This window comes from Ipomoea triloba, chromosome 13, assembly GCF_003576645.1.
Source record: "Ipomoea triloba cultivar NCNSP0323 chromosome 13, ASM357664v1".
Taxonomy (NCBI): Eukaryota; Viridiplantae; Streptophyta; class Magnoliopsida; order Solanales; family Convolvulaceae; genus Ipomoea; species Ipomoea triloba.
In genome coordinates this window covers 13,683,363-13,750,820 of record NC_044928.1, presented here as the reverse complement: position 1 = coordinate 13,750,820, position 67,458 = coordinate 13,683,363, and the positions used below count along the sequence as shown (strand labels likewise).

At 40.2% G+C, this 67,458-nt stretch overlaps 2 protein-coding genes and 1 pseudogene across 2 annotated transcripts; 2 read left to right on the top strand and 1 right to left on the bottom strand.

Annotated features, from left to right (window-relative positions):
• The first annotated feature begins 17,233 nt into the window (after window positions 1–17,233).
• LOC116001228 lies at window positions 17,234–17,911 on the top strand. The gene has a single exon (XM_031241117.1). The coding sequence runs from the start codon at window positions 17,234–17,236 to the stop codon at window positions 17,909–17,911; it is 678 nt and encodes a 225-aa protein (XP_031096977.1).
• A 3,164-nt stretch (window positions 17,912–21,075) lies between these two features.
• Window positions 21,076–22,339, bottom strand: LOC116001227. The gene is made up of 2 exons (XM_031241115.1): window positions 21,675–22,339; window positions 21,076–21,223 (listed from the first exon to the last, which is right to left on the bottom strand). The coding sequence occupies exons 1-2, from the start codon at window positions 22,337–22,339 to the stop codon at window positions 21,076–21,078; spliced, it is 813 nt and encodes a 270-aa protein (XP_031096975.1).
• A 9,299-nt stretch (window positions 22,340–31,638) lies between these two features.
• LOC116003197 lies at window positions 31,639–33,709 on the top strand (annotated as a pseudogene).
• The last annotated feature ends 33,749 nt before the right edge of the window (window positions 33,710–67,458 follow it).

Genomic DNA, 67,458 nt, shown 5'->3' with positions numbered 1-67,458 from the left:
TATATATATATATATATATATATATATATATATATATATATATATATATATTTTACCATTGGAGAAGATAAAAAAAGCAAATGGTGGATGCATGTGCATATGAACAATAGTTAGAAAAGATAACAATAGGGGTATTTTATAATATAATGTATAAACAAGTAAGAGGAAAAAATGGATATAAATGAAGGGTATAACTTTCATTCACACTTATTAGTTTTTAGATTATTCTAATATATAATGTCAACATATATTATTACTATTGAAAAATATAAGAAAATATATGATGGATGAATGTATATGGTAATAATAATAAGAACAGATAACAGAAGTTATAACGGTAAGGGTATTTTTGTTCAAAAATTTTTATAGAGTAACACTTTTTATAGCATAATCTATGAAAAATAGTAATAGAAAAATGAACATAAATATAAGGGTACCAACCTTACATGCTTTGAGGTAAAAAGTGATGATTACTTTCATTCATCTATTTGAATAGACCAATATTTGAGTGCTTTTGAAATAAGTGTAAAAGATCTATGGTCAATTTTATAAATACTACTCCATATGTATGGTTAATTTTATAAATATTAATCCATCCATCCATTTTACGTATTTGGTTTTATTAACGAGACTTAACTAAAATTATTTATAATTCAAATTTTCATAATATTAAGTTTGATATTAGTACATAAAATTTATATATTTAGAAATTACATTAAAACATTAAATGTACTTGATGTGGTTATTAGAGTTGGGCTTAATTTTATTTTTTAGTTGGGGCTAAGCCCAAGGAATGAAGACTACAAGACAAGAATAAGGTAGTACAAGACATACCTAGTGGAGGAGGGGTGTATGTCAAGAGGCAGAATGGCGCAAAGGAGGTCCGGAGGAAGAAGCGGGGCGCCAGCCGCTGTTGTTGCCCTGCGAGGGGCGTTGGCGAGCGCAATCGCCACCCGTGGCCAAGGCACCCTATGCCTCACGATGCCCCAGGCATTGGCTAGTCGCCTTGGGTCCACCCGAGGCGTTCACCGCTTGGGGTCGAGCCCCCCCATTGTGCCCCTTGGCGCCTCGGCGGCGTGGCCGGTCTCCTTGGGTGGCGGCTTGTTGCGCTGCCACTCGGGGCGACCAAGTGTATGGTCGGCATGGCGCGGGTCTGTGTCTGCTTCGTCGTGTACTTTGGGGAGTTGCCAAAGGGTCTTGGGTACGTGGTGGTTAGTGGGTGGATAGACGGTTAGGGCATTTGCACGACAAGATGACGTGGGACGCGTGTTTGGTGGGAGTTAACACCATCCTAATGCCGTACAAGTGGAGGATGCAGGGATATCCGCAGTAGTATAAAAGGAGGGGGTCTGGTCCATGTAAGGCATCCCTCAAGACACGATCTGCCGCCTAATAGCTCAGTGGTCTAGGTTTTCACTTCCATGCTGGTGTTTTTGGGTTCAAATCTTTGTTGTAACTTAGTTAAGCTGTTCTATTCCATTTGCTTACTAGTCCCTCAACTCTTTATTTATTTATTTATTTGTTGGTTATTCGTCTTGGGCCTTGTACGTATTTCTACTGTGCCTCACGCCCCAATAATAAAAGCATTACTTTCCTATTCCATTTTATATTGTTATACCCAGTTTATGGTGGATTCGGTTCTGATAAAACTATCATTGGTGCTATCTGTGGGGAACGCTGCAAAAAGCATATGTTCATAGTCTCTATCCATTCTCGTACAAGCTTGAGTACACCAAAATGGTCGAGTCGCAAAGCGTGAATTCACCCCGCAGGGTCAATGAGGATATACGAAATGCAGCTAGGCAAGCCCCGCTGCCCTTTAGATGTGGAGGTGTGATGTCTTTGATGCTGAACTATTATTCACTCCCTATTTTAGCTGTTTTCTATATTAACTGCCTAATTTTTAATAGGAAATTGATACTCTTTTATATATTTGGTGTCCACAGGTGCAACTACCTCAAATGAGCAGCAAAGGAAGAATTTTGAAATGTTTTGGATCAATTTTGGAAGCAAAGAAAATTACGTAAGGAAGAAAGGAAACAAGAATCAAAATTGGAAGCTGCCTCATGGCCGTGGCAATTTATATCGTGGACCAGGGTGCACAATGCATTGTGCACCCCGTACCAAAATGTTAAGAGATGAGTTCTGTGTATTCTAGGAAATCATTCTGTGTATTCTAGGCAACCGTTCTGTGTATTCATGTTAGTAACACAGGTTGTGATGTGTTTGTGTATTCGAATGTTTAGGATGATGAGTTTTGTGTATTTTGTGTCAATATTTTGTGTATTCTAGGCAACCGTTCTGTGCATTCATGTTATTAACACAAGTTGTGATGTGTTTGTGCATTCGAATGTTAGGAGGATGAGTTCTGTGTATTTTGTGTCAAATATTCTGTGTATTCTAGGCAAACGTTCTGTGTATTCATATTAGTAACATTCGAATGTTAGGAAGATGAGTTCTGTGTATTTTGTGTCAATATTCTGTGTATTCTAAGCAAACATTATGTGTATTCTAGTTAACCATTCTGTGTATTCATGTTAGTAACATTCGAATGTTAGGAGGATGAGTTCTGTGTATTTTGTGTCAATATTCTGTGTATTCTACGCAACCATTCTGTGTATTCATGTTAGTAACACAGGTTGTGATGTGATTGTGCATTCGAATGTTATGATACATAGAATATAAGCGCAAACATATCTCTTATGTTCCATATTTTTCAAATTTTACAATGTTGTGTAAATATTCACCTTTTGTCGTGTGTGTTTTTGTGATCTGATGAACTTGTGTGTGTTTTTTGTTCTTGCTTCTTCGTCACTGTTTTTGTTGTTCAAATTACAACTATATTTTAATTTTAAAAAAACTTGTAAAATCTGTAATGATACGCGTGACTCATTTAAGACCAGGGTCCACAATGCATTGTGGACCCTAGTCCACGGTATAACCTGAGGTGGGTTGTGAGGCACATCTGTCTCATATTTATGCTGCGGTTTTCTGCTATTTTACAGGGTTCCCAACCCTAGTTAGTTTTAGTCTATTTTTCCTTTTCTCTTTAGATTTCCCTAGCATAGTTTAGATTAGTTTTACATTAGATTATTTAATTTCAAGTTTGGAATCTTGGATTGGAGTTGGATTTGTTCTTCATTATTAGTAAAGTTCTCTTTTTTCCTTTAATTACTTTCTTTTCAAATTTCTTGCAATGTTTATGGTTATTTATTATTGCTTTGCATTGTTTACTTTTATGATGCATGGGTAGTTAGCTTTTGGGTTTGCATTAGGGTTCTATTGTTATTCTTGATGCTAGGTTTATAATTATTGCATAAAGGGGATAATTTATTAACCTAGGGTTTTTATGTTTGAATTGGATTATAAATTCTTCTTATTGATAATTGATGCGCAGCTTTTATTGATTTGCTTTGGAGAGGATTTCATCACAACGAAAGTTGGGTGAAAGACTCAAGCCTATCAAAACCAATTTTCCTACTATGAGAATATGGGTAATTTGGGGGCTTATAATGCTTTTGTGTTTTAAGGTTAGGATTGATGCATCACGAAAGTGGGGCAATCTTAGCCTAATTCTTGTTTATTGATTACGAGAGTAGGTGACAAGATAATTGGGCATCAGCACTGACCTGAAGGCAACAAACGGTCACCTGTTACACAAAGACGACACATTGATGGGATGATAATTACCAGCACTCAATGCAGCTCACCATTACTAGCACTCAATGCAGCTTACCATTACTAGCACTCTGTTACACTCACTAGAGGAAGAGCCGTTGCAGCCATAGTATAAGTCGCAGACTTGTGGTAGAGAATAGGGGACACTTTTGTTTATAATACGCAACATTTACTAGATTGAACTCACTATTGTACTACTACTCAATTGATAAAATTAATAATACAAAATATACCGGTAACATTCTTACCGTCATTGGTGCTTTCATTGAGAACTGAGTCCAAAATCTCATGCGAAGCTCTACACATAACAACAATTTCAGTTTGTCAGTGGAGATGGCTGAATCGAGATCTAGCGATTCCCACAATTCTCATCACGAGAATCGTGGTAACACCGGTGGTGGTCACAATGATGGTCATCACCAGCAATGCAACAACAATCACAGTGGAGGACAGCAAGTGCCCAAAGCACGAGAACCACCTATAAACCCCCAGGCGGCGGCCCATATCATTCAACAGGCAGCGACAGCCCTAGCCAGTTGGGGCAGATATTCAAGCTCAACTGCCCTAGGCATCCACGCAGAAAGAGGGAATAGAGGAACAAAGAACCCAGTGTCTGTGTCGTGGTGCAACTCGTCGGCCAGCCGTTTCTATGCCCGCCATGGGACGGTGGGGGTAAAAGGGCTGCTATCCAGCTAAGGTTGTTGGCACAACCGAAGACCAAAAGGACCAAGAGTCCACACTAAGGTGAGCAGTCGCACCGGATTGAAGGGATGGGTGAGTCTTGGGGGCCAACTCCGTGTCAGTCCATGGCGCTCAAGCAAACCCCACACATGCAGAAGGAAGTGGTGAAAAAACTTCAAAAACAAATAGAAGAGCTAGAGAAAAGGTGATAAACGCCAAAAGTACCTAATTATCTAGAATTAATTAAGTAGATTTCTTGCCAAAACAAAGTTTTGAAGGGTGCAGCTATGTATTTTCATGCTATTTTGCTAACAAATTGCAAAAGAACTTTGTGTGGTATGTTTTGAAAGATTTCCACAGGATCAAAGACTGAAATCAACCAAGGAAAGCGTGAACGATGTAGAGAAGAACCAATCCACACAAGGACACGCAAAGACCAAGCCAAAAACAACAAAGGAAACGAAAACGGAGAAATTCTCGTCCACAAGCCTCACCACGCGTGTGAGCGTGCGTGGAATTATTCCAGTAAGCATCCACGCCTGCCCACACGCGTGTGGACCAGCGTGGACGGGCACCAGAACCCTGCGCGATATTTTAGTATTTAAGGGACATTTCAGCTAGGAGGGGGAGTCTTTTGTCAATTTTCACTTCTCATTTTTAGATTAGGGTTAGATAGGATTAGTGAGAGGAGGAAGAACTCCTGGGAGAAGAGAAACTTGGATCTCAATAGCTTTGGAATCCTCTTGGGTAAACTCTTTCTTTGTCATTTGATTTTTCTTTGGAATTCTCTCTTGCACTTTCATTTTTCCTAAAGATATTTGCTTTTTACTTTGATCTTGTAAATATGCTTTGCTATTTGAATGAGATGAGGTTATTGAAGCCTATGAAGGGCTAGTCCCTATGATAGAGGGGTAGGAAGGATGGAGATTTTGTGTTCATGATCTAAAATTGTTGAATGAGTTTGATTTCTTTGGGATTGTTGAAATTATGAGTATGTTTCGGATGAACTTGTTGGATCGAGGGCCCCGATCTCTTCAAGAGTATAGGATCATCCCTTTGGCGAGATATCGCAAGGGGATGGAGCCCACTACCCACATCTCCCGCTCTCAATCTGAGAAGATGAGATCCAGAGGGAACTTGTAGACAAAGTGTTTGACAAAATTCCCCAACCGACTGAGGATTGGGAGCTTGAGTGTGACGTCACTCAGGACAGTGTTCCAAGTTCCTTCAATCATATGTCAAAGGAAATCAAATCTCTCTCGTATGCTTTTAACCAATCTCCACGACATTCTAGCCCCATCTGCCTTGAATTCACATTTACTTTTAACTCTATCGAACCCTTTGCACCCTCACTACCTTACTTTATCAATCTCTATATTTTCGTCTTTAGTGTTATCTAAACCATAAAAGATAGGAAACCTACATTCTCCAATTTGCCATCTACGTGAGACACGACACTCGGGGAGTTCAAGACTCTTCGTTTTAACATCTCCCTTCATTTCATATCTCTCATCACACCTCACCACATATAAATGCTTCTTCAAAATGGCGCCGTTGCCGGGGATGGTAAACGGTGAAATTTAAAGTTTTACTATCTTGAATCGTTTAGATAACATGTTTAATTCATTCTCTTTTGTTTTTTTCTATTGCTCTCTACACTTTCACACCCAATCGCGCACTGTTTGAGCTAATTTGTGAAAGGAGCTACCTCTTGTGCTCCGATTCTTTGTCTGAAAACTTGATTATCGGTCCTCTGCGACGTAAACATGGATCCACCTCCACCTGATGATCAAGCTTACCATAGTTATTCACCTTACGGAAGGAATCCCTATTATCCCTCACCACCACATCAATCATACCTAACCCCACATTATTATCACCAATATCCTTTTCCATACACACCACCTGTCCAATATGCTACACATCCACCGTGGCCTATTATCATGAACAAGCTTATGCAACCCGACATTATCACCCATTCCGATATTCTACCTATGAGATGCCTCCATATTACCCTCCAATGCACCCTGACGAGCCAAAAAATCCAAATTCTGAAGATTTCGTGAACAGTGGCCAATCTACGCGAGCAACATGCGTGTGGGAAACGTGGAATGATTCCAGTAGCCATCCACGCCCATCCACATGCGTGTGGGCAGAGCAAAAAATTATACCTACTCTTCTACTTCTCCAGATCAGCCTCTTTCACCTAAAGAACCCCAAATCACCCTTGAACAACGCCTAAATGATTTTATACGTGAGACGAGGGAGGAGAATGCTAAACTTAAAGAGACTATCACCAAGGAGATGTTGGGATAAATTCAAGAGCTTCGCCACGAAACACTCTCACCGCTCCAGACTGTTGAGAGTACACTAGCAAAGATCATGGAAATGATCCAAGTTCAAGGAGAGACGGATGTGAATGCCGTAACACTTAGGAGAGGGAGAGCACTTCCAGAGGTTGTTCCACCACCACCGCAACCTGTCCAAGTGGAAGAACCAAGGATGGACGATAATGAGACTTTCAACACAAGGCAAGTTGAACAAGCAATTGAAAAAGAAATCAGAAGGGAAGAAACGCAACCGCAACTTTCTCGAAAAGGGAAAGAAATCATGCATGAGCCACCACCCTTGCCGAAAGCAAAGCTGCCATTTCCTCAAAGATTTCGCACTGACATCGACAACGCCAAGTATGATAAGTTCTTACAGATGCTACGCCAACTGCACATCGACATGCCATTTATTGATGCATTGCGTGAAATGCCGAGGTATGCCAAATTTCTTAAGGACCTTTTATCTAATAAGAGAAAACTAGCCGAATCAGCCACTGTAGTGCTAGGAGAAGAGTGCTCGGCTATATTACACAAAAGTGTACCCCGGAAGTTAAAAGATCCGGGAAGTTTCACTATCCCGTGTAATATAGGGGGGACAACCTTCAATAGAGCCTTGGCAGATCTAGGTGCTAGCATTAATCTGATGCCTTTTGTGTTGTATTGAAAATTGAATTTAGGAACTCTTAAGCCTACCTGCATGTGTATTCAATTAGCAGACCGATCAACCAAATACCCCAGAGGTATCGTGGAAGAAGTGTTGGTCCGAGTTGATAAATTCATTTTTCCAGTAGATTTTGTGATCTTAGATATGGTCCCGGATGTGGAGATCTCTCTCATCTTGGGTAGACCCTTTTTAGCAACCGCTAAGCTTTGATAGATGTAGGAGAAGGAAACTTGTTATCCGAGTGGGTGACGAGTCTGCCAGCTTTGACGTAACCAAAATCATGAAATATCCTCTAGACGGGGACGAATGCTTTTTTGTCGACTATGTGCATGACGAAATTGATTATCTATGTGAGTTGCCCCAAGCCAAACGACACGATTTTAATTGGGAATGTCTCACAGGGGCAAGAGTTTGTAATAAGAACACTTTTGAGCATGAGCTGAACACTTTACATATTGCTTTACACCGAGAGGTTGATCGTTTTAACTTGATTGATAATGCTTGTGACTCTAAATTCATTGAAAATATGAATTGTATTGGTGAAGTTTCGGAGGATATGGGTGGAGAATATGGGGATGAATTTGATGAATTTGAGGAGGAAGTAGATGATGGAAGTGAGAAAAGAAATGAGGAGGACGAGATAATACAGGAAGGTGAATTGAAACAATTACCTACACACCTTGAGTATGCTTACCTAGGATCAGGAAAAGAATTGCCAGTTGTTATTGCAACAGATCTTTCGGATAAACAAAAGGAACAACTGATGGTAATGTTAAAGAAAAACAAGGAAGCAATTGGATGGAGGATGATTGATTTGAAGGGAATTAACCCGGCCATTTGCAAGCATAAAATTCTGTTGGAAGAAGGATCGAAACCTATAGCACAACCGCAGAGACGACTTAATTCGAACACATTTGAAGTTGTGAAGAATGAGGTGATCAAACTTATGGACGTCGTGATGATTTACCCTATCTCGGACAGCACTTGGGTTAGTCCAACTCATGTAGTGCCCAAAAAAGGAGGAATCACGGTCACTGAAAACGACAACAAGGAATTGATCCCTACTAGAAAAATAACTGGATGGAGAGTCTGCATTGATTACCGGAAGCACAACGAAGCCACTTGTAAAGACCATTTCCCTCTACTCTTTATAGATCAGATGATTGAGAAAGTGAGTGGATTTGGCTACTATTGTTTCTCTGACTGAATAAGCGGATATTTTCAAATTCCGGTAGCGCTGGAGGATCAAGAGAAAACAACATTCACTTGTCCATTTGGTACGTTCGCCTATAGGAGGATGCCGTTTGGTCTCTATAACACCCCTGCTACCTTCATGCGCTGCATGTTGGCTATTTTTGAAGATTTCATCGGCGATTTTATGGAGGTATTCATGGATGACTTCACAGTTTTTGGAGAAACTTTCGAAGAATGACTCAGAAATCTAGAAAAAGTGTTGGAACGATGTCAACAGATGAACTTAGCACTATCTTGGGAGAAATGCTATTATATGGTTAAGGAAGGGATTGTGCTAGGACATAAAGTTTCAAAAAAGGGAATTGAGGTTGACAGAGCTAAAACAGCGATCATCGAAACCCTGCCACCACCACACAAGGTGACATCCTTGAGGAGTTTCTTAGGACATGTTGGATTCTATAGACGGTTTATAAAGGACTTCTCAAAAATTGCAAGACCGTTAACCACGCTATTAGAAAAGGATGTTGTATTCGAGTTGAATGAGGAAGCTATGAAAGGATTCCAAGAGCTTAAAAATGCTATGGTACATACTCCGATCCTCGTAGGACCAAAATGGGATCAACCTTTTGAACTAATGTGTGACGCAAGCAATTTTGCAGTTGGAGTAGTGCTAGGACAAAAGAATGACAAGAAATTTCAACCTATTGCCTACGCTAGTCGAATGCTGACAAAGCCACAACAAGCCTACACCACAACCGAAAAGGAATTGTTTGCAATAGTGTTTGCATTGGATAAATTCATATCGTATCTCTTAATGTCAAAGGTCATAATTCATACTGATCATGCGGCTATCAGATTTCTTATGTCTAAACCCGAGGCAAAGCCAAGACTGATTAGATGGATTTTGTTGTTACAAGAATTCGACGTGACTATTGTGGACCGAAAAGGAGCTGAAAATAGTGCAACCGATCATTTGTCCAGATTAGAAAATGAAGAGGGGCAAGATACGACTGGAGATGTAAACGAATATTTTCCTGAAGAGAAATTGATGGGCCTCTATCTTACGCCTTAGTATGCCGATCTAGTTAAGTACCTCGTAGGGGGTGAATTACCAGAATTTTTGGATACACACGCCAGGAGGAAATTAAAAGCAGAATCTCGATTTTATTTCTGGGACGAGCCATACCTCTTTAAAGTGTGCGCTGACCAAATAATCCGACGCTGTGTAACAGAGGCTGAGGGACATGAGATCCTAGAAGAATGCCACCGAATGGGCCATCACTCAGCAAATAGAACTGCTAGAAGAGTTCTAGAAGCAGGATTCTATTGGCCTTCAATATTTCGGGATGCTCAGATCTGCGTAAGGAATTGTGACAGATGTCAACGGACTGGGAACATTATTAGGCGCGATGAGATGCCACAAAATTACATATTGGCATGTGAGATTTTTGATATATGGGGATTAGATTTTGCAGGACCTTTCCCGGACTCTAAAGGTTTCAAATACATCCTAGTCGCAATTGATTATGTATCAAAGTGGGTTGCAGCGGAAGCACTTCGAAACAATGATGCCAGGAGCGTGACGAGATTTCTAAAGAAGTTATTCACCAGGTTCGGGGTCCCACGGATTGTCATTAGTGATAGAGGAACACACTTCCAAAATGTGCCAATGCGAAGACTACTTCAAAAGTAAGGCATACAACATCGGGGTGGAGTTCCACATCACACTCAAACTACCGGGCAAGTCGAGAATGCAAATAGGGACATCAAGGCTATATTGGAAAAGACAGTAGCTCGACATAGAAGGGATTGGGCTGACAAGCTTAACGACGCTTTATGGGCTTTTCAAACTGCTTACAAGACACCGATAGGAACCACCCCATACAGACTTGTGTATGGAAAAGCGTGCCACCTTCAGGTAGAAATTGAACATAGAGCGTACTGGGCCATCAAAAAGCTCAATGAAGATCTAACTATGGCTGGACATGAGAGGATGTTTCAACTAAATGAGTTGGAAGAATGGCGCTTGCTTGCTTATGAGATGTCCAGATCTTACAAAGAACGATCGAAGTTTTATCATGACATACACATCAAGAAGAACAAAGAATTCGCCGAAGGAGACAGAGTGCTACTATTTAATTCCAGACTGAGATTATTTCTTGGCAAACTTAAATCGAGATGGACTGGGCCATATGTTGTTACAAAAGTTTTTCCCTATGGTAACTTGGAGATTATGCACCCCGAGAAAGGAAGTTTCAAAGTAAATGGCCATCAAGTGAAGAAGTACTATGGAATGGAAAATGTGCAAGGAGTGGTCCAATGTTGCAAGCTGGAACCTTGGGATGCTGAGTAACAAGATCATCAAATCATCCTCGTCGGGCTAAAGACGTTAAACATAGCGCTGATCGGGAGGCAACCCGATATTTACCTTGCTTTACTCTTATCTTTACTTTATTTTATCAAATAACCCTCCAAGTTGTGATTCCCCATTTCGTAGGTTCTATATTTACATGCAGAACTTGTTGCGAGAACAAAGAGGAACTTGTTGCGAGAACTTGAGAGCTACATGGAAGTGGGATGCTTACTAGGTTTTCTACCTCTTATCCCTCATCTATTGATAACCTGAACCTCATACTCTCATTTTAAAGTGTGGAAATATACCTGTGTCATTTGCGTCCTTGTTTCATTATGTTCTAAGTCAACATCGAGGACGACGTTTTGTCTAAAGTGTGGAAAGAAGCACGCTGTGCTTAAAATGAAAATTTTCTTAACAAGGTTCTATCTCATTTGTTTGAAAGATAATCAAGCCACAGGCATGTGTTGTTATTCATTCTATCTTTGGAAAATGCTAAATCTGTGCCAAAAAGTTTTTCTCTTTGAATAACCTTGAAAGTACCCCTACTTTGACCTTTAAAAATTGAAAATTTGTGTGCTTGCTTGGTATTCACCTCTTATTTTGTAAAGACCTTAGTTAAGGATCTCTCGAAGTGGGAGTGTGCATCCCCTAATTTTAGAAAGATAAGTTAAGCGAAGCCCGGAATTGAATAATCACAGATAGAACATGGGGCAAAAGGAGAGCTTACTAGTGAGCATTGAGTGAAATATCCCTTATCCCGAAGTAAAATGTATGAGGGGTTGTTTGAAGAAAGAGTAGAAAAGGCAAAAAGGCCAATCCCTGAGATAAGAAACGAGGAAAGCCATCTCGCTAGGTAGCGAGCAACCCTAGTCTTCAAAATGCATAAATGCTCTATCTGGAGTCGGTTGCTCACATAAAACGGTCCTAGGAGATGAGAAAATTGAGATGAGGTAAACCGCTTCGCTAGGGTTTAAGCACCCATTGCACTGTCTTCGAAAAAGCATGGTGCTCCATGTGAAGTCGGGTCGCTTGATGATGTTACCCTAGGAAGTGAGAAGAATGAGTGACCGCCCAAGCCACTGGCGGAGAGCGGCCCATGTATCTATCCACATTTACTTTTACGTTGGGCTTTGGCGATAAGGGAGGCCGATTGATTAGGTTTTGTACATCGTTCCCACTAGGGGGCTCAGCTTCAGGCCTTCGCACAATAAGATGTGAATAAAATTTTGGATTGCATGCTTGATATTGTGAGAATTGCTTATTTATCCAAACCGTGACCAACAGGGGTTTTGCTTTGTTTGAATATTCATAACAGTGTATAGCACATTTTTATCATTCCTTGAAGATATTGTGAAGGATTTCACATCTCCTGGTAGATTACGTTTTGAACAAATCTCAATCGTCAGGATGAGCACATCTATAGTTTAGATACTTTTGGCATCTAGATGAGAAGGCTTTGAGCGTATAATTTGCTCGTGGGCGAGCAATCTAAAGTGTGGAAACTTTGATAGACGCCAAAAGTACCTAATTATCTAGAATTAATTAAGTTGATTTCTTGCCAAAACAATGTTTTGAAGGGTGCAGCTATGTATTTTCATGCTATTTTGCTAACAAATTGCAAAACAACTTTGTGTGGTATGTTTTGAAAGATTTCCACAGGATCAAAGAGTGAAATCAACCAAGGAAAGCGTGAACGATGTAGAGAAGAACCAATCCACACAAGGACACGCAAAGACCAAGCCAAAAACAACAAAGGAAACAAAAATGGAGAAATTCTCGTCCACAAGCCTCACCACGCGTGTGAGTGTGAGTGGAATTATTCCAGTAAGCATCCACGTCTGTCCACACGCGTGTGGACTGGCATGGACGGGCACCAGAACCCTACGCGATATTTTAGTATTTAAGGGACATTTCAGCTAGGAGGGGGAGTCTTTTGTCAATTTTTCACTTCTCATTTTTAGATTAGGGTTAGATAGGATTAGTGAGAGGAGGAAGAACTCCTGGGAGAAGAGAAACTTGGATCTCCATAGCTTTGGAATCCTCTTGGGTAAACTCTTTCTTTGTCATTTGATTTCTCTTTGGAATTCTCTCTTGCACTTTCATTTTTCCTAAAGATATTTGCTTTTTACTTTGAACTTTTAAATATGCTTTGCTATTTGAATGAGATGAGGTTATTGAAGCCTATGAAGGGCTAGTCCTTAGGATAGGGGCTAGGAAGGATGGAGATTTTGTGTTCATGATCTAAAATTGTTGAATGAGTTTGATTTCTTTGGGATTGTTGAAATTGTGAGTATGTTTCGGATGAACTTGTTGGATCGAGGGCCCCGATCTCTTCAAGAGTATAGGATCATCCCTTTGGCGAGATATCGCAAGGGGATGGAGCCCACTACCCACATCTCCCGCTCTCAATCTGAGAAGATGAGATCCGGAGGGAACTTGTAGACAAAGTGTTTGACAAAATTCCCCAATCAACTGAGGATTGGGAGCTGGAGTGTGACGTCTGTAACCCTCCCCACTCATTCCAGTGAGCCCAGATTTTGGTGGTTAATGACGGGATTATTTTTAGAATAATTTTGGTATTAAAATCTTCCCAAATTAAATTATATTCCACCGAACTTTTATCTGATTTAATCCTTAACTGGCAAGGCAAGGCCATCCTTCAAGATTTACCATGGAAATTGTGACAAGTGTCACATTTATTTACCATATGGTAATAATAAATTAATTAATTAGGATGGATTATGGAATAAGTCTTGCAGGAAGATTATAGGATAAGTCTTGATAGAAACTTACTCTCCAAGCTTCTTCATCCTAATCTTATAAGGGAAATATATAAGCTTGAAATTAATTTATTTTCCCCCATTATGGCCGAAATATTGGAGAGGAAAAAGGGAGAAAATTTTCATCTCCACTCTTGTGTTCAAGGACTCCATAGCCAACTCCTTCATAAGTGTTTCCATACTAGGTAAAACTTTGATTTTATTCGGTTAAAGGACTAGAATTCTTTCCTAGAACTTAATTGTAAGTTAAGAATTCTTGAAAATATTGTTATTATGGTGGAAATTACTTAGGATCTTCGGTGGAAATTTGGAGGAAAGGATCACATCAATTTCTACGGTTTTAAAAGCTACTTGAAAGGTAAGAAATCCCTTAAGTTGGTTTTGTCACTTAAGATTTGATGATTGATAGTTGAGATAGGGATTTATGAGCTGTGTTGAAAAATATGGATATACATACATATGTGTACTTATAATAATTATGGAGATGATAGTAGAGGTGTTCGCCACTGCGTTGTTCACACTGTCCAGGACTGGCCGTGTGTGCGGACGCAGGGCCAGACGCGTGTCCACCGTGCGTCCGGGCTGGGCGAAGAGTGAGCCCAACGTGCGGATGCGGCACCGGACGCGCGTCCACTGCGCGTCCGGTGATGCGGACGAGGGAACTGGACGAGCGTCCACCATGCGTCCAGTGGCGCGAGAATGAGAGATTAATTGTGTAAGCTTTGATTATTGTTATTGATGTTTAGATGATGGGGTTGTAATGAACGTAAGAGGTTATTATGAGAATGATGATGATGATGTTATAGCATGTTGATACATGGGTTATGAAATGGTGATAAAGTTAGGATGGTTATTACTGATGATTGTAATGATTATAGATAGTAATTAGAGATTAATTAAGGATTACTTGATGATGATGTAAATATTTGTTAGCGATGAACCAAGTATTGGTTACGATGTGGTTAATAATGGGATTAGATTGACACTAATGATGGATTAACAGTGGAGTTCAGGAGGTAATTAAGCTCTAATTATAGTGGTTAAGGACTGATGATAGTTATTAAGGTTTAATGACTGGATGAAAGATTGAATGGTAATTAGTATACTATCAAAGTGTGACTAATTATTTGAAGAATTATCTCTGGTGATTATTGTGAGAGTTTGGATGCTCTCTATTTGGTGGTTATTTTGAGAGATTAAAATCATCTCCTTGGTAATTATTATGAGATATTGGAATTATTCCTTTGGAATTTATTGTGAGAGATGGAAATCTCTCTATTGGTGAATAAGTTATGATTTAAAGGAATTTTGAGTAGTGATGATATTATGATATATATTAAGGAAATTGTTATATGGAAATATTGAGATAAAGGTTGTACATGGTGAATCTTGAGGAAATAGTTGTTAAACGATTTTGGATCATGGTTAAGCAATGACTTTACCTCTTAGAAATTGATACATACTTGGGTGTGCGATTTCCTCAAGTTATATTTCTAATGGTGTTGATGATGGTGGAAGTTGTTGATGACGAGAATAACTATCTATTATGAGTTAATGGTGGAACCATGATTATGGATTACCGATGAGGATTGGATTGTAAGATGGACTGAAATTCATGATAAGGAACAAGGTTAAGGATGTTAATATTAATGGTGCTATGAATCGATTGATTCATAAATGGTTGACTATGGGTTCATACTATTATAATAATAGTATTGAGAATGGATATATGTAAGTGTTAGTGGAATATATAAGTGTATAACTAGGTGGATGGATTTCAAGTATGAGACTTGAATATGAAGTATATCCAAAAATGTTTATAAAAACTTACGTTGAAGAACGTATGCTATTTTGATACACAGGTTGTCAAAACCTTATTTTTGAAGGAAAATACCACTTTTAATGAGTGTGTACCTTACGTGAGAAAGATGAGAAAATGATGTTTGAAAAGCCTGCGGGTACTGAAAGTATTTTGAAAATCCTTCAGGGGCTAATGAGGTAGCCAATTTCAAGTATTGGACTCAAGTGTGAAATATGCCCAAAATGAATGATTTAAGCAAAAAAAACTGAAGGAAGGATAATGTTTTCAAAACCTTAGTTTCTAAAGTAAGTTGTGGAGGACTCGATTAACCCACGGGAGGGCTTAATTGCCATAGCCCAGCGGTTGTTTACATGATTGACCTACGGGAGGGCTTAATTGCCATGGCCTGGGGTTGTTAATATGATGGACCTACGGGAGGGCTTAATTGCCATGGCCCGGGGTTGTTGATATGATGGACCTACGGGAGGGCTTAATTACCATGGCCTGGGGTTGTTGATATGATGGACCTACGGGGGCTTAATTGCCATGGCCCGAGGTTGTTGAGATGATTGACCTACGGGAGGGCTTAATTGCCATGGCCCGGGGTTATTGATATGATGGACCTACGGGAGGGCTTAAGTGCCATGGCCCGAGGTTGTTGACATGATTGACCTACGGGAGGGCTTAATTGCCATGGCCCGAGGTTGATACTCCAAAAGGCCTCACACTTACTACTATGAAACTAAGGAAGTTTTAAAGATGAGAAGAAAGTTACTCTGTAACGACCTTGAGAAAGAAATGATTTTGTCTTAAGAGACAGGTTGATGTTGATTCACTAATCATTTTTTGTGCAAGTCTTCATTGTTAACTTGTTTTCAGGTGAAATCTCATCAAATGGGGAAAATTACCAAAACTCTTTTACGTGTTTTGCAAACCTTTGTTGAATCTTGGGTGACCATGGATTTTCTTACTTAGCCGTCGTGCTAACTACACTTCGATGTGTTTACAGATGCTGTCTAGTGTGGGCTCCTGTAGCCGATGAGCTCTGAATAGGATGGAAGTCGAGGTTGAGGACTACTCTATCCTAGAATGGACACCCTGGAAGAATTATTTCCATATGTGTTAAGTTGGATGTTGTTTGATGTTGTAAGTTTAGCCTGTGCACTTAGAGTGGAGTTTGTCAAAGAGGTGATAAAATTCACTCTAAGTGTGGCGGTAACACCCAGTTTTCTGCCGGTAGATGTACAAGCTTCCGCAATGTATTATTAGTGATTTTGTAATAAATCCAAGATGTGAAAATTGGGGTGTTACAACGTCACTCAGGACAGTGTTCTAAGCTCCTTCAATCATATCTCAAGGGAAATCAAATCTCTCCTGTATGCTTTGAACCAATCTCCACGACATTCTAGCCCCCATCCGCCTTGAATTCACATTTACTTTTAAACTCTATCCAACCCTTTGCACTCTCACTACCTTACTTCATCAATCTCTATATTTTCGTCTTTAGTGTTATCTAAACCGTAAAAGATAGGAAACCTACATTCTCCAATTTGCCATCTACATTCCTATATTATATATATATATATATATATATATATATATATATATATTTATTTATTTATTTATTTTTTAATTAACGACTACTTAACCCGCGGGCAAATCTAGGGCCCGCGTAGGCTAACCCGCGCGGGTTGTGGGTCAATTTTGGCCTGCCCCGTTAGGCCCGCATTTTCGAGGACCTAATTTTTCATGACCCTAACTTGCCCCACCGTGGGGAGGGTGCTGGCTGGTCTGTGGGCTTCGGCCCATTTTGACAGTACTACCTACACTGGGACTTTTGACTCGCGTGTCCACATGACAAGGTACAAGGCAGCCATGGTAATGACCGGGGCAGGCGATGCCATAGTGTGCAGAGTGTTTTTGTCCACTTTGGATGGAATCGCCCAAGATTGGTTCAACACGATTCCGGATGGTTCGATCCAGAACTTTATGGAGTTATCCAAACATTTCTTGACTTATTTCTCCAGGCATATACAATACAAGAAACCATTTTCACATCTGTATGGAGTAAAGCATGACAATGGTGAAAGCTTAAGAAATTTCTTAAGCAAATGGAAGAGGAAAGTCAACAATGTGTGCGACTTTGATTCTAAGGCGGAAATCCTCATGTTCATCCAGGCATTGAGGTTAGGAAATTTTCATAGACAGCTGAACACTCACCATCCACGCTCCTATGAGGAGTTAATGAGGATATCAAACCGCTATGCCGAGGCCAAGGAGGCTGATAGAAAGAAGAAAGACGAGGAAGAGAGCAGGAGGAGTGGGCGACCTGACAAAGTTGGTCCGACCAACCACGTACCATGCCCAAACCAGTTATCCGCAACGAAGGGAAAAGTTCAAGAAAGGCCTCGTCTCGCCCCACCGTGACACTTAACACCGCTTACTCGCCCGGTTTGCGTGATTCTAAGTCACGCTGAGGAAATGGGAATTGTGCATTTTCCCTCAGAGCGTATGGCAGTTTCTACGTGCGATGACCAAACCAAGTATTGTCAGTTCCACCGACAGGTTGGATATGATACTGACGAGTGTCATACTTTAAAAGGACAAGTAGAGGAACTGGTGCAGAGCGGATACTTTACTCAATTCATTAAGTATCCGGGATAGTACCAGCATCAACAAGGCCTACCCGACAATCTGTAGCGAAAGGAAGAAGATACTAAGCCTTCAACCTCCAATACCAAGAAGAGAAGGTGCGACCAGGGAGAGGAAGGAAGAGACAGTGAGCTAGAGGAGAAGCCCGCGCAACGCAAAAAACATGTCATTTGCTGATGGTCCGTCTTGATTATATTTATAAAAAAAAACTCTATTCCCTTAGGGCCGGCACGAGATCCGATCTCGCTAGCTACCTGACAGGAGAGCTGACCTTTGACTGAGCCTATGGCTGGTCGAAGTGAGCTCGTGCACAGAGCGCCCAAAAAAAAACAAAAGCAACAAAAAACAAAAAAAAATTAAATTAAAATTTAGCCAAGGCAGCCTCGGCCATAGCCGAGGCCTTGCCTTGGTAATAATCAGCCGAGGCACGGGGTCGGCCTTGGCCACAATTCTCTTACCGTTAAAAAAAACAATTTTTACACACGTCATTACTCCCAAACCACCTCAACCACTCTCGTTGGCTAGGGAGTGAGGGGGACTGGTGACAGGATAATTGGGCATCAGCACTGACCCGAAGGTAACAAACAGTCACCCGTTACACAAAGACGACACATTGATGGGATGATAATTACCAGCACTCAATGCAGCTCACCATTACTAGCACTCCGTTACACTCACTAGAGGAAGAACCGTTGCAGCCATAGTATAAGTAGCAGATTTGTGGTAGAGGATATGGGACACTTTTGTTTATGATACGCAACATTTACTAGACTGAACTCACTATTGTACTACTACTTAGTTGATAGAATTAATAATACAAAATATACCAGTAACATTCTTACCGTCAGCTTGAACTTGAATTTTTGAGTGCATTGCCAATAATCCCTTGGTTAATTTTTTTTTCTCCTAGTTTTGAGATTGTTAGAGCATCAAGATTGTAATGTCCATCATCTGAACCATTCTTTTATAATATAGTTTATTCCTAATTTAATTTGCATCTTTTTTTTAAAATTCCTAAATCATAATTTATTTGGATTCTAGTGAATTCCAATACTTCAGTGCCTAGAATTTTACAATTGATACAAGTACGTGCCATAGTCCCAATCTTCAGCGGAACGACATTTACACCCTCATTTTTACTATCACCATTTTACTCATCAAGGTGCTCCCGTTAGGATGGCAGGAACCGATAGGCGAACCAAGAGAGCTTACGGTACCCCACCAGAGGTAGAGGCCGCCCCCGTGTATCACAGAGTCGCCAACACTTGGTGGGTTGTTACTCACAGCTATTGGCATATATGCAAATGATTGTATCTTCCCACTAACTTATGCAATTGTTGAATGAGAGAAAAAAGAGTTGTGGTGTTGGTTCATAAAATTATTGAAATCAGATTTGGGGGATTATTGAAGATTTAGAGCATGAAATTCCTTAGTTATAATAAAAAGGGATTAATCCTAACTTTTGAGATTGTTATGCCTAATATACAATGCCAAGCTAGTGAGAACTTGTAAATTGAGGAAAAGATCAGTGGATGAAATGAAAAAGGTAACAGATGAATTAAGTAATGATGAAGTGTCAATAACAAGGAATCATATCAAAACCTACTGAAGTAAATGTAAACAATTTGGATATAACTCAAGAAGGTGTCCATCTAATACTAACAACAGTAAACATGTACTTTTTAACTTGTTATGTATATACTGGTTATAGAAAATATGGTCAATTAACTTATTATGTACATATTGTTTTGGTAGATGAAGCCAAGAAAAAATGTGGTAGATTCTGCTAGCCAATTGCAGAGGGAAAATATTGTTTAACTTCCCACAAAAGACCTAATTCCAATGGTTGCTCAACTTCATGAAAAGGACTGCACTCCATTGGTTGTGAATGACAAAACAATAGAATCAGAGATATGCACTCAAGAACAATTAGATGAATTGTTTGATTTAAGCTCTTATGATTTGAAAACACCATTTGAAGAGTTACCAAGAGTGTCACCAAGTCTTCACCAAACAATCTATGGAGTAACCTCAACTGGAAGCAGTAGTCAACCTATATCTACAACATTTCCCAAGAAGAAGAAGTAACTTCAAGTGACAAAGAAATATAACACCCGACCCAATTGATATTGATTGATATATGACTATGTTTACTTTTGTTAGTATTGGTTGGAAGGACCACTAGATTGTGATTGTTGTTTTTGCAAAACTTTGATGGTTGTGATTGTGAATGTTACATTGCTAATGTGAACAACTATTTTTGGAACACAACTTTTTGTTTTTATTAGTGGCCTTTATTCTTAATAGCAGTTTGCTTGGTTCTTATAGCAATGTGCTTGTGCTTGATTCTTAACATCCAATTTAATAGGTTAACACATGATTTCAACATAGCAGTTTCATACAATAGTCTACTGCGATTTGTACTAAAAAAAGGTTCCATTGTTGACCAACCTACCATTTCATAAATAATTGTTCAGAACAAAGGTTACGATATTTGAACTAAAAACTTATAAGAATTGTTTACCAACTTACTATTTCATAATATGAACTAAAAACTTACAATATTTGATCAATAGCCAAATTGCTAGTCTTTGTTGATCTCAAAATCCCACAATAGATAGCTATAGCTAAAATTATGAACACTACAACTATGATAGCAATACACTTGATCAGTAACTTAACTTCTTTTCCCACACCATTTCAACAAGATCTTAATTTCACTTGCAACTTCATTTTTTCTTCATCTTATCACTTTATTCTCTTTGATCGATTACACATAAGAGGATCATACCAACTCATAAATCCACATCCCACACTCTTCTGCATGAAGTGTGAAGAAGAAGGCCAAATAAGCAAAAAAATTTAAATAAATTTCAAACTAATTTTTTTTGAACAATTGGGAAAACACTTACAGTACTGTCAAGGCAATGCCAAAACCATCAACTTGGATTTTCATTTGTCCATGAAGTGAGAAGCTTCAATTGTCTTCCACAATGACAATGTTCCATTGTAAGTTTTTCACTAAATACGAAGTTCTCGCAGCGTGAATTAGAGGAAGAAGATGAGTTCTCCATAGCTTGTACACACCTACAACCACAAACACAATTTATAGAGAGGAATAAGATGAGTTCTCTATAGCTTGTACGCACCCACAACCACAAATGTGATTTACAAGCTGCAATTAATTTGTCAAAGTTTATAATTTGTCTAGACGCAACATAATACTCATCATGGATAACTTAATCAGATTCACTAGATGAAGAATAAGATGCAATCATCACCAAATAGCATATGTAAAGCGTTAGATGCTCCTTCCGAAATAGCAATGCCATGGATGTTCCCTCTTATTTCATGGGCTTTAATCATTGCACTTAAGCTTTCGACCACCAGGATAAATAAGTTTGGAGACAATGGATTCCCCTTTTTGAGACCTCTTTGAGGTAACACATGACCTAATTCCTCCCCTTCATTTAGTATTTTTTTTTGAAAAAAAAAAAGCAATTAATCATATATTCAATATCAACCAATCCAGAAATACACTAGGGCGGGAAAACAATCCCAGACCCCAAGGATAGAAGGAGAACCAGTCACCCGTGCAAGCACATGAGTTACATGATTCGCTGATTGCTTGACATGGCGAACAACAATGTTCCTAATGTCACTAGCAATAAATCGACATTGCTTAATAAGAAGACCCACATATGAAAAGTCTTGACTGTTAGAATTAAAACTATTGCAAAAATTTAGATAGGGATCCTTAAGCCCCATGGACTCAACGATGACATTACTATTACTTCGATTCTTAAGCCAAGTAAGCGCCTCCTTTACCACCATCGTCTCAGCTAAATAGGGATCCCGAAAATAGTGTAAATGACCACTGTAGGCTGCTACGAACTTTCCTGCATGATCTCTGGCCACAACCCCAAAACCCAAATTATCATCGAGCAAAGCAGCATCTACATTACATTTCAACATACCTTCCGGAGGTGGGCACCAAACATTAGATGAATCAGTGTGCAAAGCAGGTTGCGTATTATGGAACAATGAAACTGTAGGGGAGTATGTATGTTGCCATGCAGACACCAATGACTGAGCATAACATTTGACTTCATCAATATGCCACGTTTTTGCGTTCCAAAAAGTGTCATTGCGAACTAGCCAAATAGTCCATAACTTCGCAACCATATCTACTGCTTGCCCCATATTAGGATTACAAAGGAAAAACTGAACCAAGTGCGACAGTGATCCTCCATGATCTATAGATGCATTACCCCACAGCTAGGACAATACTGGACACTCGTAGAATATATGGATCAACGTCTCCAAAGCCGTAGAACATAGGCAGCAACCCCCACCAGCTTGAATACCTCTAGCACATAAAATAGCACGCACAGGGAAAATATTGCGAACACATCTCTAGACAAAGTTTCGCACTTTTGGGGGAACCTTAAGTTGCTAGAGTTTATTCCATTCAGTGAATACAATTCCAGGTTCCTGAACCATATACTGCTGAAAAATAAGTTGATAACCATGCTTAACAATATATTGTCCCTTCAAATCACCCTTCTAGTACCAAACATCAGAAAAGTCAGGTGACGTAGGGGTATTGAGAATCCTACACACATCATGCGAATAAAAAATGTCATGGAGTAATTCAGAATCCTAGTTTTCAGTATGATCCAGGAAATTACTCACATGTGCATCAGCAAGTTCAGCCCTACATTAAGTACGAATGTAAGGATCTTCAAAATCTGCTAACCACGGGCAGCCCCAAACATTTGTATCCTTCCTATCACCCACTTTATGGGCCACCCCTAAATGGAGTACTTTTTGGCTTGCAAGGATGCTTCGCCAAATATAACTAGGATTGTTGCCAAGAACAACATCAAAGAAAACCCTGCGTAGGAAAATATCTAGCCTTTAGGGCTCTACAGACTAGAGACTGTAGGTTTACAAGTAACCTCCAACCTTGTTTGGCTAGGAGAGCGATGTTAATTTCCCGTAGCCGTTTAAAACCTAGCCTACCGCACCTCTTTGGGATCGTCATATGGGACCAATTAAGCCAATGAATGCCTATTTCTCCCCCCTATACCCTTATTCCACCAAAACCTATTGAGGGCCTTCTCAATGGAATCACAAATGTTGGCAGGTAACAAGAAAACTGACATTGTAAAACTATACATCGCCTGGCCTACACTTTTTATGAGCACCTCTTTCCCTGCTCATGACATAAAATTCTTTTGCCATCCATTAATACGGTCCCTTAATTTCTACTCAAAATAACGGAACACATATGACTTGTCTCGGCCAATGAAAGAAGGGAGACTTAGGTACCGACCAAAGTCATTAGTCTGCTTGACCCCAAAAACTCATGCCACATGATCACGCAACCCCTGCATAGTGTTGGCACTAAACATAATATTAGACATATCATAGTTTACCAACTGACTGGATGTATTACAATAAATCGATAAGCAATTTTTGACCTCTTGAGCCTCCTTATCAGTAGCCTTAAAGAAGAGAAGGATATCATCGACAAAAAAGAGATGTGACACCGATGGAGCCCCCCTAGCCACTCTTATTCCATGAAAATTTCCACGACCATATGCTTGTTGCAACAATAAGGACAGACCTTTGGCACACACGATAAATAAGTAAGGAGAGAGAGGATCTCCTTGTCTAATTCCTCGGGTAGGAGTGACCGAACCTGTAGATTCCCCATTCACCAAAATGTTATATTTTACTGTGGTCAAACAAACATGCATAAGATCAATCCATTCACGGGCAAAACCTAGAGCTTGTAACATACCCTCCAAAAAACTCCAGTCCGTTCGGTCATATGCCTTGGCCATATCAAGTTTCAGTGCCGCCCAACCATCCAAGCCTACATGTTTTCTCCTTAGAAAATGACCCCACCTCCCCTGCAACAATGATGTTATATGTGATCAACCGGTTAGGCACAAAAGCACTCTGTGATGGGGAAATAATAATATCCAATGCCTCCTTCAGATGATTTGAGATAACCTTTGCCAGAACTTTGTAAACTACATTACAAAGTGCAATAGGTCTTAGGTCAGATACTTGTTCCAGGACTTTTTTTCTTGGGTATAAGCACAACATTGGTGTCATTTAAGACAAAAGGTAAATAGCGGGTGATAAAGCACTTCATAACAAAATTAGTAAGATCATTTCCAACAACCGGCCCAAAAGACTGATAGAAGGAAGGGGACATACCACAGGACCAGGCGCTTTATCCGGGGCCATTGAGAACATAGCACACTTGATGTTGTGGTATATGGTGAGGTGAATGAAGGTGGTAAAATGAGGAAAACTCCCCGAGTGTCGTGTCTCTCAAGGATGACAAATTGGAGCGAATTAGTGTTGGTATTTAGGAGGTTGAAGGGTAAGAGTTGCAAGAACTAACTAGACTCAAAAGCATTTGTACAAGAGTTTCAAAGTGTAAAATGGTTGTGTTCAAGGAAAAGGAAAGGTGGAGATTGGGGCTCGTGACTAGCCTATGTGGTCTACTAACTAATGGGGTTGCAAGCAATCGATTTGGATTCAACTAGGGAGCTTATGACACTTCACCAAGTGGCGTCACACTTGGACTCCCACATCCTCATTCGGTTGGGGCATTTTGTCAAACACCTTGTCTACCACTCCTCTCGGACCTCTTCCTTTCGGACTAAGGGCGGAGATGTGGGTGAGTTGGACTCGTGAGTGGCCGCTATTGCGCACACACTCACTTTCGTTGGGTTTGCTACCTAGTGTGGCCACACATAGGCACAAAGCATATCAAACATCAACCACACAAGTATTCACATCCAAGAATCATAAAGCTCGCATTTTTAAAGAAATGTCTAATCAAATCAACCACATAGTTAGTTTTGGGGCTACCAATCCCCTTTCTAATCTAAGCTAACATTAAAGTAAAGCAACAAGACGAAGAAAATCAAAGCTTCAAAGGAAACAAATATTGAAATATTAAGAGTATTAAAAGGTTACCATCTAAGAAGAATAGAGCCTTTACATCCTTGAAACTTCAATCCCTCTCTTTGATCTAAATCTAATCTAATAGAAAGAGAGGTTTTCCCCAAGAGGGGAAAAACCTAAAAGAAAATCAGTTCTAAGGCTATGCTAGGGTTTCTTTTCTTCCTCTCCCTCGATCTTATCGAAAGAGGGGTTTAAATAGGCAACTTAAAGCCTAAAATCACGAAAAGGTCCCTGGGCCCGACCACGTCGCCCACCACGCGTGGTGGAGGGCGTGGACGGTTACTGGAATTTGTCCACGGCCGTCCACACACGTGTTGGTGGGCGTGGGAGGCTCCTGCTTCGTGGCTTCTTTGCTTTGTGCTCTGTTTTGGCCTTGAGTTCCTTTTCGGTCTGTGAAAACACTTCAAAACTTTTCTAAAATTTGTGTTAGAAGATTTTTGATCACATTCGAGTCTTAATGCATAAAATCCTTATGAATGGTTAGCAAACTATGCAATTTTAGCCCGTCAATGACCCTTAAATCGGACTATTCTTGGTGCTTATCAACACTTAACCTCATTTGGTTCGACTGGCCTAAGTAATCGAATATTAATGTTAGAAGTGATTCGAGCTGGAAACCTACGTAAGACATCCAAATTACCCACGATGGATTTAAAAATAGTGGAGTAGTAGTCCATAATCGTCTGTTGCATGGCTTCCCCTTCAACATAATTTCCAGCATGATCCTTTAAACGAAGGAGTTGATTGGTTCTCTTGCGATTGGTAGCAAACTTGTGGAAATATCTTGTGTTAAGATCCCCTTCTTTAAGCCACAATTGCTTAGAACGTTGCCTCTAGTACGTTTCCTCCTGAGCAAGCAGTAGTGACAACTCAAAGTTAAGAGCGTGATATATTCGAACATCTTCCGAAACCCTACTACTGCGGATAACATCCATGCGATCTCTTAGCTGTTGGATTTTACGACCAAATTTTTGAAAATAATCGCGACCCCAATGCTATAAATCATTGCCACATGCAATAATACGATCATGGAAATCCAAACCAACACTCTGACGCCATGAGGACTCAACCACATCTTTACATTTCACATCCAGCAACCATGCAGACTCAAATTTAAACTTCCTTCCAACTCTACGAATCGGTATACCTTTAAGGTCCAAAAACAAGGCGCTATGATCAGATGTGGTAGCAAGTAGATTAACCACGGTTTCCCCATCATAAATATCACGCTACTCAGCTGACACAACTACACGATCTAGTCTCTCTTCCACCCAAAGATGAGTACCACGACCCCTTTCCCAAGTAAACTTGTGCCCTTACATTCCCAAATCAAAGAGTTCACAGTCTTGCAAAGCATCAGTGAAACCTATTATAAGACTATTAGGGTGGGGAACAGCTCCCCGTTTCTCTTGGTGACTAGTGGTGTCGTTAAAGTCCCTGATCACAACCCAAGGAAGATTAGACTTATCCTTAAGTTGACAGAGTAATGCCCAAGACTGTTGACGACGCGAACGATCCGGGAACCCATAGAAACAAGTAAGCCTCTAGGGTGGTTCACCAGCCAGAGAGACCGATACATCAATATGATTATTTGAGAAACCAATTAAGGAGGCCATATTTGAATTGAATGAGCATTCGTTTCCATTAGAAAAACGACCATCAAAATTATGGAAGCCAAACCACCACTAATACCGACTCTGTCCACGCTAAAAAGACTATCAAAACCCAAACGAATTCTTAACCTCTCTAACTGAATCGAACGAGCCTTCATTTCCATTAGAAAAACGATGTTGGGTCGCTTCATGGACACAATGCCCAATAATTCACGAACTATCCGAGGGCCACCCAATCCCTAGCAGTTCCAGCTCAAAGTGCTCATTTGGATAGGCGGGTCAGGACAACCGGACCCGCCGAACACAAGTTTTTTGAAACCTGTACCATATTAACATCACCACTCCCATCCATATGCTCATGATGCTCATCCTCTCTTCGTCTTTTGAGATCTGCATGGACGACCACATTTTCTTCTAGCTGCATAACAGAAGAAGTAGGTTTTGTTGGGGTCGATGGAACACACACTAGTGTAGTAGGGAGGTCTGCCAGTAGCCACTTTGCTCCGATAAGTTTCACTGATCATTTAACCACAACCCTAAGCCAAGCTCCGTACATATAATCTTTTGCTTCAAATGTTCTCTTCAAACGCCTTTCTACAAAAGCGATCGGAATGGCCTAAAAGCCCACACCAGAAACAGAAGGTGCTTAAACGTTCATACTTGAACGTGATCCATTGGAATGCAACATCTCTCAAGCGAAGCTTCATTCTCCTTTTAAGAGGTTCAACAATGCGCATCATAACCCTTATATGGAAAAAGCTATTCCACATACCACCAAAATTATTAGAGTCTACTGCCTTGAATGTTTCTATATAGTTGCCAATTGTTTTTTCCACAAACTCAATGTTAGCAAACACTTCGGGAAAGTTAAAAAATCTGAACCTAGAAGTAAAGAGAATCCAATGCCACATCTTCTGGATGCACGCCTAGAGGCACTTGACTGCAGACCAATGTATTGTTTTCGAATGACCATGGACCATCATCAATCACCCTTCGAAGATCTCTGGAATGAGGAAACTAGAACGCAAATAGGTTTTCAGACAAAGGCACTATTCGAACTACCATCACTAGATGCCAAACTAATGCCATAACCTACTGCATATAGCCAATCTTTATAAGTCGTTCGGTGAGGAATTTTCCAACCAACTCATAATAAGTAACACTCCCACTAGCCTGATCCTGAATAGGAGCATCCAAACCCCCTAACTCTTCCTCTTCGATGGTTAGAACAACACAACTATTTTTTAGTTCGGAGAGATCCATGATTTCGACACCAAACAAACAACAAAACGAGAAAACCGAAACAAAGACAAAACCCTAGAATAGCATAGGGAGAAAACTATCTAAGGGAACCCTAGAGAGAGAGCCGCATAAACCCCCTTCATTTAGTATATTATACTCAACAATAGAAACACAAGTTAACATAAAGCTCACCTATCTGTCATAGAAACCCATTTTCAACATAATAGCCCAAAACAAGGTCCACTCCACACTATCATATACCTTGCTCATGTCCAACATCAAGGCAATAAAACCATCATTCCCCGGTGATTTCGTCTTGAGAAATTGTTGGAGTTCGAAGGCAATAATTACACTGTCAGTAATTAATCTCCTAGGGATAAAAAAGACTTTGGTTTTCAGAGATAATCCCATCAAGCAAAGATTTTTAGTGATTCGCCTACACTTAGCCACAATTTTATAGGCTACATTGCATAAGGCAATGAGCTTGAGATCACCCATAACCACCGGTTTAGTTTTCTTCAAAACTAGAACAACCTATATATGATTTAACTCCCTTGGAAGTTGTCCATTTTTGATAAAGTTGTCGCAAAGCCTCACCAAATCATCTCTCAAGATGTTTGAAAAACATTGATAAAACCATGGATTCACACTATCTGGTCCAAGAGACTTTTCAGGGTACATACTAAAGATAGCATTCCTAACTTCCTAATGACAAACTCTATGAACTAGGATAAATTTTCTAATCCACACACTCAAGTATATGATTGAGATTCCTTGGGCAAGACTAAAAAAAAAAAAACTCATCTTTATTCTTTTGCAAATCCTGAACCCTATTTATCCACACACCACTACGGTTCTTTAACCTGAGAATCAAATTATTTCATCTTCTGCATTTCAAAATATTGTGAGAAAATTGAGAATTAGAATCTCCTTCCTTTAACCAGAAGACTTTCACGCGCTTTTTTCAATACTCGTCCTGCTGGTTCAACAAATTAAGATAATGTCTCTAGGCCTTCGAGAATGAGAGTAGTCCTTGGTGGTCTATTATGAATTTTAACTACTCTGTGTTTACAAAACTCAATTATCGACTAGAAGTTCTTAAGAAAGTCTCCCCATTTTTCCAAACCTCTCTACCACAAATATCTATTCAGGTCATTGAGCTCAAACTTTGGAGTTTTCCCAGTAGCTTTCCACAATCTTCTTACAATCACTCTCTTTTAACCATAGGTTCTCGAATTTAAATCTCTTGCAGACCTAGGCTTGAACCGAAGGAGTTGGCCATAACATCAAGGGAAAATTAACACTCAACGAAGCTTCAAAAGAGCCAGCTTTTTAGCCTTCCCAAACGCATAATAAAGAATCAGAAACCAGAATCATGTCTAATTTTCCTCCATCCAAACCATTATACCTTTATATTTCTCCCAAGTAAAGATTAGAAAAAAAATAAACAAATTTTGTTATGTTAAAATTACCCGCATATTTTCACAATTACTCACTAGGGAGGGGAGGGGAGTTTCATACATCCATTTCCTATTTAAACATTGTAAATTCATTCACTAAACAATAATATTTTGTCACATCATTTTTTTTCTAATTTTTAAATTTGAAAAAATTCTTAACTTTTGTGTTTATTTATTTATTTATTTTATTTATAGAATTATCTCCCAATGAATCTTATTTTATGACTGTATGTTGCTACAAAGCACTTCCCAACTAGCTTCAATCCACAACTCTTCCCAAACAATTTTGCATAACACTTCTCAACATTTTAGAAAACAAATGAGAAAATTCTTAACTTTTGTGTTTATTTATTTATTTATTTTATTTATACAATTATCTCCCGATGAATCCTATTTTATGACTGTATGTTGCTACAAAGCACTTCCCAACTAGCTTCAATCCACAACTCTTCTCAAACAATTTTGCATAACACTTCTCAACATTTTACGCTGGACGGATTTTTTCTAGCCCTAATGTGGTCTCCGAGTTATTGTCATGTTTTTGGTTCAAGACAATGTAACCATCATGTTGTACAAAAGCATTTCACAATTAAGGGATTATTGCCTTTCAAGAGAGTGTAACCATCATGTTGTACAAAAATATTGAGTGCCACTTGGAGGTTTTGGGCTTATCTTGCCAAACACACATCACATACAACAAAGTCTAGATTTGGAAATAAAAATGAAAAGAAGAAAAAAGAATATAACTACATACTTGGACTTGGTTAATTAACTCAGGTGAAAAGTGAGGGATGCAATTGAGAAGAGTCCAAGAGAGCTGAGTGTCAAAGAGGGAGAGGGAGTGCGCACCAAGAGAGTGTGTATCAAGAGGAGATTTGGAAAATATTTTTTGAGTAAAAACTTAAGAAGATATTTTCTTTCAAAATCAACATTTTAGTGAAATTTTTTTGACGTGACTCCGCAGATTAGGAGGTGTTCTCTAGTTGCGATATCAATATATGATATTTTTATTATTATAATTTTCTTGGTTTAATTTGAAGTAGTACATGGAATAACTTTTCGAGTTGACACTTCGAAAAGTTTTATCTCGTTACCTTGCATTATAAACTAACAATTATGAGTAAATTACCAAAATGGTCCCTCGACTATGTTGATTTTACCTTTTTAGTCATAGTCCTTTTGACTTGGCTAATTACATTCTTCGACTATCAATTTTTTTTAACCATTTTGGTCCTCCAGTGACTTAGACGGTAATTTTTTACGGATATTATTAGAAGTTCACTAGAGAGCAAGAGGAGAGCGCACTAGAGAACTCAAAAGAAAATGGCGAATTCACATTGAACTTCCAATAATTTCCCTAAAAAATTACCGTCTAAGTCACCGGAAGACCAAAATGGTTTAAAAATTGATAGTCGAAGGATGTAATTAGCCAAGTCAAAATAACTAGGACCAAAAAGGTGAAATCAACATAGTCGAGGGACCATTTTGATAATTTACTCCATAATTATTATTATTGTTGTTGTTGTTGTAATTTTTATTATTGTTATTGTTATACAAATGTGTCTTTTTACATTTTAATCTTCAATTGTAAACAATTAATTTATAAAACATTTCTTTACAAATTGCTGGTCAAAACTAATGACATAATCTGCTATACTCTAAACACTAATCACTAATCGTTAAATGCCAAATAAGTCCTTTAATATGATTTTTAGTTGGGTAGATGCCAAATCTCTATTTTGCATATGAAATACAAAAACTGATAATGTTATAAAAATAAAGATAATAAAATTTTAAATATACTAAGTAAAATTTTAATAGAGTTTAATAGTTTTGTTACTCTAGGGATTAATTTTTTTTTTTTTTTTTAAAGAATTTGGGGTATATATTACCATGGTAAAATGTTCGGGACTAAAATCACTAGTAATGAACGATTGATGGACTAAAATTGCATTTTTCCATGTTTTAATACTGTTCAATTTTCAATATCTATCATATATATATATATATATATATATATATACAAACTAAAATGTGTGAAACTTAGATTTTTGGGACCGTAAATATTTGAGAAAGTATAAAACACTATCTATTAAAAAAAAAAAAAAAAACTAAAATGAGTAATTTACACGTTAATACTCTAAAGAAGTGCTTCTTAGCAGAAACCGTCCAAGAGCATGAAAGTTCACCAAAAATGGACATTGATTTGCAATCTTGTGCTCGTTCAGTCAAAAGCATCAACACTCCCAACTCCCTTTTACATGGAAAGATGTCCACCTTCTTTTCCTAAAAAGGGGCGTTCTAAATTCTGCTCTCACCATAGCTAACCGCTTAATCCAGATGTATGCAAGGTGCGGGCAAATGTCTGATGCCCGGAAGATGTTCGATGAAATGCCCGAGAGAAACTACTTCACTTGGAACACCCTACTTGAAGGGTACATGAAATGCGGGATGATAAGTGACTCGCTGCGGTTGTTTTCTAGTATGCCCCAAAAGAATGATTTTTCTTGGAATGTGGCCATCTTGGGGCTCGTAAATGCTGGGGAGTTAGACACTGCTCGGCGCCTTTTATATGAGATGCCGAGGAAGAATGCTATCGCTTGGAATGCTTTGATCGATGGGTTTGCACGGACTGGATTTCTTGGTGTTGCTTTGCGGTTGTTTAGGGAGTTTTCTTGTTTCGGTGAGAAGTCATTCATTGATCCCTTTGTTTTGACTACGGTTGTTAAGGCTTGTACGAATTTAGGAAGTCTCCGTTTGGGGAAGCAGATTCATGCTCACATTATAGTTGATCAAGTGGAAATTGATTCTACATTGGCTAGTTCACTGGTTAACATGTATGGGAAAGGTGGCGATCTGGATAGTGCTCACCATATTCTGAGTAGAATGCTGATTCCTGATGATTTTTCCTTGTCATCTATGACCTTAGCATATGCAAATTGTGGTAGAATGAAGGATGCGAGACAAATTTTTGATGTTAAAACTGATCCTTGTGTTGTATTGTGGAATTCAATGATAACAGGATATGTGTCAAATGGTGATACTTCAGAGGCATTTTTTTATGTTTGATGAGATGCACAAGGCAGGAATTACAGGGGACTCCTCAACTTTGGTTAGTGTTTTAAGTGCCTGCAGCAGTGCACACATTGTTGAGAATTGTCAGCTAGTACATGCGTTTGCTTGCAAGCTCGGATTAGTAGATGATCTCATAGTTGCTAGTGCTTTAATTGACACATATGCGAAGTGTGGATATTTATGCGATGCTTGCAAAATTTTCGGTGAGCTTAAAATGCATGATACTATTTTATTGAATTCTATGATTACCATTTATTGCAGCTGTGGCAGAGTAGAAGATGCCAAGTGGATTTTTGAGTCCATGCCACATAAAAGCTTGATATCTTGGAATGCAATAATTGCTGGTTTGTGTCAAAATGGCTTACCAATAGAAGTCATGGATATTTTCTGCAGAATGAATAAGATGGATACAAGGATGGATAGATTTAGTTGTGCAAGCATGATTAGTGCATGTGCCAGCATCTCCTCACTCGATCTTGGTGAACAGGTTTTTGCGAGAGCTATCATCATAGGGATTGATTTTGATCAAATTGTTTCTACCTCCATACTTGATCTTTATGGCAAGAGTGGCTTAGTAAAACAAGCTAGGAAGATATTTGACCAAATAGTTGAACCTGATGAGGCTTCATGGAATTCTATGTTGATGGGTTATGCTACAAATGGCTATGGAACAGAAGCGTTGAACTTATTCTGTGAAATGAGATGTGCTGGTGTGCTGCCCACAAATATCACATTCACCGGAGTCTTGTCCGCTTGTAATCACTGCGGACTACTAGAAGAAGGAAAAAAGTGGTTTAATGCAATGATACATGACTATCATACTGATCCAGGCATTGAACACTACTCATGCATGGTAGATCTTTATGTACGAGCAGGGTGCCTCGAGGTGGCGATGAATATCACTCTGACAATGCCTTTTGAAGCAGATGCAAGCATATGGTCATCAATTTTGAGAGGATGTGTAGCTCAGGGTAATGAAATCCTAGGAAAGCAAGTGGCTAAGAGAATTACAGAGCTTGATCCTGAGAATTCGAGTGCTTTTGCACAATTGTCAAGTATATATGCAACTTCTGGGAAATGGGAAAGATCAGCATTGGTTTGGAATTTGATGAAAGAAAAGGGAGTTCATAAAATTCCTGGACAAAGCCGGAGAGATACTTGGATTTGACTTTGCCCCAACATCCAACTGTTTTATGAATAATCCTTTGAGACATATATGAAGCTTGTTGGGCAAAATTGGGTGTTATGGGATTATTATGACAACAGGATTTCTATACATATTACTCATTACTACAAATATGGACAATCTAATCATGAGACTATATGGAGTTGTCGGTCTTATTGGGATTGGACTCGAACCTGAAACCTTCCTTATGAAAAGCAATACGATGCCATTGAATCACAAGGTACTTGACAAGGGAATTCATTTTATTAAATAAATTGATATATGATTTGATGCCGGAATATTACAGTAGTGATGCTGAATGTGTATATATATGTATGCATATATATATTGATGTATATTGATTTACGGTACTTAATTAGTCATTATTCATTAAGTCCATGTTAGTTCATTTTAGACCCACATACTTGGACAGTTTTCCATCTAATCAGATTACTCCAATGAGGCTTAGTTAAGGCTTAAGGATAAGTTTGATCCTGTGTATTTAATTGCTAAATTTTGAACTTCTTATCCACAGAAACTCTATGGTTTAGAAAATCACTAAACCCATCAAGCTAAGCATCTTCTAAATCTTCATCATGAATCTAGGTACACTTCTGCACTCTAATTTGTTACTCAATTGCTAAATCGTTCTCAGATGTAATCAGGTGTTGACAGAGGTTGGGAATTCCCCATCCAGGCCTGAACTTTGTGTATATTTTTGACTGTTTGCAAATGCCATACTATAAAGAATTTTAAACAAATAAATTTAAAATATAAAAATAAATAAATAAGTTTGTTATTAAAAGTAAACAAATCTTTGAAATTTTAGGAAGAGGGCTTTCAGATGTAGAGTTAAGCACAACCCTGATAATAATAAACAGATGTTCCAAAATAATTTCTTTTGAGAATCACTTTATTCTGAATTTTCAAATTTTTATACAAAAATAACTATGACTATCTATTATACATGCATCTGTATATGCATTTTCTGTACATACGTTCCATCCTATTAAAAACGAAGACAATTTAAATACAAAATATTTATCAATAATCTTTTTTAAGTAATATGTTTAGTAACACTATAATTCTTGATTTTATATGTTTATAAGTTAAAACTATTCATACATTTATACTATCTAATTAAAATGCAGCTTTGATAAATTTTTTTAAAGAGCAAATCACAAATGATAAGTAAAAGAACACCTATATCAGATAATATAGGAACAATAGGTCAAAAGTTTCTACCTTGTGATTAGATTAGACTAAAATGTCATAAATATCTAATCTTAGCTATTATTTTAAATGAATTAATCATAAAGACCTACAAAAATGAATTAATCATAAAGACCTACAAAGTTATGGAAACAATGAAATACCGACCACATATTCTGTCACTTTTGAAGTGGATTGAGAGAAAATTATATCAATTCAACTATTGACCATTGCTGCAGTATTCCTAAATTTTAAAAATTTTAAAGTGGAATAGATTTTTTTTTTCAATGGTTGATTGGGTCAGAACTTTAAATAAAATATTGAAAAAAGTCTATCGGGCAACAAAATTTTAATGTTACTATCCGCTTGAAACTAGGGGTGTAAATGAGCCGAGCGGCTCGCGAGCTGCTCACGAGCCGCTCGGTCAAAGCTCGGTTCGAGCTCGGTCAAATTCTAGTTCGAGCCGAACTCGAGCGGCTCGTTTAATAATCGAACCGAGCTCGAGCTCTAATGTCTTAGGTTCGTGGCTCGACGAGCCGCTCGCGAGCGATATATACATATATATATATATATATGTATATATATGTATACATATAATATTATAGTTTATTTTTAATTGAAACATGAATTTAAAATCAAACAGGTTAAGCTTGAATTCAAAATCGGACTCGAACTTGAGTTTGAGCATGAATTCGAGCTCAAATTCAAGCTCGAACTCGAGCTCAAGATCGGGCTCGAGCTCAAGCTCGAACAATCAAGCTGCTCGAGCCGAACTCGAGCAACTCAAAAATTGCCGAGCTCGAGCTCGAGCATCAATTTTCAAGTTCGATCGAGCTCGAGCTCGAACTCGAGCCGAGTCTTCCTTAACGAGCTCGAGCTCAAGCCACCCTAGGTTCGAGCTCGGCTCGACTCGTTTACACCCCTACTTGAAACTGATGTGTGCAAATTTTTGTAGAGAAAATGTTGAAATTCTTTCTACTTCTTGTTGTGAGCATAAATATAATATGTCTAGTCCAACTATCAGTTTAGGCTTTTAGTTGATATGGAGCACATACTTTAATTTGGTATCAGAGCCATGCAAAAAGGTCATGGGTAGGATTAGGGGTGTAAACAAATCAAATAATTTTGATTCGATTCGTGATTCGAATTCGAATAGTTATATTCGAATTCGAATATTTCGAATACGAATCCGAATTCGAATACACATTTTGATTCAAATGTTATTCAAATCCAAATATAAATCAGGATAAATTTGATTCAAATAGTATTCGAATATTCGAATATATATATATATATATATATATATATATATATATATATATATATAAAGAAACTAAATTAGTAAAGGCATAAACCCTAAGTTAAAATAAAAGTGAGAGCAGCCGCTTCAGTGCTTCACCCTTTAGTTTTCCCAGTTCGGCAGCCGCAGTTCCCAACTTCGCCTCTTCCACCAATTGCTTCGCCCTCTTCTTGTCCTCCTGATAGACGCCAAAAGTACCTAATTATCTAGAACTAATTAAGTTGATTTCTTACCAAAACAAAGTTTTGAAGAGTGCAACTATGTGTTTTCGTGGTATTTTGCTAACAAATTGCAAAAAAACTTTGTGTGTTATGTTTTGAAATATTTCCACAGGATCAGAGGCTGAAATCAACCGAGGAAAATGTAAACAATGAAGAGAAGAACCAATCCATACAGGGACATGCAAAGACCAAGCCGGAAACAACAAATGAGACTAAAACGGAGAAATTCGCGTCCACAAGCATCACCACGCGTGTGAGCTGGCGTGGAATTATTCCAGTGAGCTTCCACGCCTGCCCACACGCGTGTGGACTGACGTGGACGGGCACCAGAACCCTGCGCGATATTTTAGTATTTAAGGGACATTTCAGCTAGGAGAGGGAATCTTTTGTCAATTTTTCACCTCTCACTTTAGAATAGGGTTAGATAGGATTAGGATGGGAGAGAAGAGCTCCTTGGAGGAGAGAACTTGGATCTCCATAGCCTTGAGATCCTCTTGGGTAAACTCTTTCATTGTTACTTGATTTCTCTTTGGAACTCTCTCTTGGTTTTTCCTTTTTCTTAAAGTTATTTGCTTTTTATCTTGATCTTGTAAATATGCTTTTCCATTTGAATGAAATGATGTTATTAAAGCCTATGAAGGGCTAATCCTTAGGATAGGGGCTAGGAAGGATGGAGATTTTGTGTTCATGATGTAAGATTGATGAATGAGTTTGATTTCTTTGGGTTTGTTGAAATTGTGTGTATGTTTTGTATGAACTTGTTAGATCGAGGGCCCCGATCTCTTCAAGAGTATAGGATCATCCATTTGGCGAGACATCGCAAAGAGATGTAGCTCACTACCCACATCTCCCGCTCTCAATCTGAGAAGATGAGATTCGGAGGGAACTTGTAGACAAAGTGTTTGACAAAATTCCCCAACCGACTGAGGATTGGGAGCTTGAGTGTGACGCCACTCAGGACAATGTTCCAAGCTCCTTCAGACATATCTCAATGGAAATCAAACCTCTACAGTATGCTTTGAACCAATCTCCATGATATTCTAGCCCCCATCCGCCTTTTACTCACATTTACCTTTTCAATTTCCTCAACCTTTGCGCTCTCACTACCTTACCTTATCAATCTCTATATTTTCATCCTTTGTGTTATCTGGACAATACAAGATAGGGGACCCATATTCTCCAATTTGTCATCCACGAGAGACACGACACTCGGGGAGTTCATGACTCTTCGTATTATCACCAACATCCACACCTCACCATAAACATACAACCTGTCAAAATGGCGCCGTTGCCGAGGATGTCAAACGGTGAATTTAAAGTTTTACTATCTTGAATCGTTTGGATAACTTGCTTAATTCATTTTCTTTTGTTTTGTTCTATCGCTATCTACAGTTTCACACCGAACTGCACATCACTTGAGCTAATATGTGAAAGGAGCTACCTCTTGTGCTCCGATTCCTTGTCTGAAAATTTGATTGCAGGTCTTTTGTGACGTAATCATGGATCCACCTCCACCTGATGACCGAACTTACCAAAGTTATACACCATACGGAAAGAATCCTTATTATCCCTCGCCACCACAACCACCATATCCACCACCTAAATACTATCACAATTACTCTTTTCCTTACCCACCATCTTTTCATTATCCTATACATCCACCACCGACTTATTACCATGATCAAGCTTATGCAACTCGGCATTATATGCCACAAAGATATCCTACTCCTGAGAGGCCCCCATACTACCCTCACATGTACCCGGACGAGCAAAAAAATCCAATTTCTGAAGATTTTGCGAACAGTGACCCATTCACGCCACCAACACGTGTGTGGGTAACGTGGAATGATTCCAGTAACCATCCACGCCCATCACCACGCGTGTGGGCAGACGTGGACAGATCAGAAAATTTTATCTCTTCTTCTACCTCTCCGGACCAGCCTCTCTCACCTAAGGACAACCAAACCACTCTCGAACAGCGCTTGAATGATTTCATACGAGAAACGAGGGAGGAGAATGCCAAACTCAAGGAAACTATCACGAAGGAGATACTGGGAGAAATTCAAGAGATTCGCCACGAAACACTCTCACCGCTCCAAACGGTTGAGAGCACGCTCGCAAAGATCATGGAAATGATCCAAGTTCAGGGAGAAACGGATGTGAATGCTGTCACACTGAGAAGCGGGAGAGCACTTCCATAAGTTGTTCCACCGCTGCCGCAAAAAGCAGAATGGAAGAAACGCAACCACAACCTTCTCGAAAAGGAAAAGAAGTCATGCAAGAGCCACCACTTGTGCTGAAAGCGAAGCTTCCATTTCCTCAAAGATTCCGCACTGACATCGACAACGCCAAGTATGATAAGTTCTTACAAATGCTACGCCAACTACACATAGACATGTCATTCATTGATGCGTTAGGAGAAATGCCGAGGTAGGCCAAATTTCTTAAAGATCTTTTGTCTAACAAAAACAGGTTGGCTGAAACCGCTACCATTGTGCTAGGAAAAGAGTGTTATGCTATATTACATAAGAATGTGCCCCGGAAATTGAAAGATCCGGGTAGTTTCACTATACCTTGTAATATAGGAGGAACTACTTTTAATAGGGCTTTAGCAGATCTAGGTGCTAGCATTAATTTGATGCCTTTTGCATGTGTATCCAGTTAGCTGACCGATCCACCAAATACCCCAGGGGTATAGTGGAAGACGTTTTGGTCCGAGTTGATAAATTCATTTTTCCAGTGGATTTTGTGATCTTAGACATGGACCCGAATGTGGAGATCCCTCTCATCTTGGGTAGACCCTTTTTAGCAACCGCTAGAGCTCTGATAAACGTGGGGGAAGGCAAACTCGTTATCCGTGTGGGTGACGAGTCTGCCAGCTTCGACGTAACCAAAATCATGAAATATCCTCTAGATGGGGATGGATGTTTTTTTGTCGACTATGTGCATGATGAGATTGATTATTTATCTAAATCGCCCAAGGCCAAGAGGCATGATTTTAACTGGGAATGTCCCACAGGGGCTAGAAATTGTAATGAAAATACTTTCGAGCATGAGCTCCATACTTTACATATTGCTTTACACCGAGAGGTTGATCGTTTTAACTTGATTGATAATGCTTGTGCTTCTAAATTCGTTGAAAATATAAATTGTGTTGGTGAAGTTTCGGAGGAAATGGTTGGAGATGATAGGGATGAATTTGATGAATTTGGGGAGGAATTTAAAGGAGGAAATGAGAAAAGAAAGGAGGAGGACGAAATAATACAGGAAGAAGAGTTGAAACAATTGTCTGCACACCTTGAGTATGCTTACTTAGGATCGGGAAAAGAGTTGCCATTTGTCCTCGCAACAGATCTTTCGGATAAACAAAAGGCACAACTAATAGCAGTGCTGAAGAAAAATAAAGAAGCAATCGGTTGGAGGATGATTGATTTGAAAGGGATTAATCCGACCATTTGCACACATAAAATTCTATTGGAAGAAGGGTCTAAACCTGTAGCACAATCGCAGCGACGACTTAACCCGAACACATTTGAAGTTGTGAAAAATGAGGTGATCAAACTTATAGACGTTGGGATGATTTACCCTATTTCGGACAGCACTTAGGTTAGTCCAACTCATGTGGTGCCCAAGAAAGGTGGAATCACGGTCACTGAAAATGACAAAAAGGAATTGATCCCTACGAGAAAAATAAATGGATGGAGAGTCTGTATCGATTATAGGAAGCTCAACGAAGCCACTCGTAAAGACCATTTCCCTCTACCCTTTATAGATCAAATGATTGAGAAAGTGAGCGGATTTGGCTTCTACTGTTTCTTGGACGGAATGAGCGGATACTTTCAAATTCCAATAGCCTTGGAGGATCAAGAGAAAACAACATTCACTTGTCCGTTTGGTACGTTTGCTTAAAGAAGGATGCCGTTTGGTCTCTGTAACGCCCCTGCTACATTCATGCGCTGCATGTTGGCTATTTTTGAAGATTTCATTGGTGATTTTATGGAGGTATTCATGGATGATTTTACAATTTTTGGAGAAACTTTCGAAGAATGCCTGAGAAATCTAGAGAAGGTGTTAGAACGGTGTCAACAGATGAATTTGGCGTTATCATGGGAAAATTGTTATTATATGGTCACGGAAGGAATTGTGCTCGGACATAAAATTTCGAAAAGGGGAATTGAGGTTGACAGAGCTAAAACAACGATCATTGAAACCCTGCCACCACCGCACAATGTGACATCCTTGAGGAGTTTCTTAGGACATGTTGGATTCTGCAGAAGATTTATAAAGGACTTCTCGAAAATTGCAAGACCATTGACTAAATTGTTGGAGAAGGATGCTATATTCGAACTAAATGAGGACGCTATGAAAGCATTCCAGGATCTGAAGAATGCTATGGTACATACTCCAATTCTTGTGGGACCCAAATGGGATAAACCTTTTGAGCTAATGTGTGATGCAAGTAATTTTGCAATTGGAGTTGTGCTAGGGCAGAAAAATGACAAGAAATTTCAGCCTATTGCCTATGTAACACCTCAACTCGGCTATACCGTACATCCGAAGTAGTTACCGCCACACCTAGACCGAACCCAATCAAATCCAGATAGAGTTCCATCTAGATGCACAGGCTAAAGACAAGGAAAGTGTTTCTTATCGTCATTACCCATCATAATTTCATATATATATATGCAGCAAAAGGGTAGCTATACTAGCTACAAATATGTACAAGAGTTTTCTTACGGCCCAAAAGAACAAAAGTTTGGGCTATCCCCGACCTTACTAGCCAACTTGGAACTACCATGGCTACAAAAGGTATTTACACAAAAAGGTCAACTTTGATTTCTTCCCTGGGACACAATCTACTCTAGTGGGCGATACACTGGGCCGATATACGTTCCCCAAACAAGGTGCCACTCACCCCCAAACCAGGTGATATGATCTAAGAAATTACATGGGGTGATTACCATCATCCATTCATCATATCCTTCTGGGGGACTAGGGTCCCACGGATAAGGGTAGTGAACAACGAACTCGAGAGGGTCGCTCCCCTCTAAAACCTCGATGGGGTAGAACCCATTACTCGCCTGAATCGCATCAATGAAACTCAATGAACTACTGGGAGCAGGAGGATAGACAGGTACAACCAGGTGAACAAGAGCAGGAATAAGATCAGGAGCATAAGCCGGAGCTGGAGGGACAGGAGCGAAGCCGGGAGTATACGGGTCGTCACCCGCTAGATACTGCACATAATCATCATAATCTAGTATGGGGAACATAAACTCTGATGAACCACTAGAGTTCCCTAGGCTGCAAGAGCCCGCGCTAGACTGCATTTGATAAGGGACACAATGAAGTGTAGTTAGCACGACGGCTAAGCAAGGAAATCCATTGTCACTCAAAAGTAAACAAAGGTTTTGAAAATATAATAATTTGAAAGCGGTAAAGTTTTACCCATGAGTTGAAACTCTACCTGCAACAAAATTATTAACAGTAGATAGTATAGTAGAGTATATGAGTTGGATCAACATGTAAAACTTTTCTCAATTAAAGATAATGGCATATCTGCCGCTCAAAATCAAAGTTTGCAAAACTTTTCATTTTCCAGGAATTTTCATCATTTTTATCTCAAAAGAGAGTTCAGCAGCACATTTCAGTGCTAAAAATTCGTCACATTTTGCTCTTCAGCATAGTTACGGAGTAACTAAATTTTCATAGTTAAAATTCACTTAGTTTCCCCCTGGGTAAGTGTGAGACCTTTTTGGAGTATTTTCTCAACAGTATGAATTGATCATACAATGTAACTGTAACACCCCACTTTTTCCACTACCGAAAATACGAGTATAATTAAATTTTTTTTTACAACAGCGGAAGCTTAAACAACTAAAAGGAAAAAGGGGTGTTATGCCACGTTCGAGTATATCTCTTATACTCAAACGCACAGGCAAAACCTACTACCAAAATTACTATTACAATGGTGGAATTCCTAATGGTACAATAAAATCTTTATACAACGATTCACTCTCATGCCAAGTGCCATGCCAAATATTTCCTGCAAAAACACTATGGTAGAAACAAAATCAGCACGACGGCTGGTAAGACATACTCTACCCCGTAAAACATTTTGCACATAGCACTTTGGAGTACATAAATTTCCACATAATAAAATTTCAACCCCTTAACATGGCATTTTTAATCTCATCAATATAAATCATCTTTAAAACTTCCTTAGTTTCATATTAGCAAGCGTGAGGCCTACAACCTCGGGCCATGGCACTCCAGCCCTCCCGTAGGTCTCCTTATTCCAACCCCGGGCCATGGCATTTAAGCCCTCCCGTAGGTCCCTCCCCTTATTCCAACCCTGGGCCATGGCATTTAAGCCCTCCCGTAGGTCCCCATCTCAACAATAACGACGAATAGACTTCGCCATGCAGTATGAATAATCATACAATAACATAACGACCACTGGGCAAGGGCATTTAAAGCCACCCGTGGGTCAATAAGGTCCTCCTCAACTCACTTTAGAAACTAAGGGTTTGAAAACATGATTCTTCCTTCAGTTTTTCTTTCTTTCTTAAATCATTTCTTTTGGACATATATCACAATTGAGTCCAATACTTAAAATTGGCTACCTCATTAGCCCCTGAAGGATTTTCAAAATATTTTCATTGCCCGCAGGCTTTTCAAATACCATTTTCTCATCTTTCTCACGTAAAGTACACACTCACTAAAAGTGATATTTTCCTTCAAAAATAAGGTTTTGACAACCTATATACCAAAATAGCATACGTTTTTCAACGTAAGTTTTCATAAACATTTTTGGATATACATCATACTCATGTCTCGTACTTAAAATCCATCCACTTTCTAAGAGGTAAAGTCATTACCTAACCATAATCCAAAATCGTTCAACAACTATTTCCTCAAAATTCACCACATCCAATCTTTATCTTAATATTTCCATATAGCAATTTCCTCAATATATATCATAATAATATCTTTATTTTCCATAAACCACAACTTATTCACCAATAGAGAGATTTCCAACTCTCAAAATAGATTCCAAAGAGAGAATTCCAATCTCTCTAAATAACCACCAATAGAGAGTATCCAAACTCTCACAATAATCACCATAACTTTCAAATCTCACGTCTTACATCTGTAACCCAAAATTACTTATTCAATGTCATAGCTTATGTCTATAACCTTCATATTCATAATATCCATATACCAATAATTTCATCACCAAATCTCTTCAACATCATAATTTCATTACTTATCATAATCTCTATAAAGTTAATAATTTCACTAATAATCACAAGAACAAACAATATGTATTCACATCAAATAATTTCATAAGACATGTACTCACATTTTCACAAAATCATTTAAACATAATATCACATAAGCACATATTAAATATTTTGATTTGGGGTAAAATAAATTTTGGATAGACATAAATCTTACCTATAACCAACTCTTCTACTTCACTTGCCCAATTCTTCTCCCACACATATATGATTTCTCTCCTCACTTCTCCTGATTTTTCCTCACCACACAACCCCTCTATTTATAGGCAAAAGGGAAAGGAAGACAAATCTTGAAGAGAAAGACATATGGGATAAGAATGAAGAAACTTGAAGATCAAGCTTCAATTTGGATCATCTTCAAAAATTATTTAAATAATAACATGTGGCTAGAAAGAGTGACACTTGTCACATGCTATGGTAAATCTTGAAGAATAAGCCTTCCCTTGCCAGTTAGGGTTAAAACAGATATAGTTACGGTAGGAAATAATTTAGGGACAATAGGGTGGCTGCCTAGGTTCTAGAAGAGACAAAATAAAATTAAAACATAGATGATATCAGTCAAATAATTGGTATCAAATTGAAGAATACATGTGCTGGCAGAAAGAAATTGGCAGAACACTGGATCCGGATTAAAAATATTATTGGGAGTATTTGGTAAGGTATTTTGATACCATTTTCTTCAAATATGTAGTTAAGAAAGTCTATAACCTACATATAAAATTTCATAGAAATATAAGGAGTAGAAGTATGGTTTTTTGAATTTTCTTTCCAAAACTAGTCCAGAGAGAAAAATTCTGGACAGCACACTGCCAAGAGCAAAAACGTAATTTTCTGTGTTTACTCAACTATCCAAATGACCAAACCTTTTTAAGGATATCAAGTACTATAGGTTGGGGTTCTAAAATAAAAATTTCAAGTAAAACGGAGTTCGGGAAGTATGTTTACCGAATAAATCTTTCGGACTGCGCCGAGCTGAAATTTTATGAAAAATGAATAGTTAGAAACATTTTTGGCTAAAAATCATTTTGTAACAAAAATGGTGAATAAATTTCGGGGTGTCACTGTAACCAACCCCGGGTCATGGCATTTAAGCCCTCCCGTAGGTCAATCATGTCAACAACCCCGGGCCATGGCATTCAAGCCCTCCCGTAGGTCAATCTTGTAAACAACCCCGGGCCATGGCATTTAAGCCTTCCCGTAGGTCAATCTTGTAAACAACCCCGGTCCATGGAATTTAAGCCCTCCCGTAGGTCAATCTTGTAAACAACCCCGTGCCATGGCATTTAAGCCCTCCCGTAGGTCAATCTTGTAAACAACCCCGGGCCATGGCATTTAAGCCCTCCCGTAGGTCAATCTTGTCCAACACAACTTATCCAGAAACTAAGGTTTTCAAAACATTCTTTCTTTCCTGGAATCAAATAGCATTTTCACATAATGTCTCAAAACAATTATTTCTTTCAAAATATGTTTCAAAATGTTCACATATGCCAATGGCTTTTCAACACCAATTTCTCAAGTGGCAAGAGTTATACTTGTTTCTCAAAAACAATATTTTTCTTCCAAAGTGATGTACATAACTTCCAAAACAATATCTGTTCTTTCAAAAATTGAACTCATTTGTCCATAGGCCTTTCAAACATCATATCATATATGAGCAAAATTTGGGAGAAAAACTTAGTTGAAAACAGATCCATGCAAAACTGGACGCACCTCGGACGCACAGGAGGACGCGCTGTGGGACACGCCGCGGACGCGCGTCTGGCCTCGCGTCCGCACCACCGGACGCGCGTTCGGTGCTGCGTCCGGCCGTTCTGCCTGATTCTAAGCCCACTGGACGCGCGTCCAGGGTCGCGTCCTTGCATTCTGCCAGTTCTGGGCAGTGAAAACAGTGTGGTAACAACTTGATTTTCCAATATTTTCATCAGTATAAGCCTATATGGACATAAATATAACATATACATGCATACACTAGCTATGAACATGTATACAAAAATTTCCAAAATTCAAAGAGTAGTCTCATGAGCTAACTAAGAAATCCTCAAGCTTAACACATAATTTCCACGTAAAACTCCTAGTCTCATAATTCACTAGCAATTGTCCATTTTCAAGTGACTAAACTGACTTAAGGGATTCCTTACCTTTCAAGTAGCTTTTAACACCGTAGAAATTGTTGTGATCCTTTCCTCCAAATTTCCACTGAAGATCCTAAGTAATTATTCACCATAATAGCAATATTTTCAAGAATTCTTAGCTTAAAATTAAGTTCTAGGAAAGAATTCTAGTCTTTTTAACCGAATAAAATCAAAGTGTTACCTGGTATGGAAGAACTTGTGAAGGAATTGGCTATGGAGTTTCTTGAACACAAAGATGAAGATGAAATTTTCTCTCTCTTTTCCTCTCTAATTATTTTGGCCAAGATGGATAGAAATGGGGAAACTTGGAGATTAAGTTTCTATCTAGCAAGACTTATCCCTTGATCTTCCTATTTACTTAATTTAATATTACCACATGGTGAATAAAAGTGACACTTGTCACAATTCTATGGTAAGTATGGTAAATCTTGAAGAATAAGTCTTGCCTTGCCAGTTAGGGGTTAAATCAGATAAAAGTCCGGTGGAATATAATTTAATTCGGGAAAATTTTAATACGAAAATTATTCTAAAAGTAATCCCGTCATTAACCGCTAAAATCGGACAATTTTCGGTATATCACGAAGTACAGCGATGCGAAGGTTCGTAATAAATTTTCACTCTTATAGTTCGTCTACTTTCAACTTAACTATGTAGCATGCTTAATCATATTATGCATAATAATCCATTTCCTAGGGAAATCCGAACTGAATATTCGTCCTTAAAAATTTTTACGGTTCGTGACCGGCACGTATGATCGCAGCTTATTAATAACTATTCTTACTTATAAAAATCCTTTTGAAGTATCGGGAGCTCATCTCATGAATGTCATAGCCTAAAGAAATATTTTTCGAACCCTAGACTTATTGGAATAGGTGAGGGGTTACAGTCTACCCTCCTTAAAAATAGTTTCGTCCCCGAAACTTCTTTCTTATTATCCACGGTTTCCATGTAGACTACTACCTACCTTCGTTTACACATAATGGATTCTTAGTATGCCTAATCTTAGCACACAAATTTGTTTAGGCACATAACAAGTAGATCGACTCTACGCACCTGAGTTAAACAAGTCTGGATAACGTTCTATCATAACGCTTTCCAATTCCCACGTAGCTTCCTCTGGGCTGTGATTTGACCATTGGACTTTGATCATTTTGACTGATTTCTTCCTTGTATCTCGGGTTTTAGAGTCCAAGATTCGAATTGGTATTTCTTCGTATACCAACGAATCATCCATCTCCAATTCCTTAGGTTCCAATACATGGGATGCATCAGGTACATACCGCTTAAGTTGAGAAACATGAAATACGTTATGTACCTTATCAAGCTCAATCGATAGGGCCAGTCGATAGGCTAAATTTCCTATCCTTTCCAAAATTTCATAAGGTCCTATATAAGGAGGACTCAACTTTCCTTTCTTTCCAAATCTTCTGACTCCTTTAGTGGGTGAGACTTTCAGTAATACCTTCTCCCCTACTTGATATTCGGTGAATTGTCGCTTCAAATCGGCATAGGACTTTTGATGATCTTGTGCAACTTTCATCCTCTCTCGAATTACCTTGATTGCCTCAGTAGTCTCTTGTAGGTACTGAGGTCCAAGTGCAACAATATCGCTATTGTCGCTCCAACACAGAGGACTCCGACATTTTCGCCCATACAATGCCTCATAAGGAGCCATTCTTATACTCGCATGGTAGCTGTTGTTATAGGAAAATTCTATTAGATCCAACTGCTCGTCCCATGCACCCTGGAAATCAAGTACACAACCTCTGAGCATATCTTCCAATGTTTGTATCGTTCGCTCCGTTTGGCCATCAGTGGCAGGGTGAAAAGCTGTACTTAACTTGAGCTGAGTGCCCATTGCCATTTGCAACGCTTCCCAAAAACGTGACAGAAATTGTGAGTCTCTGTCCGAAACGATATCTTGCGCTACTCCGTGATATTTAACCACGTGTTTAATATAGGCTCTCGCCACCTTTTCCATTGACCATGTTTTGTTCATTGGAATGAACCTCGCTGTTTTGGTCAGTCGATCGACAATGACCCACACTTGATCGCTTCCAGACTTGGTTCTAGGCAATCCTCCCACAAAATCCATAGAGCTCCCATTTCCACTGCGGAATCTCTAATGGCTGTAGTAATCCCTTTAGTTTACTTCTTTCCGCCTTGACCTTTTGACAGTTCAAACATCTAGCCACAAATTCAGCTACATCCTTCTTCATGCCCGACCACCAGAAGTTTGTTTCAAATCCTTATACAATTTATCCCCATCAGGATGAACTGAATAGGGTGTGTAATGACCTTCCTTCATTAATTGCTCCATTATCCTCTTACACCCTTTAGGTATTATCCACCTACCTTGGAATCTTACACTCCCATCTGGGTGTAATTCAAATGGACCATGTTTTCCATCAACCATCTTCTCGTTGATGCTCCCTACCCAATTGTCCTCTTCTTGTGCTTGTTTGATTTCCTCAAACAGGGTTGGAGTGGCCGACATGTAATATAATTTCATTTCTTGTTCTACCTGACCACACATCTTTATTTCCGATTGAGTCCTCGAAAGTCCTTGCATAATTGCTCAGGTAATACCCAAAGAGCATGGTTTGATTTCCGACTCAAGGCATCAGCTACCTTGTTTGCTTTGCCCTCTTGGTATTGAATTTCCAAGTCATAATCTTTAATCAACTCCAACCATCTTCTTTGCCTTAGATTAAGGTCTCTCTGAGTGAAGATATACTTTAAACTCTTGTGGTCCGTATAAATTTTGCATGAGACTCCATAGAGGTAGTGTCGCCAAATTTTGAGAGCGAATACCACGGCTGCTAGTTCTAAGTCATGTGTCGGGTAGTTAGCTTCATGAGGTTTTAATTGACGGGAAGCATAAGCTATTACCATTCCATCTTGCATTAAGACGCATCCTAGTCCTTTGTAAGACGCATCAGTGTACAACTCATAACCTTCCGTTTCAACAGGTAAGGTAAACACTGGAGCAGTTGTCAACCTCTTCTTAAGTTCTTGGAATGCCTGCTCGCATTCTTCGCTCCAACTATACTTGGTCGTCTTTTTGAGCAGGTTTGTCAACGACCTTGCTATCTTTGAGAAGTCCTGAATGAATCTTCGGTAATAACCCACCAAACCTAAGAAACTGCGGACTTCCGTAATCGATTTGGGTACTTCCCATTCAATTACAGCTCGTATCTTAGCTGGGTCTACCGCTATTCCTTCCTTGGTGATTACGTTGTTAGGAACATCATGTAATAGGTTTTGATGATACCAACTGTTAAGTAAATATCCCCAAGTCTCGAAACATAGGCAAAACGATGTAAGTTCGACAAGTAAACCAAGAGCGAAAATACAAACGGGTAAATGAGCTCAACTCGGAAAATATTGAAGCTCAAAGTAAACTTGGATGAACACTTTAGAAGTTTTGTGTTGTAAGTTTTTCATAGATAGATCAGAAGAAGACACGAGACATCATTAGAGGAATAAGGGTCTGCGAGACATCAACTAAGTCTTGAGACATAAGTTCGAGACATCAGATCTGTTCGAGACATCAGATCCGTTCGAGACATCGATCCGGTTCGAGACATTGGATCGAAACATCAACATGTCGAGACATCAATCATGATCTCGATAGGACCTTCTCCACTGACCGATATATGATTAAATATTTAAAAAAAAGAATAACTTAAGTTTGGAGAAGAAGAATATCATGGAGAAAGAATATTAAGGAGGTGCAGAACGTAAGATTTCAAAATAGGCGGAAGTGGATGACACGTCAGACTTCCACCACAAACGGTCAAAAGGTGCACAAATTCTAAAGTGGTCTGATTCCCTATAAACAAGGAATAATGGGAATATAAAAAGAGTAAGTTTTGCCTAAAGACGAAAGTGGAGCATGGACTCAAGATAGTGGAATATGGGATATTCACTACAAAACAAAAGGCACAAGTAACCAGGCCACCATTCCATGAACACATGCTGAATAATACAAGTCCCATGATCAGCATGGGAGCCAGATTTCAAACGGAATAATTTTCCCTCCAACGGAATTATTCTTCAACTCTCATATATAAGCACAGGAAGACACAAGACAAAAAAATGTTCGAAGTTGAAAAAATATCCATAGAGTTCGAGAATTCTGAGAAAGAATTCAAAGGTATCTGAAAACAAACGTGAAAGTGCAAGTGCTTAATCTGAATATCAATTTGATATTCATCAGTGCGAGAAAACACATCTTAGTGTTTCGAGAGAGTTACATAACTACAACTCATACACATCCAGAAGGTGATCAGAGCTGCTCAACAACGAAGATTATCCAACGATAGCTTTTGATCAGATTGGAGATTATTACACAACCAGTGACAACCGGAACAACCTTGCTTTGGAGAAGGCAAGAAGAGGCGGAGTAACCTGGAGGCTGTCTTGTGAAGATCCTGAGGCTTGATGCGGGCTTGGTGATCAAAGGTCAAGTGCTCGATAGGTGGAGTAACAAGAAGCGGGGCAAAAAACCTGGGTTTTTGAGGCTTGAGGCGGGCTTGGTGATCAAAGCTCAAGCGCTCGCGAGACTTGAGGCTGGCTTGGTGTTCAAAGCTCAAGTGCTCGGTGTTGTACTAAAAAGGGAAGTTTTTAGTGCAATCCTTCTAGAGGGTTTCTAGAAGAAGAGTGGACGTAGGCGGGTTGGCCGAACCACTTAAAAATCTCTCTCGCATTTACTTTCTGCTTTTATCTCTCACTAACCTCTCGAACTGCACTTCATATAAACACATCTCTCGAACTCACTCAAACTCGTGCTAACTAAAACGGGGATAACATTTCCGCTACGCATAAAACATTGTCTTCAACTTGTGATTAACTAGACTTAAAAACCCTAAGTCTATTAGTCACGAGAGGTCGAGAAAAGATTTGCAAAATCTTATATAAGTCTATTCACCCCCCCTCTAGACTTATACCCCATCCACTCGGGACCAACAATTGGTATCAGAGCAAGTTCTTTGATCGATATAAACTTTTGTTTATATTGCCTGGAGATCTGCTTTTGAAAATCGTTTAAAAAGGGTTTTTCAAGCACGAGAATTTTTTTTAATATGGATAGCATGTTGTCGAGGCATCTTCTTTTTGATCTTAGCAGGTTTGATGACTGGAAAACACGCATGCTCGCGTATCTATCTGCCCTCCATGACGAGATGGCCGATGTTATCACTGAAGGTCCAGTCAAGATCTTAATGGTAAACACTGCTGCGGAGCAAAACAAGGATGTACCAAAGTACGTCCCCAAACCAAAGGAAGAATGGACGAGCGACGATAGAAAAAGGAATAATCTTGACAATATTGCCAAGGACATTCTTTTCCGAGCCATAGACGAGACCATCTTCCCAAGAGTTAGAAAATGCAAAACTGCAAAAGAGGTATGGAGTACCTTGATGCTAATAGGTGAAGGTGACGAACAAGAGAAAGAGAATAAACTCACAGTGGCCATGAAGAAGTTTGAAGACTTCAAGATGAGGCCAGGAGAAAGCATCGACTTCATGAAGCTCACAACCGAGATCAGCGACCTCGAGAAAGAGATCCCACAAAAGGAGCTGAACCTGAAGGTCTTACGTGGTCTTACCAAGGAATGGGAAGTAAAGGTGATCACGATGAGAGATCACCGAGATCTGAAGGAAACCACAATAGACAAACTCTTCCGGGATCTCAAAGCCTTCGAGTTCGAAATGTTCCCGAGAGATGACGACATTGTGGACCGACGAAACATCGCACTTGTTGCAGAACAACCATCCACATCCTCAAGGTCAGACCCTAACCCTATGAATATTATGTCTGACGAACAGTTTTCTCTCTTTGTGAGAAAGTTCAGGAAATACATGAGGATGAACCCGGAGAGCAACACAAGTTCACCTTCCTCCTCAAGAAGGAAAGACGAGAGATATCCGTCCAGAAGGACGGAAGAAGAAAATTAGGGTCTATGCTACAACTGTAGAAGACCGGGACATTTCAAGGCCGAATGCCCTTACCCACTAGTAAGCAAGCATCAGGGCCAAGAAGGCAAGGATTCCAAGAGAGTAGAGGAATCCAGGGAAAAGCCAGCACAAGGTGGCTTCAAAGGATCATCAAAGACACATCTGCGCAGGAAGGCGCTTCTCGTCGAGGAGATCGAGAGGTCGGCCGAGGAGTCCGAGACATCAAGCTCCAATGAAGGTAGCAGTAGCTCAGAAGATGAGAGGGGGCTCATCTGCCTTTACACTGAGGAAGAAGAGGATCAATGCCTAATGGCTATCAACAATGAGGTAACCTCTACTTCCACATCTCGCTGCTCTACTTCCACCTCTCGTTGTTCTTCTTTTGGAAGCGATGAGGATCCCTTCGAAATGTTGGAATCACTCAGAAGGAACCTTAATATCGCGAATAGCACTCATGCTAAAGTAATGGAGGAAAACAGCAAACTAATTGCTGAAAGAGGTATGCTTAAGAATGTCTCGAAAGAGAATTCAGAGCTTACTCTCAAAGTAAGCAATTTAGAAGCTAAAATAATCCAACTTAAAGAAGAGTGCAAAGCTCGAGAGACTCGAGAATATAATCTTAGACAGGTCATTGCATCATACACCAATTCCTCCAAAGCAATGGAGAAAATGGTGAATGATCATAGACCTACCAGTGAAGAACCGATCTCGGGTTCCGTCAAGACAGTCTTTCGAGAAATAAGCAGACCAATGGTTTGGGAACTTCAAATGATGAAGGATCTCAACCCAAACCTAACAAGGGTCATAAAGAACTGTCTAGAGAGACCAGAGTAGCTATTCACAAACCGTCCTTATACACCAGAAATGGGAAGTATAAGAAAGCTGCAAGGAATGGCTAGGTAAAAACTATCGAGAGGTCACCTAACTATCTCTCGCAAAGCCACTCTAAGTACAAGAAAAGCTACACTCCATATAATGCGCCTCAGGGCAAATATGGAAGGTCTGAGATCCATAGAGTTAGGAACTCACGGATGGTAGAAGGCAGACACTACCCATCCAATGAGGACTGGTCACACGATCTCAAACCGTGGAAGAAACCTCAGTTTCAACGGTACCACGTGACCAAACATGCCATGAAGGGCTTGGTGCGCAAGTCTGAGATCAGGGCTCAACCTAAACTGATCTACGCACCTAAAAACTCCAGAGTCTTCGCTAGCATTCCTTATGATTACCAAACGTTTAATGGCTACATTGCACCAAGGCCCGGAGTGATGGGTCCAAGGTATAAATGGATGCCTAAATTAACTAACCATTCAGGACCCAAAGTTTGGGTACCTAAACTTGCTTGATTTCCTTGCAGGACACCAGGGACGTGTGGTTCATTGACAGTGGATGTTCGAGACATATGACTGGAAATCTGACGCTGCTAGAGAACATCCAACCTATCGAAGGTCCCTTGGTGACGTTTGGCGACAACGAGAAGAAAGGACGCACAATGGCTGTTGGTGAGATCCAAAAGAATGAGCTGGTTATTAAGGAGGTATCTTATGTTGAAGGACTCAAGTTCAACCTTCAACCTCCTAAGCACAAGCAAGCACAAGCCAGTTCTGTGACAAAGGCTACAAGGTCGTCTTCACAAAAAGCAAATGCCAGATTATTAGTGAGGAATCTCTCGAAGTCGTCTTGGAAGAAGCAAGGAAAGGAAACATGTACATAGTGGATTGGAATTCTGCTAAACCATCCTTATGTATGCTAGCAAGGAGCAAGGAAGACTTATGCTGGGATTGGCACAGTAAGCTTAGTCATCTGAACTTCAAAACCATCAATAAGCTTACAAAGAGGAATCTAGTAGAAGGACTGCCTAAAGTAACGTTTCGAAAGGATAAGATTTGTGAGGCATGTCAGCGCTGCAAGCAGATCAAATCCTCTTTCAAGTCAAAGGCTGAAATGTCATCTACTAGACCCTTAAGTCTCCTTCATATGGACTTATTTGATCTAGTAGATCCACCTAGCATGAGAGGAAGAAAGTATACTCTTGTGGTAGTAGATGACTACACAAGATTCACATGGACCATGTTCTTAACCAAGAGAAGCGAGACAAAGGTTGTCTTACCCAATCTGCTAAGACAAGTCCAAGTGGAAAAGGATGTCTCGATTCTTAAGATTCGGTCAGACCAAGGAGGAGAGTTCGTTAATCAAGTCATCGAGAGCTACTGTGCAGAAAACAGGATTCATCATCAACTGTCAGCTGCTCGAACACCTCAACAGAACGGTGTTGCCGAAAGAAGGAACAGGACTCTCAAGGACGCAGCAAGGACCATGCTCTCACAAGCTAACATATCACAAAGATTTTGGGCTGAGGCAGTGAACACAGCATGCTATACCCAAAATCGGTCCTTGATCATCAAAAGAGCTGGAAAAACTCCGTATGAGCTGTGGAACGGCAGGAAACCGAATGTAAGCCATCTCCACACATTCGGATGCAAATGCTATATCCACAACAACGGAAAGACTCATCTTAGAGCCTTCGACGAAAGAGCCAATGATGGAGTATTTCTTGGATATTCAACAACAAGCAAGGCGTTCAGAGTCTTCAACAAACGGAGATTGGTGGTCGAAGAATCCATACACATCTCTTTTGATGAGAAAGCATCAGTAGTTCAACCACCAGAGACAGTAAACAAAGCTGGAAAGAGTGAAGAAATCCAGCAAGAAGTATTCGAGAGATCAATCTCACCTCTCGATGGGAAGCAGTCAATAGTTCGAGACATAACAGAACTTCACTCGGAATCAGACGATGAGGAGAACATAAAGAAGAATGACCCACAACCAGTCGAACAAGCCGAGATTGAAGAGGAACCAATCTCATCTCCACAACACACTATTGAAGGATCAGTGGAGGAGCAACAACCAGACTTAAGATGGCTTAGAAGTCACCCTGCTGATCAAGTGATCGGAGACGTGTTGGACAGAGTAAGAACAAGATCAGCGTACAGAGAAGGCATGTTCGCCTGTTTTATATCACAGCTAGAGCCAAAGGTGATTGATGAGGCTCTAAGTGATCCAGATTGGGTGCAAGCCATGCAAGAGGAACTTCATCAGTTTGAAAGGAATGACGTATGGGAATTGGTTTCGAGACCTTATCATCAAAACGTGATTGGCACCAAATGGGTTTTCAGAAACAAGATGAATGAGGATGGGATCATTGTTAGGAACAAGGCCAGACTTGTTGCTAAAGGATACTGCCAAGAGGAAGGTATTGATTTTGATGAAACCTTCGCTCCAGTGGCACGTCTCGAAGCCATTCACATCTTTCTCGCATATGCCGCCTTCAAAGACTTCAAAGTATATCAAATGGATGTCAAGAGTGCTTTTCTGAATGGACTTCTTGAAGAAGAGGTGTACGTTGAACAACCTCCAGGTTTCTTGAAAGACGTGGGAGCTGACAAAGTATACAAGTTGAAGAAGGCACTCTACGGCATAAAGCAAGCTCCGAGAGCTTGGTATGATACTCTATCCTCCTCTCTACTTCAATGTGGGTTCACCAAAGGCCTAGTGGACAAAACATTGTTTAGAATCAAGGATGGGGATCATATCTTATTGGTACAAATCTATGTGGATGATATCATCTTTGGAAGCACCAATCCAGATCTATGCGAGAAGTTCTCCAGCTTGATGAAAGGGAAATTCGAGATGAGCATGATGGGAGAGCTCAATTACTTCCTAGGATTGCAAGTGAAGCAGCTTAAGGAAGGCATCTTCATCAACCAGGAGAAATACACCAAGGATCTGCTAAGGAAATACAATATCGAAGGGAAATCCTCAGTCAAAGTACCAATGGGAACCTCTCTACGGATCGATGCTGACAGTGAAGGTCGAGAGGTCGATCAGACTATGTATCGAGGTATCATCGGATCTCTTCTTTATTTAACAGCAAGTAGACCATATATATCCTTTGTAGTAGGTGTATGTGCTAGATTTCAGGCAAATCCTAAGGAAAGTCATCTAAATGCATCTAAAAAGATTCTAAGATATCTCAAGGGTACGCAAAGTGTTGGGCTTTGGTATCCAAGAGGTGGATCTTTCGAGCTTACTGGTTACTCAGATGCGGATTTTGCCGGTTGTAAAATTGATAGAAAGAGCACATCTGGGACATGTCAGTTTCTAGGAGGGAGACTTGTCTCATGGTTTAGCAAGAAATAGCATTCAATAGCTACAAGTACCGCTGAAGCAGAATATGTAGCAGCTGGAAGTTGTTGTGCTCAGATTTTATGGATAAAGCAACAGTTAATGGATTATGGTGTTGAGTGTAAAGAAGTTAGGATTATGTGTGATAACACAAGCACCATAGCCATCACTCAAAATCCAGTATTACACTCAAGGACTAAGCATATAGATATCAAGTATCACTTCATCCGGGATCATGTTGAGAAAAAGGATATTGTATTAGAATATGTTGCCACGGAGGATCAATTGGCAGATATTTTCACTAAAGCCTTATGTGAAAATAGGTTTTCTCAACTAAGGTTAGAATTGGGAATGATAGAATTGGGTTGAACGGTCAAATCTTATCTTCTTGTATTAAGTGCCAAGCACTGTTTCGCTTGTGAGGGACGGTTACATCAACTTTATGGCAGCTTTGGAGTTACACAGCATTGATTGGTCATTTATGAAGCATCCCGTGACTCCAACAGTACCTAAGTTTTGCTATAAAAAGAGACATCTTCTCCCTTAGGAATCACACCTCCTCATATAGTCTCAAAATGGAGAAAAAGAAAGGAAAAGATGATGTTCCATTCTGTTATCAAGGGAAAAAGCCAGCAGTTAAGTCCAAGGACTTCCAAGGAGAAAACTATCCAGAGTTGATGAAGGACGAAAAGATTGCGGAGCTTCCTGATAATCCAAGCAAGCATCCCATTCCCACTAAGGGTGAATGGATCCCCAGATGCAATGAGATCCTCAAGGGCGAGACACGGGAATCAGGAGAAGGATCTCGCATAAGTGGACCTCCCTCAGCTGCACATTCTGGAAAAGGGCCTTCCTCAACCAAATGGAGAACCAAGGGAAATGGAGAGGAAGACCAGTTGGGACTTTCTGAGGTCAGCAGCAGTCGAAGGGGGTAGAGAAGAACAAGAAGGGGTGATCATCCCTAATCCATAGACCTAAGAGGTTAGCGATGAAGATGGTCAGTCCCTGCTACATTAAGCAGTCCCTAGAGAGCAGCATACCGTTCAAACCTATACTAAGGAAGCTGCTAAAAGAGTCTCTAGGAAATTAGGATATGTATAGATTCATAAGAAATGTAATTGAAATTCACTAAATGAACTAATGGAATTGTTCCAAGTGATATATTTTATATGAATCTATCTTCTCTATCTTACCACTCTTTCGCAATCTATCATCGAGATGTCATCCGAGAGATACATGGTCAGTGTCCAAACATCGTATGTCTCGAAGAAGGGTAGTTCGAGAGATCACTTCGAGAGATAACACACTGACAGTTTACAATCAACAAGTCTTGGATAAATGAAGGTATAAGGAGGGTTAGGGATCAATCACTCAGGGGGAAGATCCTTAACCATATGAACACATGCTTTAAAGGGTTTTCAACCAGATAAGGATGGAGGTATAAGGAGGTTTAGGGATCAGTCACTCAGGGGGAAGATCCTTAAACTAGCTGGGAATTAACTTCACCTTCGAGAGATAAGTTTTAGGGATCTATCTGTGCAACGGCTAAATCATAAATAAATTCTAGCTACGTGGTCTTCGGTTACTGACGGTTTTCCTATTTTTGAGGCATTATCTAGATTAGTGGGAGCGTGCTTATAAAGAAATTTTAATATCTGATAATCTCTCCACTATCTTGTGTCCAAAACCGTCCCAGATGTTACCAAAATACCCCTACCTCTTCTCTATATGTAACCGTTACAAAAAGGGTATTCTTGTCTTTCCATCTCTTTTAAAATCTTTTGGAACTCCTATCGGGTCGAACTCTTTCCAAACCTACCCGTAAACCCGATCCATACTCGCAGTTCATAAACCAAAAAAATTCACAACCCGTCTTCCTCACCCGACTCAAAATTCGCATACTCCATACACATTCCCTCCAAAGTATCCATAACACTCATCAATGGCGTCCTCCGGATCATCATCTTCCTCATCTCAGTCCTCCAAAGCATACGAGAAGGAGCTGAACCACATACGTACTCTCATCAAGCAAGTCAAAGCCGGGAGCATTCTTGACAGAGACGGCTTCGTCAATCACTCAGCAAACCCAACGCAGGCGGCGAAGGTACTTAAGAAGTTTGAAGACGTCGGGCTAATGGTATATATGACGCATGACTATCAAACCATTCATGCCCTTGATTTCACCGAATGGTTCGCAAATGCAAAAGTCACGAAGAACAGGATTGAGAGCCGGTTCAATGAAATTGACATCACAATTGTTGTCGGTGACTTACGGGCTGCATTTGGCTTTGCCAAATCCGCAGTAGCAATCACAAATCTCTCGGATTACAATCTGGATAAGCAAGCCTTTTGGGATCAAATCCGACTTGAAAATGCACCAACCAGCGCAAGTTCTGCTCTCCACAAATATCATTTAAAGGAGAGATTTGCAATCGCAGCTGACTTAATCATGAAATTCATCATCAGCAAGGTATCTGGAACAGATGAGATCAATTTGGACACCCTCAAACTCCTTCATGCCATCTGGAATAATGCAAAAATGGACTGGGCACACATCATCTTCAACTCTCTAAAGCAGCAAGTGCAGAGCTCAGTCTCAAATGCCAATCAATCAATTTATAAAAAGGTTGGTTTTGGTTTTCTTGTCCAGTATTTATTAAGTTTGAAGGGTCTCGAATTGAGGGAAGGGAAGGAGATTCATCGAAATACCTATATGGGTAGGACGAGGTCTCAAGCCCCAAAATCTAAGGGTGTAAAGGTTGCACCCTCTCCCTCAAAACCTAAAGGAAAAGGCAAAAGGAAGGTCCAAACTGATGATGAGGAGTCGGATACCACACCCCTCAATGTGGTATTTAAAAAGGCTGGTGGCAAAAGGAAAGCCAGCCTTACTAAGAAGATGGCTAAGAAAGCCAAGGTTGTGACAGTCTCGGAGCCTCGAGAGGTAGCTCCAGTTATTATTTCTGTACCATTTGAGGACAGGGCAACTGCCCAAGGGGAACCTCAGGCTACAATGGCCACTGAGGTTGAGAGAGTGCCCCCTTCCAGGTCCATTTCTGGAGATTTATTTATTGAGTTGAACTTGGATGAGGCTGTTGATTGTGCTGGGAATGCTGGTTTATCTCGAGAGATGGCTCGAGAGGTTGAAAGTACTGGGATCAGTGATCCAGTACAGAGTGATGCAGGAGAACCAGAAGAGATGGTTCGAGAGATAGACTGCACAGCCAGAGAGGTTCGAGACATAGACAGTTGTTTGGAACCAGTTCAAGATGTTGTCTCAGAGGCTACTGCTACTGAGGGCACTGTGGTCGGGGACCCAGTGCAAAGTGATTGTAATGTGGAACTGTCACCCACTCAATCTGCTCATATTGATGATTCCCTAGCCAGAGTTGCTGCAAATGTTGAGTTGGTAGATGATCTCTCGGAGCATAGTCGAGAGATCACAGTACAGACAGAAGAAGCCATTTCTGCCACTGAAATCATCTCTGATGGGCAGAATGATCTACATGAAGAAGTCTCTACTCAGTTGGAAGTGGAAGCACCTACTCTTGATGACTTCTCCAGGGTGATCAGGTAGATCAACTGGAGAACCAGTCCTTTCACTCAGCTGATGGCTCAAGTAGCTGAAATGGAGGCAGAAGAGCAGTTTGCACTCCAGTGGCTGGGTATCTCCGAAATCCCAGCTCATCAATTGATAGACCTTGCCCATGAAACACGAGTGACTAAGCTGAACAGTGGAAGAACTGATAAGGGTAAGGGTAAAGCTGCTGAAACAGTTGAACAAGAGCCTGAAATGGATCCTGAGATCGAAGCAAAATTCCAAGAGGATATCAGGGTTGCTACTGCTCTATCACTGGGACACCAAGTAACAGACACAAGAGGTCCAGGAGAAACCTCAGGAGTTGCAAGAAATGATTCGACAGATCCAATTGCAACAGCAGCAACTCCTGTGTCCCAAATAAGTCAATCTGCTCTGGACGAACAGGTGGCAGTTTCGAGAGATCATCTCGAGACCTTGGAAGAACCTGAGCCAGAACGTATTCAAGAAGGCACTATTCTACTTCTACCAGCCCCTGAGTCCACACCCTCCTTCTTTACAGATGAGGCACAAACAGTTCGAGAGGGTGAAATTCCTTTGCTCACTTATTCTAGTTGTCAAAGTGAAGGTTGGGAGGAACATCCCCTTTCTTACTACCAAACGACACGCTCCAAACCTTCACGGACAGATTACTAGATAGGCAAAGATGGCATGCACCTGCTGCTCCTGAAATTATTGAATACCAGATTCTCCTGAGCAGGCTGAGGTGCGAAGAGATGAGCACACTGAGCAGAATGGTGAAAGTCCTGCTGGTTCGAGAGATGGAGTTCACGGGGGTGGAAACCTGGAAGCATCTATCGATGAACCAATTCCTCCAGCAGATGATCAAGCTTCCAGCACTGGTTCGAAAGGTAATGCTAAGGAGGTCCCTCAATCGGATGGAAACCGGGAAGCATCTAACAGAGAGGCTCCTTCCTTGGCTAATCCAATCATTCCAGCTGCTGAAGCTGAGACCACAGGTTCGAGAGGTGACGAGCAAGAAGTGATCCATCCCGCTGGTGGAAACCGGGAAGCACCTGATATGGAGCTACCTTCAAGCTCTGATCCCAATGTCCTTGCTGGCTCTCAGGAACAAGTTCGAGAGGTGGACTCTACAATACAACAACTGGGTGGAAATCTGGAAGCACCTAAGTCCCCTCCTATGAAAGGTTTGTCTTCACCCTCTTCTCCTATCACTGCAGATGATCGTCAGATTCGAGATCAATTCCTTGGCGAGGTGCGCCACTTCATGGGCGATCTATCTGCCAAAGTAGACAGAATTGACCGAAAGGTCACACTTGCCCACAATTCATCTATGCCATCAGATGTTCAAGAGGATGCTCCACCTAGTTATGAGGAGCTAACCGAGCAAGTGGCCTGGGCTGAAGATGCTGCCAGAGGAGCAAGAACTAAAGTTGCTGGACTGAGGCAGGAGCTCAGAGCTTTTATGCACACATCTGAACTTCGACAGGAGACCATGCAAGTTTTACTTAATGACCTGTCGAACCAAGTACCTGCCCACCCTCAAAGCCTTGTTGGAGGTATGTCTATCCTCCTCTCATCTAGGGATGATGCCAACAAGGGGGAAAACACATCAACAAAGGGTGGAAAGGAATCTGGACAAAGCAAGAAAAGGGCAGCAAGCGAAACCTTAGCTCTCGGTCCTCCTCCTCCAAAAGTTCCACGAATAAGCAGCAAGAAATTGGAGGAAGCAAAAAGGTTGGAGGAGCTAAGGATTCAGCAAACAATTGAAAAGGAGAAAAGGAGAGAAGAAGACAGAGAAAGGAGAAGAAAAAGACAAGAACGACAGTCAGAAGACGAAAAGAAGATCGACTTGGTCATGACAAATTTTAAGTTTGGGACCAGGGAAGATACTGAACAAAATCTGACCTTTCAGATATTCAAGCTTCTGCAAATCACTGGAATATCTGTTCACAGCAATATGTCTCCAGAAGAATGCATTGCATGGTGGAAAGATGGAGTGATTGATGGTGAGTTCGTGGGTGAAGCTTACAGAAACTACCGGCATCTAGATGTTACAGATGAATACATGAGCCTGGTAAATTCGAAAGACCCCATCAAGACACGAGAAGCCATTAACAAGAAGAGGAAAGCCAACAAGAAGTAAGCTCTCGTGGTCCAAACTCCATCTTATTCCAGTTTATTGCTGTTAATGTTGTTCTTTACTTTTCCTTATCTTTGCTAAGCTAAACTCTGTTTTACACTCCTCATAATCTTAATATATACATATCTTTTGCTGGGGTGAGTGCGTGAGTTTATATTATTTCTTAACAAATCTAGAAAGTTTTTCTGTCAAACTTACCGTATGCGCGGAAAATAAAATCAAAGTGTATTTTCTTGAAAATCAGCCATAAAAGTAAGTATAAGTGTTGACATCATCAAAAAGGGGAAAATTGTTAGGAACATCATGTAATAGGTTTTGATGATACCAACTGTTAAGTAAATATCCCCAAGTCTCGAAACATAGGCAAAACGATGTAAGTTCGACAAGTAAACCAAGAGCGAAAATACAACCGGGTAAATGAGCTCAACTCGGAAAATATTTAAGCTCAAAGTAAACTTGGATGAACACTTTAGAAGTTTCGTGTTGTAAGTTTTTCATAGATAGATCAGAAGAAGACACGAGACATCATTGGAGGAATAAGGGTCTGTGAGACATCAACTAAGTCTCGAGACATAAGTTCGAGACATCAGATCTGTTCGAGACATCAGATCCGTTCGAGACATCGATCCGGTTCGAGACATTGGATCGAAACATCAACATGTCGAGACATCAATCATGATCTCGATAGGACCTTCTCCACTGACCGATATATGATTAAATATTAAAAAAAAAGAATAACTTAAGTTTGGAGAAGAAGAATATCATGGAGAAAGAATATTAAGGAGGTGCTGAACGTAAGATTTCAAAATAGGCGGAAGTGGATGACACGTCAGACTTCCACCACAAACGGTCAAAAGGTGCACAAATTCTAAAGTGGTCTGATTCCGTATAAACAAGGAATAATGGGAATATAAAAAGAGTTACTTTTGCCTAAAGACGAAAGTTGAACATGGACTCAAGATAGTGGAATATGGGATATTCACTACAAAACAAAAGGCACAAGTAACCAGGCCACCATTCCATGAAACATGCTGAATAGTACAAGTCCCATGATCAGCATGGGAGCCAGATTTCAAACGGAATAATTTTCCCTCCAACGGAATTATTCTTCAACTCTCATATATAAGCACAGGAAGACACAAGACAAAAAAATGTTCGAAGTTGAAAAAATATCCATAGAGTTCGAGAATTCTGAGAAAGAATTCAAAGGTATCTGAAAACAAACGTGAAAGTGCAAGTGCTTAATCTGAATATCAATTTGATATTCATCAGTGCGAGAAAACACATCTTAGTTTTTCGAGAGAGTTACATAACTACAACTCATACACATCCAGAAGGTGATCAGAGCTGCTCAACAACGAAGATTATCCAACGATAGCTTTTGATCAGATTGGAGATTATTACACAACCAGTGACAACCGGAACAACCTTGCTTTGGAGAAGGCAAGAAGAGGCGGAGTAACCTGGAGGCTGTCTTGTGAAGATCCTGAGGCTTGATGCGGGCTTGGTGATCAAAGGTCAAGTGCTCGATAGGTGGAGTAACAAGAAGCGGGGTGAAAAACCTGGGTTTTTGAGGCTTGAGGCGGGCTTGGTGATTAAAGCTCTAGCGCTCGCGAGACTTGAGGCTGGCTTGGTGTTCAAAGCTCAAGTGCTCGGTGTTGTACTAAAAAGGGAAGTTTTTAGTGCAATCCTTCTAGAGGGTTTCTAGAAAAAGAGTGGACGTAGGCGGGTTGGCCGAACCACTTAAAAATCTCTCTCGCATTTACTTTCTGCTTTTATCTCTCACTAACCTCTCTAACTGCACTTTATATAAACACATCTCTCGAACTCACTCAAACTCGTGCTAACTAAAACGGGGTAACATTTCCGCTGCGCATAAAACTTTGTCTTCAACTTGTGATTAACTAGACTTAAAAACCCTAAGTCTATTAGTCACGAGAGGTCGAGAAAAGATTTGCAAAATCTTATATAAGTCTATTCACCCCCCCCCTCTAGACTTATACCCCATCCCCTCGGGACCAACATACGTGTCCAAGAAATGCGACTTCTCTCTTCCAAAATTCGCATTTTGACAATTTTGCAAAAAGTTTCTTTTCCCTTAGCGTCCGTAACACTATCCTGAGATGTTTCTCGTGATCCTCCGGTGTCTTAGAGTAGACCAAGAGGTCATCTATGAAGGCGACGACGAATTTATCCAGATACGGAAGGAAAATTCGGTTCATCAAGTCCATAAAGGTTCCTGGGGCGTTAGTCACTCCAAATGGCATGACCGTGAATTCATAGTGCCTGTATCTCGTCTGAAATGCCGTTTTAGGCACATCCTCCTTCGCGACTCGCACTTGGTGATACCTTGTCCGTAAGTCAATCTTTGAGAATACGCCCGCTCCTTTCAACTGATCGAATAGATCATCGATCCTGGGCAACGGGTACTTGTTCTTTACTGTAACTCGATTGAGTTCCCTATAATCGATACACAGTCTAAGACTCGCATCCTTCTTCTTAACGAAAAGTACCGGTGCGCCCCAAGGCGATACGCTTGGCCTAATAAATCCCTTCTCCAATAATTCTGCCAATTGTGCCTTCAGCTCCTCCATCTCTTTAGGTGCCATTCGATAAGGCGCTTTCGAGACAGGTGAGGTTCTTGGTATGAGGTCGATGGTGAATTCCACTTCTCTTTTCGGCGGCATTTCGGTGAGATCGTCGGGGAATACGTCAGGAAATTCGCATACAACTGGGATTCGATCAATCTCAAGTTCTTCTACTTCGGCATCTTGCACCAAACAGAGATACACTTCGCATCCCTGGTACACGAACTTCTTCAATTTCTGCGTTGTCAACAACCTTGACTTGGGTTGCTTGCCAATTCCTCGGTAGGATATTCTCCTTCCCTTTGGTCCTCGTAGGACAACCTTTCGCTCATTACACACGATCCGAGCTTTATACTTATCCAACCAATCCATCCCGAGTACTACATCAATGCCCTCAAGTTCAAAACGAACGAGGTTTCCGGGGAAGTTAGATCCATCTATTTCTATTGCAACGTTGTCATAACCATCTCTACAGGCTACTACTATTCCTGAGGCAGTTTTGACATTTAGATCTAGCTTAATAGTAGGCCTTAACTTCAGTCTATCAGCAAAAGCAGATGATATAAATGAATTGGTAGCCCCCGTATCAAATAGCACTAGTCCAAGCACTGAGTTTATGGGAAATGTACCAGTTACGGCGTCGCTGGCCTGAGCCTGAGTGCTATTGACGACGTAAATCCTGCCTTGGTTCCCCGCGCTGCTTTCTCCCATCACTTGCTTTCCTTTGTGGTTGGGATCAGATGTGACGTTTGTTGGTCTTCCCAAATTTACTGACTTGGAGTTGGCCCTTTTATTTTCTGCCCCTGTGGGCTTCTGGCCGGCATTCCCATTAAATCTTCTCCCTTGGCTTACATTCTGTAGGGGTTTTTGGGGACTGTCTATCTGACTTTGGCACTCAAAGGACTTGTGTCCAAAGAGACCACACTTGAAGCACTTAATCTTCATTCCTTGACAATTTTCTCCGGGATGATCCCTTCCACATCTTCGGCAAGCAGGACGGTTTCCCTGATTGATTCCTTCCCTTCCTCTTCCTGGTGTTGGGTTAAAGCTACCTTGGTTAGCTTTCTTGTTTCCCAACGGGAACTTCCGTGATTTATCATCAGCCTTCCTTTTGTTTCGGCCGTAAACTTCCCGTTGGTCCAAGTACACCTGATAATGATCCGAGGCTCTATCATACGCCTCTTTTAAAGTAGAGCACTTGAATAGTGCAATCGCCCCTCTTACATCCCAATCCAATCCTCGAACAAATCTTCGTGCCTTACTCGCCTCATCAGGCACAATCTCTTGAGCGAAACGCATCAGCTCCACGTATTTGTCATGGTATTCTTGGATAGTTGCTCCCTTTTGCTTTAGTTGTAAAAACTCCTCGCATTTAATCCCTTTAATACGCTCGGTGTAGAATTGTCCTCTCAATTCAACTTTGAATTCCTCCCAGCCAAACTCTAGATCTTGCAGGAAGTCAGGTCCAACTGTTGCCCACCAGTTGTCTACGGCTTTTGTCAGGTAATAGACTGCGGAAGGTACCCGCTGATCCATAGGACAGTTCACTACATTAAGCAATTTGTCGAACGTCCGGATCCATTCTTCCAGGATTACCGGGTCTTTTTCTCCAGCGTAATATGGTGGTTGTCGGTTTGCTATTGCTTTAGCAAAGTCAACCCGTGGCTGCCCTTGGTTTTGGTTCTGGGCTTGCTGAGCCAGCATGAACTCAGCCATTCGTTCCATTGCTTGGGCCATACGATCCATTGCTGAGATGTTGTCATCGTTACCGGCAGGCACATTTCGTCGAGGTGGCATTTTCACTGGACGATAGTTTCAGATTAGTGCCCAAGGTATAGGAGTTCTTAAAGAGTTAGCTAGCTAGGCAATCAGTATAGCAACTACTCAAGTCCTATACGACACTCCCTAACATTCACTTTATCATACCCACTAAGCAAGGGTTTCAATCATAGCATAACGATAATTAATGCATTACGCTAGCAAGCTTACTCACAATAATCTTAAGCAATGATTAATATATGCAGGAAATCACAAGCATTGATCATATTATTTCGCAACCAGAATCGTGAGATTCTGTAGAGTAGAAGTGAAATACCCCCTTCTTACGCTACCTGGCTTCCGTTCCAGCTCTGCTCCGAAGCTTATACTCATCAAGCTGTAACAACGACTTAGGTTGGTCTTAACGAACCTAAGCTGACTTCGAAACTCGGTTAACTCGAAACTGACTGACTTGAAACTAGGGCTGACTCGAAACTAGTGCTCTGATACCAACTTGTAACACCCCGACTCGGCTATACCGTACATCCGGAGTAGTTACCGCCACACCTAGACCGAACCCAATCAAATCCAGATAGAGTTCCCTCTAGATGCACAGGCTAAAGACAAGGAAAGTGTTTCTTATCGTCATTACCCATCATAATTTCATATATATATATATATATATATATATATATATATATGCAGCAAAAAGGAAGCTATACTAGCTACAAATATGTACAAGAGTTTTCTTACGGCCCAAAAGAACAAAAGTTTGGGCTATCCCCGACCTTACTAGCCAACTTGGAACTACCATGGCTACAAAAGGTATTTACACAAAAAGGTCAGCTTTAACTTCTTCCCTGGGACACAATCTACTCTAGTGGGCGATACACTGGGCCGATATACATTCCCCAAACAAGGTGCCACTCACCCCCAAACCAGGTGATATGATCTAAGAAATTACATGGGGTGATTACCATCATCCATTCATCATATCCTTCCGGGGAACTAGGGTCCCACGGATAAGGGTAGTGAACAACGAACTCGAGAGGGTCGCTCCCCTCTAAAACCTCGATGGGGTAGAACCCATAACTCGCTTGAATCGCATCAATGAAACGTAATGGACTACTGGGAGCAGGAGGACAGACAGGTACAACTGGGTGAACTGGAGCAGGAATAGGATCAGGAGCATAAGCCGGAGCTGGAGGGACAGGAGCGAAGCCGGGAGTATACGGGTCGTCACCCGCTAGATACTGCACATAATCATCATAATCTACTATGGGGAACATAAACTCTGATGAACCACTAGAGTTCCCTAGGCTGCAAGTGTGACACCCCCAACCTCACACAGGCTGAGATAGATAAAATCTCAACACAACAGCTGCCTAACTCAACCAAACAGAACATAGCGG

Excerpts from the sequence above, each read along its gene's own strand:
- LOC116001228 (XM_031241117.1), top strand. The coding sequence starts at position 17,234 with ATGACCCTAACTTGCCCCACCGTGGGGAGGGTGCTGGCTGGTCTGTGG.
- LOC116001227 (XM_031241115.1), bottom strand. The coding sequence starts at position 22,339 with ATGGGGCAAGCAGTAGATATGGTTGCGAAGTTATGGACTATTTGGCTA. Across the intron at positions 21,224-21,674 it reads GATTGTTTTCCCGCCCTAGT|GTGTGTACAAGCTATGGAGA; the intron begins GTATTTCTGGAT and ends TTGTGGTTGTAG.